General features: G+C 46.9%; 1 protein-coding gene and 1 long non-coding RNA gene across 4 annotated transcripts; one reads left to right on the top strand and one right to left on the bottom strand.

Moving 5' to 3' along the window:
• Nucleotides 1-12,997: 12,997 nt before the first annotated feature.
• On the top strand, nt 12,998-58,630 carry TRAF5 (TNF receptor associated factor 5). 3 transcript variants are annotated; one of them, XM_032862819.1, is made up of 11 exons: nt 12,999-13,085; nt 39,492-39,710; nt 40,870-40,927; nt 43,969-44,070; nt 46,299-46,463; nt 47,079-47,156; nt 47,472-47,546; nt 50,791-50,883; nt 55,133-55,273; nt 56,641-56,809; nt 57,449-58,630. In XM_032862819.1, the coding sequence occupies exons 2-11, from the start codon at nt 39,493-39,495 to the stop codon at nt 58,024-58,026; spliced, it is 1,677 nt and encodes a 558-aa protein (XP_032718710.1). In that variant the 5' UTR covers nt 12,999-13,085; nt 39,492; the 3' UTR covers nt 58,027-58,630. The 3 variants fall into 3 exon arrangements, with proteins under 3 accessions (XP_032718713.1, XP_032718710.1, XP_032718712.1); XM_032862821.1 differs by lacking the exon at nt 12,999-13,085 and adding an exon at nt 14,688-15,133; XM_032862822.1 differs by lacking the exon at nt 55,133-55,273 and having other exon boundaries at nt 12,998-13,085.
• LOC116870761 lies at nt 14,259-15,894 on the bottom strand. The gene is made up of 2 exons (XR_004383290.1): nt 15,730-15,894; nt 14,259-14,356 (listed from the first exon to the last, which is right to left on the bottom strand). It is a non-coding gene; the product is annotated as an uncharacterized LOC116870761 (long non-coding RNA).
• Nucleotides 58,631-70,886: the final 12,256 nt, after the last annotated feature.

The following is a 70,886-nucleotide window of genomic DNA, read 5'->3' as shown; positions in this document are numbered from 1 at the left end:
TAGGGACACCTACACTTTATCGTCCAGCTACAGAGCAGCTGGTCTTGGCATTAGTTGAAAAGAACACTCATGTCTCAGAGCCTTTTCTGAAGCCAGGTCCGCATGGTCACCACTGCCAGCAGCAGCAACTGGTTCAAGTGCAAGAAGCAGCCAGGCAGTCATTGCTGACCTCCCATGGATCTTTCCTTTTCTTTTTTTAAAAGACTTTATCTGACAGAGAGAGAGAGAGAGAGAGAGCACAAGCAGGGGGAGGCAGAGGGAGAAGCAAGCTCCCCACTGAGCAGGGAACCCGATGTGGGGTTCAGTCCCAGGACCCTGAGATCATGACCTGAGCAAAGGCAGACGTGTCACCAACTGAGCCACCCATGTACCCCTGATCTCCCATGTATCTCCACAGCACTCTTCTGCAGGGTGTTTCAAGCTGTGAACCAGGATTACTTGGAATTGGGGAATGTTTGAAAAATCATCTATAACACATAGCTAAATGGCTGTTACCTGCTTTATTCAGTCACTAGGAAGGGCACTGCATGGATGTCTGGCTTAAAGTACTTTCTGGATTTCTTCTGTTAAAGATGCTAATAGAATCGGCATATGATCCACAAGGTGGATGGCAGCTGGGTTTTCTTCATTCACATTCGTTGGCTGTGAATGACTTTTGAGTGTTTCCAAAAATTCCGTCCATCCCTGAAAGAACAAAGATCTTCCAGCAAGGAAGAAATGACAAGAATGTGCTGGGATCACTGTCTCGAAAAGCTATGTGCATCTCCATGTTCATCGAAGGATTATTTATCTAGCCAAAGCAACAACCTAAGTGTCCATCCACATATGAAAAGAAAAAGAAAATGTGGTGTATCCAATGTATATACACCAATGTGTACACACACACACACACACACACACACACACACACGGTGGAGTGGGGTGGGAATATTATTCAGCTATAAAAAGGAACTCCTGCCATTTGCAACAGATGGACCTTGAGGACATTATGTTAAGTGAAATAAGTCAAAGACAAACACGCCATCCTAGTTTCATCTGGAATCTTAAAACAAAAAACCCAAAAAACTAAATTCAGAGATACAGAGAACAGACTGCTGTTTGCCAGATGTGGAATGGGGGCAAGTAGCTGAAGGGGGTCACACGGTAAAGACTTCTTGTTATAAGATGAGTAAGTGCTGGGAGTGTAATGCATAGCACAGTGACTATTGTTAATAAGACTTTATTGCATATTTGGAAGTTCCTAAGAGAGTAGATTTGGAAAGGTCTTATCACAGGAAGCAAATCACAAGCGCGAGAGGTGATGGGCATTAAGTGAGCTTCTTGTAGGATCATTCTGCAGTAGATAAAGGTATCAGATTGGTGTGTTGTACCACTAAAACTGCAAGGCTGTATGTCGATTACCTCCCTTTCTAAAGGGGAGCGTGCTGCCCAACCCTGAATATTTGCCAGTGGAGTTTCAGATGGACATCAGGTGGTTGGTAGCTCTCCCCACGGAGATCATTCCCAAAAGGCTTCTCTCATTTGGACACATCAAGCCTATCGGGTCATCCCACTTCCCCTGCACGCCAACATGGAACATCCTTCAGGGTTTTATCTCCGGCACCAGGCGAAGCACGAGGGGCTGGCCCTGGACATCACTCCCAGATTTCCCCTCTGCTGGAAGTGGAAAGCCGATGTCAAGCCTGCTTTTGACTTCTGCACTCTTGCAGAATTGTATCTTCCTCTCTGGCTCCCACTGGATGGTTTTGAGGATGGGGGGCTGATGGAAACACAATTTTCCAACCTGAAAAGTGACCATGTTCCTTCCCAGATGACTTTAGAGCCACGTTTTCCCTGCAGCCCTGATGAGGGCAGAGTTCCTTCTTTGGGCCACGCACCTCTCTGTCCCTGCGGTCCCCTCCAGGCCCCCAACAATGTTCCTTCAGAGCAAAGGCCCTAAGGTCCTGAAATATTTAGCTACCTCTACTTTCTTCCTGCCCGCTTGCCACATGTTCACTGTCTTTCTGCTAAGCGTTCTGTTCTGTACACTTTTATTTATTGAAATTTTGAATAATTACTTGTTAATATAAAATAGACTTCAAAATATATCCAAAAAACCCCTGTAACTTCTATTTAGAACATTTTAATATTATCTATTTACTTATAATTAGGCTTCATGTCCAGCATGGAGCCCATCATGGGGCTTGAGCTCATGACCCCGAGATCAAGACCTGAGCAGAGACTCTCGGTTGGATGCTTAAACTAACCGAGCCACCCAGGCTCCCCTACTAGTGATATTTTTAAACCCATGATATTCTAAGATTCCTAAGACAATCTCTTTCTAGCCCACCTCTCCCTCTGTCTTTTAAAAATTGTTATTTATTTTTAGTTGTGGTAGAATACACATAACCTAGAATGTACCAGTTCAGTGGTGGGAAGTACATTCTAGCTGCTGTGTAAGTTTTCCATCATTTCCGGAACTTTGCTTCTTGCAATTCCTCAGCTTAGTTTTGAGAACAGTTTTAGGTCCACAGTGAAACTGAGCAGGACGTACAGAGAGTTCCCATACATTACCGATCCCCACACCCGCAGGTCCCCCTGCCACTATGACAGCCCACACCCCAGTGGCGTGTTTGTTACAACAAACCAATGCTGACATATCATTACCACGCAAAGCTCTGTAGAATGTTCTCGTCTCGCAAACGGAAACCTCTTACCCATTAAACAATAACCCGTCATGCCCCTCTCCGCCAGCCTGTGGTGACCACCGTTCTCGTTCCTTCTCTGCAGATGCAACTACTCTAGGTACCTCATGCAATGGAATCATACAGTATTTGCCCTGCTGGGTCTGGTTCATGTCACTGAGCATGATGTCTTCAAGGTTCATCCCTGTCGTAGCAGGTGTCAGACTTCATGGTTTTTCAAGACTGAAAGAATCTTCGGTTGCGTTGACAAACCACCCTTGTTCTGTCCCCATATCATGAACAGTGCTGCTATGAATGTAGGGGTGCAAATATGTCTTTGAGATCCTACTTTCAGTTCTTTGGGGCATATACTTAGAAGTGGAACTGCTAGATCGTAGGATGATTCTATGTTTGAATTTTCGAGAAACTACCATACTGTTTTCCACTGAGGCTTCTCCATTTTATGTTCCCACCAACGTGCACAAAGGTGGCAGGCAATTTCTCTCTCTGTCTCTCTCCTTCTGTTCTGTGTTTCATAGTAGACTTTGTCACGTGTGTGAGGTGGGGTGCATTTGTACTTTGTAAGCTTTTATTAAAAGTCTAGTGTCTTTCAATCACAGTATCTGTTTTCTCTTGAATTCTCTGTAGGCACCTCCCTGTTCATCTGCACATTTTCTTTCTCAAAATGTGCTTCCCTCTCCATTTTCAGAGTAACTGAGTTGGCATCTTCAGACAGGAGGACAATTTCGCCGGCAGAGACATCTACCTGCAGGGACAGTGCCTGGACCGATGTAGACAAACTTCCCGGTTTGGAAGTTCCCCTCTCCTGAGTGTCTGTGCCAAAGCTCTGCACACCCAGGAGAAGGACCTGCAGACAGATGGCACCTGGATGTATTTACAGGTGAGAATGTCACACGTGAGAATCTAGTGGTAGGCTTGATCTCTCCAAGAATAATGAGAAACCACCTTAAGCTCTGCTCCTTGGTTTACTAACCGCCAAGTGATTTTAGAATGGATTGCTGTGATGTCCACTGTTCCCACCACTAGAGGGCAGCCGGCTCCTTTGTCCAGATCCCTCCTTGGCAACCCAGGGAGGCCTCTTGCTTCTGCGGGTTGAGACAGGCCTCTAGGGTCTATATTTCCGCTCTTTATATCAGCCTTGGGTAGTCAGGCCCAGAGATCTCACTGAGTCGGGGAACACACATCCCCTCACGGGGACCTTGGCCCTGACCTTCTCAGGGGAAGCTGGCCACCAGGATAAGTAAACAGACCACCTTCCCCAGTCCACACAAGGCCTGAAACCCTCCCTGCTCAGATCCCTCACCGATGGTGTGGCCTTCTAGTGGTACTGGGACCATGCAGGCTTTCAGAACCACCAGTAAAAAAGAGCAGACCCACAGCCCCCACCCTTGGGAGGAATCCAGTCCAATAAGCTCCAAGAATCTGCTTTTTTGGCCAACACCGTTTGATTCTCAGGCAGAGAATCCGTTGAGAAACTTTACACTGGACTCCTGCCCTGTGGTGTCATTTGCTGAATCTGGAGTTCAAGTATAAATCATGTGTTCCAAGAGGGAAAGACCCCAGCTGGAGTGGCTCAAATCTTAATATTTCAGTGAGAGACCCAATCTCTTGTGTAATGGTTGGCCTCCCTAGCAGGTCCCCATCTCAGATCTGGGATGTGGGGTCTCCCAGAAGCCCCACCTCAATTCTGACCCCCTACTTTCCACTCAGGACCCTAGTTTTCTTTTTTCTTTTTCTTTCTTTCTTTCTTTCTTTCTTTCTTTCTTTCTTTTTCTTTTCTTTTTTCTTCTTCTTCTTTTTTTTTTTTTAATTTTCTTCCCAGATTTAGTCTATTCCCATTGGAAAAGTAGGACATGGCCTTTCTGGTGGCCATTCCCATTCTCTTGCTGTCTTTTGAAGATGATCTTCATTTCCATTCTGGGCTCACGGGGTTGTAACTCATGCACACAGCATGCAGAAATGGATAGACCATTTCCACTGTGTTCCTAGGCTGAGCAAGATAAATCAGCTTCTGATAACTCCAGAAATGTTGGCCTTCCTGTCCCAGAGCACTGGCTTCTTGGTCAACAGGAGGAACCCCAGGTATGGGTAGCCAGTTTGTCTCTCACCGCGGGTTGCCCAAGCTATTTCCCTTCAGAAGACCAGATGGTTTGCCCAGGCACAGCATGCTCCAGGGCCTCCTCAGTGGAGAAAGAGCCCTTCCAGATACTGCCCCACAGCCTGGTTCCAAACACTTGAGCCTTAGCCTGAGCAACCTGACAGAACTGAACTCACACTGTCTGCATCGCCTGGTTGGAAGAGCAGGAAAAACAGCAAAGGCCAGAAGCTTTCCTTCTCTTTCTGAAGGAAGAATGCAGGCTTTTTCTAACAGGGCTGCCAGGGGTGGTCCATGGAGGTTTCTCTTTGCACAAGCCTGCCACTGTCTCTTCGTCTTGAGACAGCCAGCTTACTAGGACATTGTGTCAGTCACTTCATTTTCAACATGATCCCATTCTCATCTTTAATGAAGGACTTTGGCTTCCCAAGTAGTTTCTTTCCATCCTTTGGATGGATGTATGCTCAATGTAGGTTCTCCCTGGGGGCTGTCCAGATCCAATGTCTCAGAGTGATACCCTCTGCCTTCCACTGGGAGTTTGGCCAAATCTATGAGTTTGTGGGACAGATTGGGCCACAAGGCCCCTCTGAGCATGGGTTCTGAACTCTTTTGACCATGGTAGGATGAGGCATTGGAAGCTAAAAAACAGGCAGTATTTGTGTGTAGGAAAGGTCAGAGGATTTGGGGGGAGCTGCTTTCATTTGTAGGGTAAATGAGAACCAAGTTAGACATCTCATTCCCAAATTTATTTCATTCAATAGTATAATAATAGTAGGGGACTTTAACACCCCCCACACTGCAATGGACAGATCATTTAAGCAAAAGATTAACAAGGAAATAAAAGCTTTAAATGACACACTGGACCAGATGGACAGCACAGATATATTCAGAATATTCCATCCCAGAGCAACAGAATACATATTCTTCTCTAGTGCACATGGAACATTCTCCAGAATAGATCACATCCTGGGTCACAAATCAGGTCTCAACTGGTACCAATAGATTGGGATCATTCCCTGCATATTTTCAGACCACAATGCTGTGAAGCTAGAACTCAATCACAAGAGGAACATTGGAAAGAACTCAAAAACATGGAGGCTAAAGAGCATCCTACTAACGAGTGAATGGGTCAACCAGGAAATTAAAGAAGAATTGAAAAAATTCATGAAAACGAAAACACAACTGTTCAAAATCTTTGGGACACAGCAAAGGTGGTCCTGAGAGGAAAGTGTATAGCGATACAAGACTTTCTCAAGAAACAAGAAAGGTGTCAAATACACAACCTAACCCTACAACTAAAGGAGCTGGAGAAAGAACAGCAAAGAAAGCCTCACCCCAGCAGGAGAAGAGACATAATAAAGATCAGAGCAGAAATCAATGAAATAGAAACCAAAAGAACAGCAGAACAAATCAACAAAACTAGGAGCTGGTTCTTTGAAAGAATTAATAAGATTGATAACCCCCTGGCCAGACTTATCAAAAAGAAAAGAGAAAGGACCATATTAATAAAATCATGAATGAAAGAGGAGAGATCACAACCAACACCAAAGAAATACAAATGATTATAAGAACATATTAAAAGAACAACTATACGCCAGCAAATCCGACAGTCTGGAAGAAATGGATACATTCCTAGAGACATACAAACTACTAAAACTGAACCAGGAAGAAATAGAAAACCTGAACAGACCTTACCAAACAGTAAGAAGATTGAAGCAGTCATCAAAAATCTCCCAACAAACAAGAGCCCAAGGTCAGATGGCTTCCCAGGGAATTCTACCAAACATTTTTTTTTTTAAAGATTTTTTATTTATTTATTTGACAGAGAGAGATCACAAGTAGACAGAGAGGCAGGCAGAGAGAGAGAGAAGCAGGCTCCCTGCTGAGCAGAGAGCCCGATGCGGGACTCGATCCCAGGACCCTGAGATCATGACCTGAGCCGAAGGCAGCGGCTTAACCCATTGAGCCACCCAGGCGCCCTCTACCAGACATTTAAAGAAGAATTCATACCTATTCTCCTGAAACTGTTCCAAAAAATAGAAATGGAAGGAAAACTTCCAAACTCACTTTATGAGTCCAGCATTATCTTGATCCCAAAGTCAGACAAAGACCCCATCAAAAAGGAGAATTACAGACCAATATTCTTGATGAACACAGATATAAAAGTTCTCACCAAAATACTAGGCAATAGGATCCAACAGTACATTAAAAAGATTATTCACCACGACCAAGTGGGATTTATTCCTGGGCTGTAAGGATGGTTCAACATCCACAAATCAATCAATGTGATACAATAAATTAATAAAAGAAAGAATGAGCACCAATGATACTCTCAATAGATGCTGAAAAAAACATTTGACAAAGTACAACATCCTTTCTTGATCAAAACTCTTCAAAGTGTAGGGATAGAGGGTATATACCTCAATACTGTCAAAGTCATCTATGAAAAGCCCACAGCGAACATCATTCTCAATGGGGAAAAACTGAGAGCTTTTTGCCCAAGGTCAGGAACATGGCAGGGATGTCCACTATCACCACAACTATTTAACACAGTACTAGAAGTCCTGACCTTGGCAGTCAGACAACAAACAGAAATAAAAGGCATCTGAATTGGCAAAGAAGTCAAACTCTCACTCTTTGCAGATGATATGATACTTTATATGGAAAACCCAAAAGACTCCACTCCAAAACTGCTAGAACTCATACAGGAATTCAGGAAAGTGTCAGTATATAAAATCAATGCTCATTTGATTTGTATAGAAATTGCATTTCTATACACCAACAGCAAGACAGAAGAAAGAGAAATTAAGGAGTTGATCCAATTTACAGTTGCACCCAAAACCATAAGATACCTAGGAATAGACCTAACCAAAGAGGCAGAGAATCTGTACTCAGAAAACTATAAAGTACTCATGAAAAAAATTGAGGAAGACACAAAGAAATGGAAAAACGTTCCATGCTCATGGATTGGAAGAACAAATCTTGTGAAAATGTCTATGCTACCCAAAGCAATCTGCACATTTAATGCAATCCCTATCAAAATACCATCCATTTTTTTCAAAGAAATGGAACAAGTAATCCTAAAGTTTATATGGAATCAGAAAAGACCCCCAAATAGCCAGAGGAATGTTGAAAAAGAAAGCCAGAGTTGGTGGCATCACAATTCCAGACTTCAAGCTCTATTACAAAGATTTAATCATCAAGACAGTATGATACTTCCACAAAAACAGACACATAGATCAATGAAACAGAATAGAGAGCCCAGAAATATACCCTCAACTCTATGGTCAACTAGTCTTGGACAAAGCAGGAAAGAATGTCCAATGGAAAAAGACAGTTTCTTCAACAAATGGTGGTGAGGAAAATTGAACAGCCACATGCAGAAAAGTGAAACTGGACCATTTCCTCACCACACACAAAAATAGACTGAAAATGAATGAAAGACCTCAATGTGAGACAGGAATCCATCAAAATCCTTGAAGGAACACAGGCAGCAACCTCTTCAACCTCAGCCATAGCAACTTCTTCCTAGAAACATTGCCAAAGGCAAGGGAAGCAAGGACAAAAATGAACTATTGCGACTCCATCAAGGTCAAAAGCTTTTGCACAGCAAAGGAAACAGTCAACAAAACCAAAAGACAACTGACAGAATGGGAGAAGGTATTTGCATGACCAGATGAAGGGTTAGTATCCAAATTATATAAAGAACTTATCAAACTCAACATCCAAAGAACAAATAATCCAATCAAGAAGTGGGCAGAAGACATGAACAGACATTTCTGAAAGAAGACATCAAGATGACCAACAGACCCATGAAAAAGTGCTTAACATCACTTGGGATCAGGGAAATACAAATCAAAACCACAATGGGAGACTACCTCACACCAGTCAGAATGGCTAAAATTAACCAGTCAGGAAACGGCAGATGCTGGCAAGGATGTGGAGAAAGGGGATCCCTCCTACACTGTTGATGGGAAACCAAGCTGGTGCAGCCACTCTGGAAAACAGCATGGAGGTTCCTCAAAAAGTTGAAAATAGAGCTACACTATGACCCAGCAATTGCACTACTGGGTATTTACCCTAAAGATACAAATGTAGTGATCCGAAGGGACACGTGCAAGGGAATGTTTATATGTTTATAGCAGCAATGTCCACAATAGCCAAACTATGGAAAGGACCTTAATGTCCATCAACAGATGAATGGATAAAGATGTGGTATATATACACGATGGAATACTGTGCAGCCATCAAAAGAAATGAAATCTTTCCATTTGCAATGACATGGATGGAGCTAGAGGGTATTATGCTGAGCGAAATAAGTCAATCAGAGAAAGACAATTATCATATGATCTCTCTGATATGAAGAATTTGAGAGGCAGGGTGGGGGTTTGTGAGGGATAGGGAAGGAAAAATGAAACAACATGAGATCAAGAGGAAGACAAACCATAAAAGACTCCTAACTTCACAAAACAAACTATAGGTTGCTGGGTGGTTGGGGGAGTAGGGATGGGTGGTTGAGTTATGGGTATCGGGGAAGGTATGGGCTATGGTGAGTGCTGTGAAATGTGTAAGCCTGATAATTCACAGACCTGTACCCCTGGAGCAAATAATACATTATATGTTAATAAACACAATTTTTGAAAAAGATTTTATAAAGTTGAAAAAATAATAATGATAAAGGTGCCAAGTCATCAAGAGGATCCCGTGAGAACTTCAAGAATAGGCAAAGCCACCATTAAAATCAATGATTTCAATATCCATGTCTCAAAAGTTAATAGAACGTGAAAACCAAAAATGAGTAAGAAGATAGAAGACTTGAACAACACTACCGATCACCTTTACCTCCAAATGAAATTCATAGATCATTCCACCCAACAACAGATACTCATGAAATGTGTCCAAGATAGACCATATTCTGTGCCATAAACAAATTTTAATAAGTAGAAAAGGATTAAAATCTTCTAGAGTTATGTCCTCTGAATACAATGGAATTAGAAATCAGTTAACAGAAATATCAGATTGTGCCAATCAAGCCCTTGATCTTACTTCATGGTTCCTAAAACTAAATAATAACCTTTAAAAATATTTTTCTACCCTACAGTGACTATGCAGAGTTAACACGTTAAAATGTTTTTTTCCAAGCATTGATGGGAATCGCATGTGTGAACCTTAATAAAGAAACCGTCAAAATGGACAAAACCCACATTTAGCTAAGCATACAGTGAAGACAGCAGGCCTAATTTTAAAACAATACAAATCAAATTTCTCCAACAAAAAAGGCTGATGATCACACAAACCACGAACAGAGAAGGGGAGGAGGGAACATGCATACTGAGTGAGGGTCCCTCTGGAACAAATACAGACTATATGGAGATGTATATCCCTCCAAAACCTGCATACAGGTTAATAGCAGCCTTATTCATAATTGCCAATTAATTCCAATTCATAATTAGAACAAACAACCAAGATGTCCTTCATCCTGTGAATGGACAAATAAACCATGGTACTTCCAGACAATGGATATTCCTTTAGAAAATGAGTCTTTTTTTTTTTTTTTTTAAATTACACCTGTCCTGGGAAAAGCTCCTGCCTCCAGCACTCCTTTCCTCTCTTCGTGTGGTGGTCACCCCACTGACAGGCAGAGCTGGATTAAAGGTTATCTGATGAGAGCAAAGGGACCACATATCCCTGGGAAAATCCACAGATATTCATTCATTTATTGCAAAAATGAAGGATACACTTAGTGAGCAAGTAAGCATTCTACGTGCTCAGAACCCGGAGGTTTTGCTGCTCTATCATACTTTCCATGTGTGGTTCCGTTATAGACAAAGACTTTCCATTGTGACTTATAGTGGAAGTTAAAGGTGCCATCTAAGTCCCAAGTGGAATATTTTTGCTTTCTTGTGTGATCTCCCTGATCTCTAGGTGATGGAAGCTATGACCTTTTACTGTGCTCTACCTGCCTATAATTGCTGTCTTGTCACAGAAGGGCAGCATGCTAATACATCCATCTACTTTTTCAATAGGTGGCGCCCTCCAGGCTCCATCCTCACTATCTTTCCATTGCCAGCCTGCCTGCAAACTCTTACCCAATTAATTTCTCTGGCAAATGAAATAGCTGAAAGCCATGTCTTTTTGAAGTTTGGGGGTAACCTTAGGGTGTCTGTAAGAGAAAGATAAAAAGCTGACCCCTTTTCTTTTGTGTCAAAATTTAGTGTATACTCTAATCTTGCCCTTATTTTTTAATATATGAATTTAGTATGAAGACTGGATTCAGTTCATAACATTGCAAATATTTTCAGAACACTAAAACTGCTAAAATTTGTCTCCTTCTTAAAGCTGTTTCATTTGAATTTACACCAACCGTGTCTCTGAGGGGCATGGTGGTGTAATGGCTGATAGTGCTAGAATTAGAATTCCCAGGGTGAAAATCCCATCTTTCCCAAACTAAGAATTTTGAAATTTGGGGCAAATTGTTCAAGTGACAATTTTTCTCATCTATAAAATAGGGCTGATGATTAAATGGATTAACATGAATAAATGGATTAATATGAATAAAGCACTGAGCACAGTACCTGGCATATAATAAGATAATAAATGTTATTATAAATAACATTAATAATAACAATAAACGTTAGCTATCATTCGTTAGCTATCAAATGTTAGCTATCATCAGCAAATATTTAATATTGGTTTTATATGTACATTTACATCCTGTCCTTTGCACCCAACTTCAAGATCCTCAAGGGAGGGGATCATATCTCTTCCATCAGACTGGCTTACTCCCAGACTGTCTTCTCTATTCTCAAGGATACCTTGCCCAGGATTCTGCAATCGACATGAAGAGCTGGGAACATGTCCTTTCGTTCCAACTAATACCTGTCAAAATTCCTCTACCTCCTGACTTAGATTCCTAGCCCTAAAGTCCTACAGCTCCCACTTTCCACAATTAAAGATTCACTATCTGTCCCAGAATCTGATTTCATTATATTTAAAACTCCGATATGATTCTTGGGATAGTTTTCTTTATTCCGTTGAGGGGGAGGAAGAGAGGGGAGAAACCATTGAATCACAGTCAGTGACAGTACCAGGAGCCCAGAGCATGTCTGTTTCCTGCCTGGCTCCTATATGTATCTAGGTTGTGCATTTACTAATTCTGCCCTTTTACTGATGAGTAATTACAGCTCAGGGTGGTCAAATTAGGCCCAAGTTTGCCTAACTGAAAGTGAGGAAGCTAGGACTGGAGCTCTGGTCTATTTCATTCCAAAGTCCACGCTCTTCATGCTCCATCAACCTTCCCAGAGGAGATTTATATATTTTTAAAAAATATTTTATTTATTTATTATTTATTTATTTGTCAGAGAGAGAGAGAGAGAGAGAGCGAGCGCACAAGCAGCAGGCAGAGGGAGAAGCAGGCTCCCCGCTAAACAAGGAACCCGATGTGGTGTTCCTGGGACTCCATCCCAGGGCCCTGGGATCATGACCTGAGCCAAGGCAGATGCTTAACAGACTGAGCCCCCCAGGCGTCCCTACAGAAGAGGTTTATACAGACTACGAATATCATTCAGAGCAGAGGCTCATGGAGAGAGGTATCGTAAGAAGTCCCGCGATTAGGAGTCTGGTAGCTAGAGCCCTTGCCGAGGGTCCAGCTGCCCGCATACCACTTCAGGTCCCTTCTCTGGACCTCAAATAGCTCATACGTAAAATGAGGAGGACCTGGCCTCCTTTGCAAGGTTATTTAGAAGATCCGAAGAGATGTTTGGGAACCCCTTGGTCCTCGACCTCTCTAAGGGATTGCTAGCCCAGCAGCAAGGAAGAGGGCTGGCAAATTTGAGCTACTGCTAAAGGAAGATCAAGAAGGCCTAATTGGAACCAGGCCTGAGAACTTGTACTATTGGGGTCAAAGCACGAAGAAGGGTTGGCTGAGCTTGGTCGTCCCAGGTTGAAGGGTAAGATGTGCACGGTTCGAAGGCTCTAGAGGAAAACCTGAAATGCTTTTTATTTCTAAGTACTTGGGATTCTAGCGCGGGTTGGTTGGATTTCTCACTGCTCTGCGTTCTACCCAGCGCCTTCCTGTGCCTCCGCCCTTCCCCCCGGCCTGCGCCCCTAGCCCGAACCGCCCGCGGGCCCCGCCCCAGGCCCCTCCCGTCCCCCGTCCCGGGCCCGCCCTCCTCCTTCCCCCTGCCGGGCTCGGCGCGCAGGGCTCTGGGGCTGAGAGCCTCGCGCTCGCCTCGCCGCCGGCCGCTGCCCAGGATAGCCGCGCGCCTGCTGACCGGCGCCCGCGGACTCCCCGCGCGGAGCCACACGTGAGTCCCGGCAGGTCGCCGCCCCGGCGGTGGCAGCGGCGACCAGCCCCGCGGCTGTAGGGCTGGAGTGAGGGGGCCGAGGAGCGCCTGTCGGCTCGTCCGGTTTGCTTTGAAACCGAAAGCGCCGCAGCGGCACGAGCCCCGCAGCCTTCTCCCCGCGCCCGACGCGTGGCTGCTGGGGTCCCGGGCCCGGACACCCGCCCCTCCCGCCCCGCTCGCGTTCAGCGAGTCCCGCGACCCGCGCTCAGACTCGCGCGGGGAGGGCGCGGGCGGTGGGCGCGAGGCGGACGGGCGGGAGCAGCCCGCGGGGCAAGTGGCCGCCGCCGCGGGCGAGGGGGTGCGGAGGCGGGTGTGGGAGACAGCTGGGCTCGGCGGCTCGGAGCGGGTTTTCTTAGCAGGGGAAGGCTGTGGTGTGGACGCAACTGGGGGCCCCGAGCTGGGGAGCTGCTCCAGAGCGCGGCTGTGGATTGGAGGGACCGGGTTCAGGTAGGGGGACGCAGGGCGGGTTTCAGGTGAGCCCGGTGCGCACGCTCTGCAAATCCCGGGCGCTCCCTGCGTGCCCTTGGGCACCCCTCCACCTCTGCAGGGGTGCAGCGACCCGAGCCCCCCGGAATGGAACCGGAATATGGGAATGAATGGAAACCTCCGCAAACTGTTCGGTTGGGCGTGCTCAGTTCGAAACACAGCACAGCACGAGACGAACCCGACACTGCACACGCAGACCCTCAGCTGAGCTCCGAGGGGCCTTGGAGGAAGCCAAGGTTCGGGGAGGTGAAGTGCGTTGCCCGGGGACACCCAGAGAATTGGAGGAATCTGGGTTTTCCAGACCAGATTGCCTCCCCCTTGGTCCTGCCCTGCAGGGTTTTGGCAGTTGTGAGACTTTTCAGTGAATCCTGGGGCCACAGTCTTGTGGTTCACCCTGCTGCTGCGCTCTGCCGCTGCCTACTTTCTCGGCGGGTTCTGCCCCCTCCTGCAGAGTTTCCATATTTGGCTATTTCAGATTTACTTTCTCCTAACTCTAGTTATCTGGCTGTGGCTGCAGGGCGGCTCCGGGCGAGCGCTGATGTAGGTGGAGGGAGGCGTGGCTGCCCGCCCAGGCGGTCCCTGCAGCCCCACCCTTTTCAGCCCCGGGCTCTGACCCGTCTTCTGTGAGGACAGGGATCTAGTAACCAATTTAATTCAGTAAATATTTATTGGGCACAGGTGCTGTGCGGCTGGGGCCCGTGGAATACGGTTTCTTCCTCCAGGGGCGTTTGCATTTGAAAAGGGCTCTGGAAGACAAAATGCAAACACAGTGAAGAGTAGAACAAGCTGGTCGGTGCCTGTGAGGGAGTTTTAGGCCGGGAAAGGCCAGGTCGGACCTCCCAGATCCGGAGTGCTGCGGGCCGCTGTGCCCTTCTCACTTGGAGGGTGGGAGGGTGTTAGCGCTGTGGCTGGTTCGGGTGAAAACCACACCTGAACTCTCCTCCCCCAGTTCTCCAGTTTGCACAGGACAGACATTGCCCAGGGAAAGATGGATGTGAGATGCAAGCAGAAAGTAGCCAGCCCCTGTAGACTCTTGGTTTTGTTGTTGTTTTGTTTTAAACTCTGCGGAATGGGTTGGCCCTCATCCTGGAACCTCCCTCCCCTGGTCCTAGACAGAAGCAGAAGAAAGTCTCCTATCTGAGCCAGCCTCTGGATGTCCTGCTGGAGGGGTGGTGATGGAGGAGGTGATTTTCACAAGTCCTCTGCGCTGAGGGCTGAGGCAAGGGGAGTAGGATGGACAGTGTGTCCATCTGTCAGCAAGCCATCCCCTGAGTCCCCATTGGCCATGGGTGGCAGGGCAGTGGGAAGAAGAGGGAAAGGAGAGGAGGCCCCATCCACTGAAAGTACCAAGTGCAGTAAGTGGGCTATTTCAGTGGGGGTGGGGGGAGTGATGTGCAGAGCGAGGGAGCTGGGTGCCTCTGAGTCAGTCCAGTCAGGCTAGCTGTGGGAAAGGCTCGTTGGCGTTTAGACAAGCAGACCTTCCGTGATTATCTCAGCTTCACTGCGGAGGACCCTGAAGAAAAGTTAAGTCCCTGTTTATGAAACTCTTTGCTTTTTTTAAAGCATTTTCTCATCGCTCTTCTCATTTGTCCTCCATGGTATCCTAGTGAGTCAGGCCAAAGCAGGATTATTGTCTACATCTCCCAGATGGTGAGGATAAAGCAGGGTGTGTAGTAGCCCTTGAGGCTCCCGTGCTGGGCCTGGTGTCTGGCTCCAGGCCCCCACCCCGTTTTCTCAGAGAGTGAAAACTGCCTGCCTCCTCCTCGGCAAGACTTTGATGATGCACGTCTGGTCTATTCCCACCGACGTGGAGCAGGTTCTGGAGACTCTGCCCTGGCCAACGTGTGAACAGAGGCCCGCTCTGCCCACCTGAGTGAACTGGGGCAAGACCTGTGTCTCTTCTTGTTTGTATTCTGGAGTCTGGCGTATAAGAGACCTAAACAGATGTCTGCGTCCAATGCATCTGAGATGTGTCTCCCTTGGGCTCGGAGCTGGTAGGGGCTGATGGCTGGGGAGCAGGTGCTGGGTGGGGCCCTAGAGAGGATGAGCTGCGCGCGGCGCTCGCTTAGATCCCAGAAATCCGAAGAGCCCTGGGCCATTTGAAAATAGCCTCTCTTACCTGGTTAACCTCTCCCTGCTTCCCTGAGAGAAGGGAGAGGCTGGGGCTTTTCCTTCCACTTAGCTGGCTGCAAGCTGGGGCTCAGAAGGGACTGGAACGATCTCACAGAATGTAGGCACCAGCCAGGACCCAGCCCAAGTCCTTGGACTCTAAGTCCTGTGCTCTTCGGTTATTTCAGCTAGGGGAAGTCAGGATTCTGGATGGGAGGAGCGGGAGGGAACCTGAAAGGCATTCATCAAAGGCGACCTGATGCCTTCGTCCCTGTACCACGGTCTTTAAGATCTAATAGACCAAGGGAAGGGGAAGCAGTGGCAGACACTGTCTCTTAAGAGCTTTTTCTGCCCAGATGGTGGCTTTTACTGAGGGCTCCCGGGGCAGGAGTCATCTCTGCAGCCAAGCTGTGTGGGTGTCTGCGTGTGTGTGTGTGTGTGTGTGTGTGTGTTGGGGAGAGAACATGTCCCAGGGGCAGAAGTGATCCCCAGGGTGGGAGGCTTCCTGCCCTGGCTGAGGCCAGGTTAGGTCCCACGGAGTGTGTTGCTTTGCCCCGAGGAAAGCTTTATTTGGAGGGTCAGACAGCCCCGGGCCCCCGGCAGGCCCTGTCTTGTGAGGAAGTGGACTCGAGGACCAGAGAGGAAATAAAAGTGAAAATACTCATTAGTCCCGACAGAGCAATTCAAAATCCATTTGCAGGGACAGCGATGAGTCTGCCCGTTGTTATCAGGAGGCAGGTGGGGGTGCGTGCCAGGATAGGGCAGTAGCAAGAGGGGGGCGGGCCATCGGTGTGTACCTGCAGGGTCTGTGGGGGGCCCTCCCTGCTCACACCCCTCCCAGGGGGTGTGAGCAGGGAAGGGGGACCCGTCTCACTTTCAGCAGTTCCCCACGCCTCATGGCTGGACCCGCGCTCCACAGCTTCTCTGCTCACCAGTTCAGAACATCCCTGGGACTTCCCCCATGGCCTGTTTTCTCTCAGGGAAAAGGTACTCTCCTGACCCACGGGAGAACACCTTCTCCACCTACACTGCCGATTCTCCCTCTGCCAGGTTCCCTGACCACTCGCTCCTTCCTCTGCCCCACTAGCTTAGCCTCTGTTAAACAGGAAAACCCTGTGTTTCTACACCCCCTATTCTTTCCCTTTCACGGAGAAGCTTCTGGAAAGGGCGGCCAGCCTTTGCACTTAGTCTGTATTCCTCCCTCAGCGCCGTGCACCTGCCCTGCTGCTCAGATTGCCCGAGGGGTTCTGAAGCTGGTAATCCTCAGTTGCCAGCCTGCTCTGCAGCTGTTGCCCATCTCCTCGGAGGGGCCCCCCGTCCCCACGGATGCCTCCGTCCTTCACCCTGAGCTTCTCATCTTCCTTCGGCCCTGCAGATGCTGGTATGAGGCCCCGGCTGTGCCCTCCGGCCGACCTCTATCCCCTGTGCTCCTCTCCCTAGAGCCCTCCTGGCCTCCCAGGGCTTAAACCAACACCCTTAAAGAAAGCTTTCTGTCTCTCCCCCAGCGGTTTTCCTGGCGGTTTGATTTGTGACATACAAAATCTTCACCATGATGTTTCGGGAGCCCCTCTTCCACCTGCTGCGTAGTGGAAATAGTGTGGACTTTCAAAAGCTGGGAGCTCTGAGTTCAAATCTGCATTTACGGCTTGCTGGTTGTAGTTGTGTGATCTGGGCAAGTTGGCCAACTTCCAGGAGCCTCTGTGTTTCCACAGAGAGACTATAGTGTCACTCACTTGAGGTCGGTGAAAGGATTAAATGAGCCGGTATGTACACAGAGCCTGGTGTCTGGTTGGGTACTCAGTAAAGCTGGTTTTCTTCTTCCATGTGTGGGATAGCAGTAGGGAGTTGTGGGGTCTCTGGGGAGGTGCACAATGTGTGTCTAGCCTAAAGGCATTTCAATTTAAATTAAAAACAGACAAACAAAAGAACTGCCAAGTGCCAGGGCAGACCATCATTTAAACTAGCCTGGTGCTGTCACTTTGCAAGCTCTACACCCGGCAGACCTCAGTCTCTGGGGGCACGTGAGGCAGGGCACAGTGGGGAGAAGCTGGGACAAGCCCTTGGCAGGCCGAGAGCAGAGAGGAGGGCAGGTAGCAGGAGATAATGGAGACCCGGCCCCAGGTTTCAGGGGCAGGATTCCAGTCTTTAGACTAATCTGTGGACAGAGCAGCTGCCACCTCGGAGGGAGATAGTGCTGGATAGGGAGGTGAATCAGGGACCCAGCAGACGACATAGAATGGATTTGGAAAGCAAAAATAGAGCCACTGCCTTGATTACCAGGAGTAGAGCTCTTCCTTCAGTGGGGTCTAGCTATTCAATCAGAGCGGAGTGTGGAGTGAAGTTGACGGGCTGCTGGCTGTCAGTTTGAGCCCGTCCCGACCCCCCCAACTGGGAGGGGGTTGGAACAGTCAATCTGTGTGCTGAGCCTTCCTTTAGAGGAACCCTTGATGCCAAGATAAAGCCAAACACTCATGAAAGTGCCGCTTCTGCCTTCCTGACATGAACATTCTGAGGAAGAGGCCAGACAGACACCTGTGATGCGCCCTAGGAGAACTCACCATGCTTCCCTGGGTTCCAGGCAAATAAGTTAACAAAGAGGGAAGGCTTCAGTGTTACGGAAAGTCGCAGATTAATCGAAGAAGTGATTCAACAACTGGGTGGGGTTATGCCAGGAAGCCCTCCGAAGGCGTGAGGAGAAGTGGGCAGGAAGGACGGGAGGGGGTATTGGACTGTGGGCAAAGGCATTTCAAATGGGAATAAGGGAAGGAGGGAACAGTTGCCCTTCGTGGATGGGAAATAGATTATTCTGGAGCAGATTGACTTCCTCCTATTGAGGTTTTATTTGAAAAGCCGATCATTTGGGATGTTGCTTCAGCGGCTCAGTGGCACTTCTGGAGATCTTATTGAGAATGTCTGACCCCGTGGATATTAGCTGTGGACAGCCAGACGCTAAATTCTTTCGATCCTTCCTTGACAGTAATTCCAGATATGTGACTTCAAGCGTTCACTTCCCTGATGCCGGATCCTTCCAACAAGCATGACTTCTCTAGGGCCCGTGTCTCCTGCCGCGCAGCCGAAATGCTTGGTCCTCTCAATGGCAGTTCTGCTTGGCTTTGTTAAAGGGCTATAGAGTCTTTTTGATCTGATGTATCTGTTCCTCTCTTCGCATCCTTTCTTCTGCCTAGAGTACCTCCTGTTTTAATCTACTAATTCATACCCTTTACCCTTTTCAAAGAAAACTCAAATACATCTCTTGTTGGGAATGCTTCCCCAAGACCACACCCAGGTTCTGCGATATTCTCTGAGGACTCACAGGAGTCAGCATATGGTCATACAGCTACGATTCGTTACAGTGGAAGGATGTAAAGCAAAATTGGCAAAGGAAAAAGGCGCATGGGGAGAAGTCCGGAGGAAGCCGGGCACAAGCTCCAAGAGTCCCTCCCACCAGCGACATCATACAGGATCCCGTAGACTTGTGACCGTGCATCAGATGTTGTCTACCAGAGAGGCTCATTAGATGCCCAGTGCCCAGGGTTTTTACTGAGGTCTGGTCATGTAGGCATCCCCTGCCTAACTTGTACCAAAATTCCAGACTTCCAGAAGAAAAACAGGTGGTCAGCAACAACCACATTGTTTGCAAAAACAGTTTGGGTGCAGTGCACCACCCGAATCAGTTAGGAGAACCTGCCACAAATCTGCCTTCCAAGATGGTAACCAGGGGCCATCCTTAGAAGCAGAACTTTCTACGGACGGCAGTCTCAAGCCTGCTATGTTACCTCTTTTCTGCACGGCTTCCCTGCATGATTCCACGCATCCATGCCTAGCAGTGGAGAAAATCACTCTAGATACAAGCCAAGAGACTTAGGACTGGCCCAGCATGGCCACCTACCACTGGTGACCCTTTGAATCCCTGGACTCCATTTTTTCTCCTCATTCGGGAGAGGGGAATTGTAATTCTTCTTTGTAGGCCTCAAAGGTGACTGTGAGGACCAAAGAGATGACATAATGGGTACTCCTCTTGTCCCTCTTGGTTGAGCTCCTACCGTGTGTCAGCCTCTGAGTGGGCCTGTGGGAGCACAGAGAGAAGCGTGGTATTGTGGCTTTGAGAGGAGACCAGCCCGAGATTAAGCCAGCACTTACCACCCGTGTTACCTTGCACCCGTTTCTATAATCCTAATTGGTAGAATAATAATGAATAAATAATAAATAATAAGTGAATAAATAGTGAATAATAAGACTATTGCCCACACCTCACTGGGTTGCTGTGCAAAGTGGGAACAACCCACGTAAGCTTCTCACACATTGTAGGCACCCAAAGGGGCAGCTCTCCATTCACCCCGATATCTGAGTGCTTGCTGTGGGCCAGCGCCTTGAGAAACACCCGACCCCAGCCCTGCCTCCCGTTTGCTGGTGCGGATTAGTATTGAAGGAAGAGGAGGGGACCTAACCTGGCTGAGGAGGCAAGTGAAGGCATCCCTGAGTCTGAGATGCTTAAGCTGGGCCTCAGGGGGAGTTCGCTGTGTGAGAGGGAGGCCAGGGGAGGACAGACTGTTTCCAGCGGAGACCGCAGCTTGAGCAGAGGGAGGGCAGCCTGCAGGGTGAAGGCTGTGGGGGGGGGGGGCAGGTTTGCCACTTGTATGAAGAATGGCAAGGAGGAGGCCAGGGAGGGTGGAGAAGGAGGGGTGGGGCAGGAAGGGGCTCTCAGGTGACACTGGGGGTGTGGGCAGGACCGCTGCCGCATGTGTCAGGGCTTGGGGACATGCAGAGGATTGGGAGGCGGTGAAAAGATTGTGCAAGTGACACACTTGGTGTTCTCAGAAGCTCAGTTAGGCTCGGTGTGAAAAATGCTCTGGAGGAGCGAGCGGGTGAGGCCGACCAGTTGTAGGAGGCTGTGTGGTGGGCCCAGTCAGTGGGGGCGCCGGCTTGAATCAGGGTGTTGGTCGCGCGGGGTGGGGTGGAGAGAAGGAGGTGGCATGTACCCATGTACCCGTCAGGTACACTCAGGGGGCGTCCGTGATTGACAGGATGGGGGCGGGGCGGGGAGGGGGAAGGCATTGACCGGATGATGCCAGTTGTCTGGTGACAGCAGGAAGATGGAGAGGGGGTCTTCACAACGAGGGAGCTCTGGAGAGAGAGCAAGTCAGGGGAGGGAATGTGTTGGTTTCGGAGCGCCTGCAAGACAGGCGGAAGGAGGCACAGGGTCGGCAGCCTGGACGTGAGTCTGGAAGGCAGAGGAGGTCCAGGGTGGTGAGAGAGAGACGGTTGGGAGCTGTTAGTTCATACGTTATCTCTGGTGTTGGACGGTGTGGTTTCAGGGAAGCTAAAGGGAGAGTGTGTGTTGGGAGGAGGGCTTGGGGCGTAACAATGTCAGATGTTGCTGAGAAGCCAGGTAAGATGAAGACTGAAAATGGACCAATGGCCTTAGAGACCCAGCTGTCACTGCTTTGGGTGGCTTGGTGAGGATGTGAGCCAGGCTGGGGTGGACTGAGGATTGGATTGAAGCGAGGCCAGTGGAGACGTCCCTCCACTGGGTGAGGGTGAGAGCGAATGAAGAAGTTTGGCTGTGGGAGGAAGGAGAGAGCTCGAACTTTCGAGAAACATGAGAGTGAGGGTTTTTAGTGTTGCTTTGATCTCTGGAGAGACCTGTGTGAGAGCTGATGGAAGGAGCCGGCTGACAGGGAGAGGTTGGCGATGGAGAAGGCGGGGTGGGAGACAGTGGATGTCAAGTCTTGTTCCTCTGAGAAGGCAGGAGTTCAGGAGAGGTGGAGAGGTTGGCCTAATTCAGAGGTCGCCTCTAAAACACCCTGGGAGGGGGAGGGCAGAGCAGGGCACCCCCCCTCCCTTCCCCATGCAGGGAGACGTGCAGGTCTGGTGGCAGGAAGTGGAGGTCGTTCTGGTCGGAAGACTTCTGTTTTTTTCTGTGCAGTAGGAAGTGAAGTTTCTGGGTTGGGGGGGGGAGGGGTGGGCGGTGGGGGGCGTGGTCAAGGTTTGTGGAGAAGAGAAAGGTTTGAAATAGATACTGAAAACAGGAGAATGAGCTGAAAAGGAAGAACTGGCCTCAAACTCTGTTACCTGTCAGCATGGTGACGCCTCCAGAAAAAGACCCTGGCAGATATGATGTCCGCTCTCTAGCACCCCGTGAGGCTCTCGGGTGAGGGCCCCATACGTGTTTATTGATGGAAAGGTTGGCCTCTCTGCCTTTAAAAATCCTTTCCGGCATCTTCCCCCCCCTTGCCCCCGTGCCGCCTCCCCAAGGGCTAGCTCCTGTTACTAGGGGTGAGGAGTGAGGCCCAAACTCGGCATTTCCAGCCCCATCTGGTGGAACCTGCCACTCCTGACCCTGACTCCTCCTCCCCAAGTCAGCCAGCACCGGCCAGCGCTGCCATGTCTAACTGGAACTGGTGGGACGTCGGGACTTAAGAGTTGAGATGAGATGGTTCAGGCACGGGAAAGCAGGGTGGGTGGGCCATGAAGCTTTCCGTAAGGCAAGCCGTTCAGTCTTTCCGTCAGTGTCTGTGGTGTACCTGTCACTGCACCGTTCCACGTGTCGGGGCCTCAGCAAACCAAAGAATCCCCTCTGGCCCCGCGGGGTGTGTGTTCCGGCGGGGGAGGCTTGGCGGTAAAGAAGTGAACCCATAACCACGCCTGATGGTGGTGAACGCTTTGGAGAAAAATCCCTCAGGGGAGGGGGTGTGTAGTCAGGGAGGTGGTGTTTCCAGGTGGGGCGCTCTGCGAAGGCCTCCCTTGTGAGGCAACATTTGAGCAGACAGCTGAAGTGTCTGGCATCAGGCGGACAGACAGCAAGTCAGGGCTCTCGCAGCAGTCAAGAAGAAGCACGACCAGCGTGGCTAGAAAGTGTGGACAGGAGGAGAGCGCTGGAAAATGAGGACAGGCCAGATCGTGCAGGCCTCGAAGAACACTGGCTTGTCCCCTGAGAGCAGAGGGGTGGCACATCTGACTTCTGTTTTTCAACAGATGGTTTGGCTGCTGGCGTGTGACTGGGCTCCGCAGGGAAGGGCAGAGGCAGGAGGCCAGTGCTGCTTCCGGTGGGGAGATGAGGCCGGCGTGGAGCCGAGGAGTTGTGCCAAAAGTAGGGAGCAGCAGTTTGAGATGTTTGGGAGAAGAGCCGGGAGGAAGAAGAGCTCTGTTGTGGGGGGCAGAGTAGGAAGAGCCAAGGGTGATCCTGAAGTTTGTGTCCAAGCAGTAGGGTGATGGGTGGTGCCCTTTCCCTGGGGTGGAGGAAGGCCGGGAAGGAGCAGGTCGGGGGCTTGGCTGTGTTACTACTGAGGGGTCTGGTGAGTGAACAGGGAGGTGTGGGCCAGGCGGCCGGGATGAAGAGAGGTCCAGATTGCAGATAGAAATCGGGGCGCTGTCAGCCTCAGGTGACATCCAAGGCGGGAGCCAAGATGAGCTCAGCTGGAGAAGGAATGTGGAGAGAAGAGCACCAGCCTGGGTCCTTTGAGCCATGGGGAAATGAGGAGCGGCCAGTGGGGAGGAGGGGAATGGTCTAGAGGCTGGCCCAGCGGTCCAGTTCCTTGCGTCTCACATGATGACCTGCTGTAGACTGTACCCAGAAACTTGTTCGTAAGCTGACTTCTAGCTGCTACTGAGAGATCCCAATTCTGAAGTACATTATAGGCTAGGCTAAAGTATTGCAACACGTAGGCTCCCCAAACAGGTCTGTTTCTCTGGGGGAAGGTGTCCAGGCTGGCATCTCTAGCATGTTCCACTCTTCACTAACACTCTTCAGGCAAACGCTTGTTGGACTTGGTATGGAGGCATGGTCCCCACCAGGACTGACGTGTCTGGGGGACTGGAACTGTCTGGTCACTTGGGGTCCTCCCCCACTGTAGAGTGAGGCAGGGCTGGGGCCTCTGCACACAGCAGGCACTGTATAATTGCTCACCGGGCGTGAAGGATGGACACGCGTGGATATTAAGTAGCTCCTTTATGCGTAGGGCAGTGTGTGCTAGTAATTTACGTGATTCAACACATTTAATCCCAACTCTAAGCCTTAGAGGCAGGTTACTATGATTGTCCCATTTGCCAGATGAGGAAGAGAGGACCCAGGTAAGTGGGTGGCAGAAGGAATTGAACCCCACGGTCTGATTCCAGAGCTGGTCTCTAGGCTGTGCTGCCTCTCACCCAGATCTCTCTCTGTGTCAGATGGAATGGGGTGAATTTCCCTCTGGCCATGACACAGAGCCGAGAGCACTGGACTCGGAGTCAGGGAGTCTAGACTGACATCCTGCTCTGCCGCGTGCTAGCTGTGCAGTGTGTGGCAAGTGGCTTGACGGCTTGGGCCCCAGGTACAGACTTCATCAGCACCGTGACGCTGGTAACGTTGCCACAGGGTTAGTGCAAGGACTGGGTGTGATGTTGTGTGTGAACCTACAAACTGATAAGTACTAGTGTGTGTGAGTGGTAGTGTTAGTGTTATTATCTTGAAAAATCAAACCGTGGAACCTCCAAGATTATCCAAAAACGTTTCTAGAGGGGTATAGATCGTAGGAAACCCAAACAGGCCTGGTTCCCACCAAAATAATTCCTCAGTACACTTTTCAATTTACTGATTTTTTTTCTTTTTATTTTTAAAAAAGATTTTATTTCTTTATTTGACACACAAAAAGAGAGATTGCAAGCAGGAGTACAGGGGCACAAAGGGAGGGGGAGAAGCAGGCTCCCGGCCAAGCAGGGAGCCAGATGCGGGGCTCCATCCCAGGACCCTGGGATCATGACCTGAGCTGAAGGCAGATGCTTAACTGACTGAACCACAGGCACCCAAATTACTGATGTTTCTGCCTGAGATTTGGTTTGATGAGCATCACGGTGTTTCCAAAGCTGTGACACCTTAGCTTGCTGATCTCTTAAGCCCTTGTACAATTGACTGGGGGGAAGCCATTCTTTCAAATTCTTTCACTTTCTCTTTCTCTTGCCCCTCCCCCGCCCCCCCCCCCCCCCAGGCTTGCTTCCATCTCTCCCTCTTCTGTCTTGATCCCAAGAACCCAATGTCCAGGATTGTGTGAGGGGCTAGAACATTCCTTGAGCAGGACTCAAGGACGCCTGCCCTTGTGTGGGCTGGGCATCTGGGCTACACCTGGAGTAGCAGACCTCAGGAAGCTTCTAGGTTATATGGCCAGAGTACAGAGCCGGCATGAGAGGGCCACCTCTGGTCCCATCCTCTTTCTCCCTGGGCCTGGGCGGGAGCTGGTCTCCCACTGGTTGGAAGGGGGTAGCTCTGTCTGCCCCTTGCAGAACATCGACTCCTGCCCCAGCCCTGGCCTCTCGGGGCTCTGAGGCAGCCGGCAGTGTTTCACACGTCTGTGGTCCACTTTGGAGATGTGACCTGGCCCAGAGGAACCTGTGCGTGAGCTCGTGGGAGAGATGAGGCATGGCTAGAGTGATGTTGGCCTTTGGTAGCTAAAAGTCGCCAAAAGGTCAAGCCAAGACTTCTGAATCCACCTTGGCATGTCTGTTGTGTATCCTGTCTAGGGAGCTCTCGGGTCTCTCCCCTTTCCACAGAGCACCCGTAGCCCATGAATGATGGGGCCGGGCAAAGGCTTCTGAATTCCAAGCCGGATCTCAGCGTCTCAGCCATTGTCTGTTGACTGTGTCTCCAAACTGCCACGTGGCTCTGCTTGCCGGGCCCCTGGAATCTCTGTCTCCCCATGTATTTGAGGAGATAGGATGGTCAGGAAGGGAGAGGCCGAGAAAATCCTAAGGCTCAGATGACGCCCCAGGCCGTGGTGAAGTAGGGATCCCCACCCACATTTGGAAATAAGTCCGGTTGGGATGAGGCGGCCTTTCCCATGAGGAGAGGTGGGAATTTGGCGAGGATGGGGGACAGAGGCTGACCCAACCTCAGGGGAGTCCCACAGGGAGCCCTGCAGAAGTGTGGCCAGGGGTGGGAGAAGGCCACACAGTACAGTGTCCCCAGGGCCAAGGGATCAGGGGGTTTCAAGGAGGAAGTACCAAATGCCACATAAAGGGCAGCAGGGTGCAATTTAGGACAGACTAATTGGTGAGTCTGATTGTGTGATTACAGTTTAGGTCATCGAACTAATATAATATGCATTTCCCAAGCACTTGGGCCCTCCCCTCCCCCCACCACCCACCCATCATCCCGATGATTCAGGGCCCCTGGCTTGTTCAAGGGCAGGGTTCAGAGACCTGGGAGAACAGGCCAGGCTGCAGGGGAAGCCTGGGAGGGACCCAGGTCTGCAGGCCCTGCTCTGGGGCTGGCCGTGGAAGGGTGGGGGAAGGGGGGATGGCGGGAGCAGGTGCTGGGGGGCTGAAGCCCACTGCCCCCCCCAGGGTGCGGTGCCGGTGGCGCGTGAGGAATCTGGGCTCTCCATGCCGCCTTCCTGTTTCCCCGCCAGTGTCTACGTGCAGTAGGTGCTTCGCAAAGGAATGATGGACAAAAAGTGACCGAATGAATAAACCTTTAGTGGGAGATAGTCCCGTGGAACCATGAATTCAGAATAACGTGTGGGGTGAAGTGAGGAGGAGAACGTGTGGAGGAGGAGATAGAGACGTGAGAAAGGCGGCTCTGGGTGGTGGAAGAGCCTCGCTGAGTCAAGGGTCGCGATGGGGAGGGCTGCGGCGTGCGGGGGAGGTGCAGCTTCTGCACGTGAGTGACAGTGCGTCCGAGAGGAGCCAGGCCCACCCACAGGGTGAGATGTGACTCGAGCCTTCACGGGGTCCCGGCTGTGCGGGAGGGGACTGTGGGACTCCGCTCTGCCATCGGAACTGCCGGTCACTATCACAGGGGCTGGGGGAGGAGCACAGGGACGCAGAGAAAGCGAGGGCACGCGCTGCAGAGCGGTGAGCGAGGGAACACCCACGAGCGGGAAAAGACCGGAGGAAAGAGCGGGGATGATTTAGCCGGGTCGCCCTGGGGTGGGGTGGGGCCTGAGGTCATCGTCTCCGAAGGGAAGGGGTGTCTTCAGGAAAAGGGGTGGCTCTCTCCCTGTGCTCCCGGATGACGCCTGACCTCCCTCCCCCTGCCTTCATTCTTCCCCATCTCAGCAGGCACCACCTCCACCCAGGTGTTGAGGCCCAGTCCTGGAGTCGGCCACCGGTCCTCCCAGCCCCCCAGCCCCCCGGCCTCGCATACGGTCACTGGACAGCTCCATTTCCCCGCCACCACCAGCGTCCAGGTCTGTGCTCTCGGCCCCACCGCGGCAGCGTCTCCACTCCATCAGCCTCCCCACCGCGGTCCCCCTGTCCCCGGCCCTCCCAGGCCGTTCTCCATGCGGCACCCGCCCTGGTCTTCTTAGGCTCCAGAGCAGACACTGCCATTAGTTCCTTAAAATACTCCTGCTGTTTCCCATGGCTTTGTTCTTAGAATGAACCCGGATTTCTTCCTGCGGGCAGCCCGGCCCATGCGATCTGGCCTTGGCCCCGTCGCCTGCTCTTCCTCTTGTCCCTGACATTAGGCCACGCGGGCCTCCTCTGTGTTTCCCAAACATGGCAAAGCCTTTCCCAGAAGCAGACATTACCCTTGCTGTCCCTCCGCCTGCGGGCTCTGTTCCTCGGGTCCTCATGCTCGCTCCTTCTCATCCTCTCCCGGCTGTTCATGTGTCGCCTCCTCCAGAAGGCCTTCCTGTCTGCAGTGGCTGCTTCTGTTTCTTTATCTCAACATCCTGTTGATCTCCTTCAGAGGACTTACCACAGTTTGTTAACTACCTCCTTTGTGGTTACTCCCTTGTGTCCTCCATTGTAAGCCCCACCGGAGCAGACTTGGACCCTCTCTCCTGTTCTTCCCTGGTCCCCAGAGCCTGATACAATGGCCCACTGGTCAGACAGTCAGGGTGTTACCAGAGTGGGGGGACCTTGGTGTACGGGATCTGAGGCAAATGCTTAGTCATCCTTCTCCTCCTCCTCCTCATTCCTGTGTACCACCATTATAAGCTCTTCATGCATACCAGAGTCAGCAAACTTTTTCTGTAAAGAACCAGAAAGTAAATACTTTAGGCTTTGGGCCATATGGTCTGTGGCACAGCTGCTCAACTCAGCTGTGGTAGCAAAAACAACAACAACAACAACAACAAAACCAACCCTAGATGATAGGTAAACAAATTAACATGGCTGTGTTCCAATAAAACTTTATTGACAAAAACAAGTGGTGGGCCGGCTGACCCTTGATGTGCAGTGTTAACTTATTTGATCTTCAAAGATTCTCTGAGGTAACTACTATTATCATTATCACTATTTTCTAGATGAAGAAACTGAGACACATAGAGACTGAGTAATTTGCCTGAGATCATACAGCTGTTCAGGGATGGAATGGGGATTTGTGCCCGGGCAGGTCGACTTCAGAGCCCACGCCAGTGGCCAGCATCCCACACTGCCTCTTGGCAGGCTTTGGAGAAACAGAGAGGAACCCCAGCACCTCTTTATCCCCTAAGGGCCTCCACTGCTTCCTGGCCATGGGAAATCTCCAAGTTTCCTCATTTAGCAACCTGGGGACGCTAATGAGGTAACAATCCGGTTGCTGTCAGGATTAAAACGAGACCCTGCACGTAAATCAGCTGACTCTGAGCCTAGACAGGCTCGCTGAGTGTAAGCCTGACCCTTCTCCAGTTCCAACCCTTACTTCCATTCACATCTTTTCTTTTTTTTTTTTTTTTCCTCCATTCTCATCTTTTCATTTTGCCCCTTGCCGTCTGTCTGCCTCATTCAGATTTGCCCTCGGTTGTCTTCGTGGCCCTCCTTCCAACAGTCCCTTTTCAGGAAGGTCTCACATTAATCCTAGAATTCCCCTATTTAGTGAACACTGACTGAGCACTCTGGGCCAGGCATGGGGCTGGCTCTGAGGGTCTGGAGAACAAGGAGGACAGCCCCTCCCTGAGGAGCTCACCAAGGAGCTGAGCCCGGACAGCAGGGAGGACTGGGAAGAGGTCAGACCTGAGGCTGGCGGCTGAGAGACTAGAGTCGAAACTTCCCAAAGAGGAAGCTTTTGTCTGGGAAGATCAGTAGTGTTTTCTCTCTCTCTCTCTCTCTCTTTTTTTCCCTCTTGGTCTTAAGTTCTGAGAGCCAAGCTAAAAGGTCTGCTCCAGCATCCCTTGGAGCCAAGTGGACTTGAGATGGGCTCCGAGGCTTCCCCGTAGGGGAGATTGATGTTAAGGGCGCATAGGGGTGGGCACCCCAGGAGGGGCGCAGGGATGCTCGTCAGCCCTAGAACCCCCTCTCTTCACCAGCGGTGCTTTGCTGCACTCCCAGGAAAATGGGGAAACAGGAGTGTCCTGACAGTTTGGAGAGAAATCACACTTCTCTTCAAAGGAATTAAACTCTTATCCACATCATTCATCCTGTATCCAAGAAAACCCTCTCCTGGGAAAGTGTAAGGAAAAGAAAATACACCCTTACCTCTGCCTCTGCAACACTAAAGCCAGCCAACCAGTTGATAGGCTGTGGGTCAAGCAGGCTGTCGTGACGTATTGTCTGGCTGTCATGGAATGACCTGGTCTCTGTATGGTCTCCGTCCCACATTCCGCCTGATGGAAAATGGCCGCATTACTTCTGCATTTCTCCAAGGCCCTTCCTCTTTGTCTGACTTACATGGCTAAAGGTTAATGAAAATAAAACCAGTTTCTCCCAGAGTTCACACAGTAGTCATATCATTGTTGTGCTGAAAGCTGTGGAAACGGTAGATAGGAAGGGAAGGTCGAGGGTTGGCGCAGAGGCCTAGCAGTTGCCTTGAGGGGTTCGTCTTCAGAGGAAGGATCTTCCTACGCCATTGAAGACCGAGGCTTTGGTAACCACGTTTAAATGCATCTCACTTCTCCCTCATGCCATGCGGATAACATACTAAATAAAGTGTCGTCTTCCCCTTCTCCTCCTCCCCTGTCCCCTCCTCCTCCTTCTCCCTCCCCTCCCCTTCTCCTCATCCTCGTCCTCCTCCTTCTCCTCCTCCTCCTCCTCCTCCTCCTTCTTCTCCTTCTTCTTCTTTTTTTCCACTTTCCTGGTAGTAACTGTTCTTCTTGGAAGAGCAGAATCTCAGAATTCAAGGACCAGGTGCCTGAGAGCAGGAACTGCCTGTCCTCCCAGATGGGCACAGATTCCAGAGTCTCCTTGGGTCGGTGCATCAGGGATTTGACATTTTAACTTTTCCTCATCACTAACCCCATCTCTCCTTTAATTTCAGCCCTGGACCCTTGGTTGGTTCTCGGCTAGGTCTGGGGAAGAGCATATTTGCACCTGTGCCCTGTTGCAGAACGCGAGCGTCAGGGAGTTGGTTCTTTATGCTTCTGGTGAGGCCTGAACAGGGCTGAGGAAGGGGGAGTTTGCCTTCTAGCTGCCCATCCTGGATTGGTGGCTTTCATTGGCCAGTGTGGGGTTGTCCCTCCATTGCCTATGGCTCAAGGGCCATTCTGGTGCCCCTGGCCAGACTCTGTGCCCCCTCCTTGTCCCCCAGCCTTGTCAGTCCCACCTGTCAGAGAAAGCAGCCTCTTTCGACTCTGCAGCTCTCAGGACCCTCCCTTACAAAGGAGTCGTGGGGGAAGACTATAAGCCTCTCAAACCCTTCCCAGGCACCTCTGTACACTCACCAACAGCCCCTGGACCCTAGAAGTCATTAGCAGGAGGGATCTTGGACCTAGTAAGGGGTGGAGGGTCACACAGGACTGAATGGCGGTTGCCTTGGGGGAAGCAGCACCAGTTAAATCCCAAGTAGGGAGTAAAGAAGGGCTGCGCTATAGCCACAGGTGTGAGCGGGAAGGACAGACTTCAGTACTGGCTCAAGGAATTTTCCCATTGCTCTCTCTCCAGGATGTTTTCTGTCTCCAGATCTTACTTTTCTGACATAGATCTAAAAAACCTCTTATGTCAAATGCCATCACTAAGATGACAACTGAAATTTTTGTAAAGTAAAAAAAAATTTTTTTTGATGCCTTGGGTAATTTTAAAACAATTATTGGTGCCGCAAAGGAAATGTGGCCATTCCTAGAAATCCTGTCATTTTTTCAGGAAGAGATGTAGATGTCAGCTCATCTGACTCACCTCCATTCCCCTAAGACTGTTCCCAAGGGACCCCAACTTCCATATGTCTCCTACTACATCCTCGCTTCTTTCTTTCTCTCCTTCATCCTCTTCCACTGGTGCCATCAACTACCCATTCTTCCAAACGAACCTGGGATCCATCCTCCACTGTCCTCTCCTTAAGCCCTTCCACTGAACCCATTTCTAAATCCCTGGATTTTACCTCAGAGATGCCTCACAAACATGGCTTCTCTTTGCCCCTGCCTTAGATCAGGCCGTTGTCATCCTCCTTCGGTCTATTGTGTTAGCGTCTTCCCTAAACTCTGTGCATGGGCCTGTCCTATATGTTTAGCATCCCTAAATCATTGAAACCATGAGGTAAAACTTGGAATTCATGGCTATGGCATTCATTCAGGCTCTTCAGATGATGCTCCTCCCCTCTCTCTCCACACTTATATCTCACAGAGACCTTTTTAGTGGTTTCTGACAGGAATTCAGTTACATAGGAATCTGCTTACGCAGGTGATGGCAAAGCTAGGAAGCCGAATAGAAGACTCAGGGTGAGGCAACTCAGAGATGAGTCCTGGCGGGAGGCTGCCCATACCCTCTAGAGCTTAGGGGCTGAGGACCACCCTCGGCCTGCCTGGCGGGAGCTAGTCCACAGAGCCAGGGGCCACGGAGGAGACCCAGTCACTGTGGAGATGCTGCCCAACACCAAGGGATGGGAGAGAGATACTCTGGCTTCTCCCTTTCTCCCATCCTCCCTCCCTCGATAGTGTTTCTTATTGGCTGAACCTAGCCAGCAGCCAGGGAGCCCAGGAAACAGAGTTTGTGGGGGTCCACGTCACTCCACCTCCATGATGCAGACCCAGGCCGGAGAGCGGAGAATGGATCTGAGAACAAACAGGCAAATGACTGGCGTGTTCCCTTCATTCCACTTGAGCCACAGTTAATTATTAACCACTCCAGAATTTTTAGGATATCCTCTTCGAAATTCTTGTATCTCCTTCATCTAGAAAGGAGAAGGGATACCTTCTTCATGAGCAGCTGAGATGTTTTCTTCTCTGTGAGATCAACACAGACACCTCAGAAAGCACTAGCTACCCCTCACGTGGGCTCGGACAGGTTTTTTGTGTGGTCCTTGCCACCAGGACAGTGTAACGCGTCGTTCTTGTGTCTGATTGTCTCTCCTTGCCCTGGACACCCTCCACGGCAGATGTAATATCACAGATCTTTGCACTCTTGGGACCCAGTCCACGACCTGTCGTGCTGAATCTATGAGGGAGGTGTGGGGGGTGTCATGTTCAAGGTTGCGTAGCTGGGGAGCGGCAGAGCAGGGATGGAGCCCAGGTCTCTGGCCTTGAGACATTTCCACTCTCGAATTTCGCATGTAGTAACCAGCAGCTCCCAAGAATCAGATCTTGAAAGCTCTGGAGGCCTAGTTCCTGGGCTTATGTCTTACAAAGTATAAAATAATTGGGGCGCCTGGGTGGCTCAGTCAGTTGAGCTTCTAACTCTTGGTTTTCGGCTCAGGTCATGATCTCAGGATTGTAGGATCGGGCTCCACGCTGGGCAGGGAGTCTGCCTGAGATTCTCTCTTTCCCCCTGCCCACCCCCCACCCCCAGTCCTGCACTCACTCTTGCTCTCTCTCAAATAAATAAATCTTTCCAAAAAAACCCCACAAGGGGTGCCTGGGTGACTCAGTGGGTTAAAGCCTCTGCCTTCGGCTCAGGTCATGATCTCAGAGTCCTGGGATCGAGCCTGGCATCAAGCTATCTGCTCAGCAGGGAGCCTGCTTCCCTCTCTCTCTCTCTGCCTGCCTCTCTGCCTCCTTGTGATCTCTGTCTGTCAAATAAATAAATAAAATCTTTAAAAAAAAAACCCCACAAAGTATAAAATGATTTATAAAAACATTCTGCAGTTTTCCAAACCTTCATTAATCTAAACAAGATGTTTGGGATCCTATGGAAGTAGGGCGGACAGACAGACAAGGATGTACCTTTCTTTTTTAAACTGGAGGCTGAAATCTGCTAGATGTGTGTCTTTTTTATGGTAACTAAAACCTAAACACTTGTTGCCTCAGAATGTTAGATTGTTCATTGTGTGTTCCCCAAAAGTGAATCAGCAGCACCTTGTAAGTAAAGAATTTAAATCCTGACATCCACAGCTTTCCTTTGGAATTCCTAGAAAATTCTCAACGAAAAGTGGCCGCAATTTATGAAGCTAAAAAATGGTGTTTATAAGAAACTCAATGAACGTCCTTGGGGAGCATATTGTATGTGATTTTCCCTTGTTTCAGGTTTAAGTCAGTAACTTCGCAGCAGGAGGAGCACACTGCGGGCGCCAGCAATGGCAGGAATAAGGCACCATTCACTGCAGTGGGCTCTGGTAGATACGGAGATATGCAGGTTCTGCTAGTAATTTCCGTGACTTTCTTTTCTTATTTGCAAGAACGGAACTCTTTTTACTCTTCCTGTTACATAAGCTATTAGACCCAAAGGGGAGAGATTTTAATAAAATGGAGCTCTTGTTTATTTCCACTAAATAGGTGTCTGGGAATGACAGAGTCCTAGCTGGAATTGTTCAGTTAATTAGAGAAATGTGTTTGTAGACAAGGAAACAGAGGCCTTTATGGTCGTATTATTGGGACTCTCCCACGTCCATGAGCACATTGAATCAATTACATTTTGGGGGGCCGGGCATGGGCCCAAGGAAGCTTCAGAGAGAGATCATGTTCATTTATATATAAGAACACTGTCCTGAAACATCAAAAGTATATATTATGTAGCAGAACTTAAGTGCTTATTTAAAAAAAAAAAAAAAAACACCTAGGGCGCCTGGGTGGCTCAGTGGGTTAAGCCTCTGCCTTTGGCTCAGGTCATGATCTTGGGGTCCTGGGATCGAGTCCCACATCAGGCTCTCTGCTAAGCAGGGAGCCTGCTTCCTCCCCTCTCTCTCTCTCTGCCTACCTCTCTGCCTACTTGTGATCTTGCTCTGTCAAATAAATAAATAAATTCTTAAAAAAACAAAACAAACACCTAATGAAATAAAAACTCAATTTCATCAAAACAAATACTGGGCAAGACCACAGAGGAGAGCGTGAACGGGGTCAGTAGATGACTCCCGTGTGCCGCCTCCAGCTGAGCTAGACACAAAGGTGGGAAAAGGGAGGATGGGGCATGGCATCCCCAGGCCTCTGTGGGCCATGCAGCAGGAGTGAGGAGACCGTGAGGGTCACACGTGTGCTGGGCACCACTAGCACAAAGACTGACAAGGCCCGGGCCTGCCCAGCAGCCTGATAGGACTGTGGTTCCCAAAGTGTGCTTCTCGAGCCCTGGGGGTGCTGGAGAATGTCTTACCAGGAGAGCAGCTGATGGGCTCTTACTTAGTTCAGGTATGTTCAGGCACAGAAATTGGCAAATTGTACATATTGGCCTCCTGGAAGCCCTTTCAGGGGATGTGTATGGGCAAGACTATTTTCATGCTACTACTAAGATATCATTTGCCATTTTTACTCTCTTTTCCTGAGCATACAGTGGTGTTTTCCAAAAGCTACCTGATGTGTGATACTGTGACACCTGAATGCAGGAGTATCACATATGAGAACCCGGCTGTCTTCTGTTAAGCCCAAACAGAGGTGCAAAAATGTAAAATAGTGACACTCTTCTCACTCATTTTTTTCTTTTGGAAAATGGCTATTTTTCATAAAAATTCTATGTGTGCTACCATATAGTTGGCTCATTATTATCTTCAAGTAAATTAAAAAAGAAATGTATTTTTTAAACTCCTCAGTTTTTTAAAAAGATTTATTTATTTATTTATTTGAGAAAGAGAGAGAGAGAGCGAGCGAGCATGAGTGGGAGGAGTGAGGGGAGAGGGAATCCCGGGTCGACTCTGGGTTGAGCGCAGAGCCTGAGATGGGACTCGATCCCACAACCCTGAGATCATGACCTAGGCCAAAACCAAGAGTCAGACGTTTAACCAACTGCACCACCCAGGCACCCTTAAACTCCCCAGTGTTCATCTCAAATTGGTAAATATCGATAACTATAACCCACATAAACAACTCAGGGGTCCTCAGTTTTTGTTATTTTTTTTTTGAGACTTTATTTTTTAGAGTGGTTTTAGACTCACAGCAAAATTGAGCAGAAAGTACAGAGATTTCCCACAGACCCCTCGCCCTGACACATGCATAGCCTCCCGCACTGTCAACGTCCCCCAACAGAGAGATACATTTGTCACAGCTGATGAACCTACATTGGGTAGGGGAGGAAAACCAATTTCGCCTCTACTTTTCTGAGTTCTTAGCCGAGACCTCTGTGATCACAGACAGATTAGCCAGAGAAAGACAACCAGAAGTTTAACAACACATATAACTCGTGTATTCGTGGGAGATACCCACGGAAAAACGAGTAACTCTCTCAGGTGGCTTGGAATTCAGGCTTGAATACCATCCTAAGAGGGAAAGGGGAGGGGAAGTAAGCCTCTTAGGGGACAGCAAATAATTTTTAGGAGAGATAAATGGGCCCTTAGAAGACTGGGGGGAGGTGTGATCGTTTATGACTGAGTTTGTCTGAGTATCACCTTCTAGTTTCTTCTCCTGTGATGAGCTGCTCTTTCCTGGTTGATGAGACTCCTGGAGAGGTGGTTTATAATAATTGGATTCCCTTTGCAGGATCTGTCTTTAGGCAGATAAGATGTTGTTTTAGGACAAATGCATGATGACATGTCTCTACTGCTACAGTATCGTACTGAGTATTTTCACTGCCCCTAAATCCTCTCTGCAGCTCGTATTCATCTCCCACTACTCCATCCTAACTCCTGGCAACCACCCATCATTTAACTGCCTCCATTATTTTGCCTTTTCTAGAATGTTCTATAGTTGGTAGTGTACATTACAAAGGCTCTTCAGATTGGCTTCTTTCACTAAGTAATATACACTTGAGATTCCTCCACATCTTTTCACAGCTTGATAGCTCATTTCTTAGTAGCGCTGAGGAATATTCCATTGTCTGGATATACCAGCGTATCCATTCACCTACTATTGGACATCTCATTTACTTCTAAGTTTTGGCAGTTATGAATAAGCTCCTGTAAACATCCGTGTGCAGGTTCTTATGGGGACATTGGTTCCCATGTCCCGTGGGTAAATACCAAGGAGGGATTCCTGGATGGTAAGACACGTTTTGTAAGGAACTGCCGGGCTGTGGGGTGCCTGGGTGGCTCAGTGGGTTAAGCCTCTGCCTTCCGCTCAGGTCATGGTCTCAGGGTCCTGGGATTGAGCCCCGCATTGGGCTCTCTGCTCGGCAGGGAGCCTGCTTCCCCCTCTCTGCCTGCCTCTCTGCCTACTTGTGATCTCTCTCTCTCTCTCTCTCTCTGTCAAATAAATAAATAAAATATTAAAAAAGAAAGAAAGAAAGAAACTGCCAGGCTGTCTTCCCAAGTGTTGCATTCCCACCCTCTGTGAGTGAGGTTCCTGTCCCTCCACATCCTCAACAATATTTGGAATCATCAGTGGTGGGGATTGGGCCATCCTAGTAGGTGAATAAAACAACATTTGATGTGGATCACCTTTTCATACGCTGATGTGCCACCTGCCTATCTTCTCTGGTGAGGTATATTTTGGATAACAGTCCTTTATCAGATGTGTCTCGAAAATATTTTCCCCCAGTCTGTGCCTTGTCTTCCCATTCTCTTGACAGTGTCTTAGGCAGAGCAGAAATTTTTAATTTTAATGAAGTCCACTTTACAAATTCTTTCTTTCATGGTTTGTGCCTTTGATATTGTCTCTAAAAAGTCATTGCCGTACCCCAGGTCATCTAGATGTTCTCCCGTGTTGTCTTCTAGGAGTTTAATAACTTTGCATTTTACGTTTAGGTCTGTGATTCATTTTGAGTTAGTTTTTGTGAAAGGTGGAAAGTCTACGTCTAGATTCATCTTTTTTTTTTTTTTTTTTTTTTTTTTTTTTTTGGCATGTGGATGTCCAGTTGTTCTGGTACCATTTCTGAAAAAAACTGTCTTTGTCCATTGTATTGCCTTTGGTTCTTTGTCAGAGGTCAGTCGTCTATATTTATGTGGGTCTATTTTTGGGTTCTCTCTTCTGTTCCATTTATCTATCTGTCTCTTCTTCCACCACTACTACACTATCTTGGTTATTATTGCTTCGTAGGAAGTCTTGAAGTAGGGCTGTGTCAATCCTCCAATTTTTTTCTCCTCCTTCAGTATTGTGTTGGCTGTTCTGGGTCTTTGGGTCCTCAGTTTCAAGAGTCTAAAGGGTGGGAGGGAGGGTCCTGAGACCAAAAAGTTTGAGAACGGCTGTTGTAGAGAAAGAGGGGCACACAGATGAGTGTATTGAATTCCTCTGTTAGGAAAGAGGATAGAATGCAGTGGGTGGGAAGCAGACTGAGTCTTGTCCGCCTTACTGCCCTGTTCTAGGAGCTGAGCCAGACTGTTGTGTTAGGGCACATCTCTGAGCGTCCAAATTTAAATGCTGTGTGACAGAGACGAGCCTGGTCTCAGAGAGAATCCTAGAGGGGTGTGGGACATGAATTGTTGTCTTCCCTTGGGATCAGAGAACGCCGGGCAGATGAGGGAGGTTTGGAATTGGTGTTTTCATTTCTCTGGAGAAAGGGGAGTCTGGGGCATTAGGGTTGCGCACCTGAATCAAGTCCTGGGCCTCTTCATCTTCACAGTTAAGACTTGTTAACTCTCAAGAGTAAAGCAGGTTAAAAGGGGAACAATCACGTCTTGGTTCTCTACCCCCCTTGAAGTTCTGCAGGAAACATGCAGAGAGGAAAAGGTGGGGCTTTGGTCTCAAACCCCAGGATTAAAAAAAAAAAAATCCCCTCTTCTGTGGGTCTTCTCCAGAGAGAAAGCTTTATTTGCTGATCTAAGAGGCCAGTTGCTTTCTCTGCTCCAGTCTTGCGGCCACAGCCCAGACTCAGACCACTTGGGCACTGGGCGGGGCTGGCAGCTGACTGGAGCCAGGCCCGGTGCTGGATGGCGCCCATTCCTGCCTGCACTGTCCGGACACGCAGCTGCTCTCAGGCCCAGCTGACCTCATGAGCTGCAGGAGATTCTTGAGGGATCCCGAGAGCAAGCCAAAGCAAGCAAGCCTGAAGGCCAGGCCTTCCTGTTCCCTAACCACATGGAAGGATGTCACTCCCAGGGACCACCCTCGTTGGCCTCCCAGCCTTTAGCCACATGCTGGACTCTGTGAAAGCACCACTCCTGGTCCCGGGCCCAAAGTAACAGCATTCCTACTGGGAAGGCAGGCCTGTGGTTAACTGGGGAAACCGGTGGGTTCAGAGGGTCTGCAGAGGTCCAGAGATCAGGTGTCCGTGCTGTTTTATGGGGAGAAGGTCCAGACTTTTCATCAGATTTCAAAGACGGGGAAAGTCCTTCCTTATAAAAAGTTAAAGGGTCACTGCATTAGTGGGCAACACTAATTAGAGCTGTCCTATTGCGGATTTGTCAGAGTCCATTTGGTCACATGAATTCCACAAACAGTTGATTCGTTCTCCATACCCAGCTTGGGGCTGAGGGCTGGAGACACGACCCTGAGTAACACCAGGGGTGTTCTCTGTGTCATTGAAGAGCACAGATATAAATCAAATACTCACACAAATGCATGTCTAATTTAAAATCAAATGTTCCTCTGAATTTTAGAACCAGGTTCTAAGATAGATACAACAGTGGATGTTTAGTTTCTGTTTTTGTGTATTTGTTTATTTTTGAATAGGTACTATATTCATGTTCAAAAATTAACCGCCCCACCACCACCCACCTACCATCATCCCTCAGCCACTCCCTGGAGGCCACACATGCTTCCTAGACATGAGTGGGTGTTCTGCTGCTCAACGAGGGTGGAGGAAGGGGAGTGGAGAAGAGAAAGCTTACCTGAGGTTATGACACTTGCAGTCTGAATCATGAATGTGAAGCAAAGAAGACTGGAAGGGGACAGGGGAAGGATTCTAGGTAGAGCCAATAGCTTATGCAAAGGCCCTGTGGCAGGAGATAGCTTGATGTATTAGAAGAATGAAAAGAAAGCCTGTATGGCTCAAGTGCAGAAAGCAAGGGTAGGAGAGGTCCAGGATGCTGCTGGGTGGAGAGGATGCAGTCTTATAGCTCTCTTAGCATTGTGGACTTTCCCCTAAGAGCCTGGGAAGCCACTAAACAATGAGAGGAGGTAAACTTCAATCACAGTTGAATTTTGCATTTTGCAAATGTTGCCCTGGGCTATAGTATGGAGAATGGATGGGAGGGGAAAGCAATTAATGGGCTTGTTTAGTTCACGTGAGAAATGATGTGGCTTGGCGGTGGCGATATATATTGCAAGAAACGTACTGGTATACAAGGTTCTTCCAAAAAATACTAGGCGATATATATTGCAAGAAACGTACTGGTATACAAGGTTCTTCCTTTGTTTCCATTCTCTCAACTGAGTGGAAGAAAATCCCATAACAAGAGTCTGTTAGAATGTAGTTACCACCTGGCTATATTTGGTCCAAGCGTGTGGCCAGACTGACAGGATAATTTAGCATCCTGTAAGAGGCTGATGGGCAAAGGTCTGAAGTCATAAAATCTCGTTAGAAGTCTGGTCCAGCCTCCTGCCTCCTCCTCAAAGACATCTCCCATGTGTGGGAGCCCCCCAGTGGCCGGAGGTTGTTACTGTTTGTTACGAAGTCAACAGAATGCCCATGGGGGTGATGTGCACTAAGTAGGAAACAGTTGTTTTGATCTCCACACACTCAGTTTTCCTCCTCTTCTCCTGCCCCCCTCCCCCGCAGAATGGCTTATTCTGAGGAGCAAGGAGGTGTCCCCTGTGGTTTCATCCGCCAAAATTCTGGCAACTCCATTTCCTTGGACTTTGAGCCCAACACAGAGTACTGGTTTGTGGAGCAATTAGAAGAACGCTACAAATGTGCCTTCTGCCACTCCGTGCTGCACAACCCCCACCAGACAGGCTGTGGGCACCGCTTCTGTCAACACTGTATCCTGTCCCTGAGGTGAGTGTGGGGGGTGGCTGCCGCTCTGGGCTCAAGCAGTCGGGTGGGGGAGGGGTATTCCTGGGACCCCAGTGTCCAGCTCAGCCACTGGACTGGAATGGTAGCTTTGGGAATTGCTGTGGTTGACCACAGAACCATGAACACAACGAGGGGCTCTCCCTGAACCCTTCTCTGAAAGCCTGAGGAATCATGTTTTGGTTTTCGGTTTTTGGGTTTTTGTTTTGTTTTGTTTTTTTGCCATTCACTTATTAATAGTCACCTTTCCCCCCTTTTTAAAAAGGAAATCAAGTGTAATGAACATACAGGGTTCTGTTAGTTTCAGGTGTACAACATAATGACTCAAGAATTCTGTACATGACTTGGGTCTCCTGACAGTCACCTTTTCTTAAAATGTAGACCACACCTGTTTTGCATGGGAGGGCAGACCCGGAGGCACAGTCTGTGTTGGGAAGGGCCTGCATTTCACAGGCGTCTTCCTGGTGGTGGCTCTGACTTTTCCTTGTCTAAGGGAAGAGGCGGTCTCCCATCCAGAAAGTGTGCCTCAGTGGGCACACTGTCTGCTTCGGTGCAGCTGGGTCCTGCCATCCTCAAGGAGGAGACTGAGAGAGATGTGGAAGCAGGCTCTGGGGGCTTATTTAGGGCTGTAAGTAAGCTGTCTTCTGCCAGGCTTGGAAAGGGGATTATCACAGCCCATTCTTGTCCCCTCATGGGGTTGTCCATTCAGCACTTGTGTGTTCCAGGCTCCTTACTAAACTAAGCTCTAGGGCACAGAGAGGAAGAGCTGGAGGTCCAGGGTGACCAAGACCCCGTCTCTGCCCCTAGAATGCTCCTGTCTAGTGAAGGAGACAGGTTGTGGTACAGGGTGAGAAGCACTGGCAGAGGACATTGAACTCTGTCTGGGGGACTTACTATTTGACCTGCATTGTGGGGAATGAATGGGAATTTTTCAGCAGATTGGGGAGGTGCTGAAGATACAATGGACAGATGGGAGAGAGATACAGCCCTTCCTGGGGTAGGGAGCAGAATGGTGGGAAGATGAGGCCTGGCCTGCTCAGGGGTTGCTCAAAGGGGTCAAGCATGGCTGGACTGCTGGGGCTGCTCTTGGAAGAGCTGTTGAGGTCAACTCTTAATTTGGCTCTATTTTTATTTTTCTCTCCAGAGAATTAAATGCAGTCCCCCTCTGTCCTGTAGATAAGGAGGTTATCAGATCTCAGGAGGTAAGAAAATCCCCGCTTTGGTTTAGCAGTTGGCTGGATGATGGAGAAGACAGTGTCCTGGGTTGAACTAGACATAGAGGTTGGAGCAGTAGAGGGGAGAGGGAGGGGCCCTTTCTTAGAGTCCACGTTCCTCTGCTGTGCGGTCAGGTCAAGCCCCACTCCTGCCACTGTTTCAGAGCTTTATTGCCCCCCCAATCCAAATTCTCCTCTGCTCTCTCCTTACCCCCTTCCTACACCAGCTCCAGGTGTACTGAGTTGCTTGGAGAAATGAAACATCCATCCTATTTCTTGGAATTCACTTTCTTCTCTGGTCAATCTCTAAAACTTCCTTCCATTATTATTATCTCTGACAATAACTTTATTAGGATATAATTCATATGCCATAAAATTTACCTTTAAAGTGTACATGTTTTTTGGGTATACACCCAGGGATGGAATTACTGGGTCATGTGGTAGTTCTGTTTAGGGTCGAATGGTCACTCTATGTGTAACATTCTGAGGAACTGTCAGACTGTTTTCAAAGCAGCTGCACCATTTTACATTCCATCCAGTAGGTTGTGAGAGTTTTAACATCTCTAGATCCTTGCCAAAAGTTGTTACTGTCTGTCTTTTCGATTATAGTCTTTCTAGGGGATACCTGTTTTGATTTTCATTTCTCTGATGGTTAATGATATGGAGCATCTTTTCAGGTGTTTGTCCATTTGTATATCTTCTGGTAGAAATGCTTATTCAATTTCTTTGCCCATTTTTTAAAAGATTTTATTTATTTATTTGACAGACAGAGAGATCACAGGTAGGCAGAGAGGCAGGCAGAGAGAGAGGGGAAAGCAGGCTCCCCGCTGAGCAGAGAGCCCAATGCGGGGCTTGATCCCAGGACCCTGAGATCAGAACCTGGGCTGAAGGCAGAGGCTTAACCCACTGAGCCACCCGGGTGCCCCATCTTTGCCCTTTTTTAAGTGGATTATTGGTCTCTTATTGATGAGTTCTAAGCGTTTTTTATATATAGATACAAGGCTCTTAACAGATACATGATTTGCAAATATTTTTCTCCCATTCTGTGGTTCATCTTTTCACTCTCTTGGTGGTGTCCTTTGAAGCATGAAAGCTTTTACTTTGATGAGGTCTTACTTGTCTTTTGTTTGTTTTGGTTGCTTGTTATTTTAGTGTTGCATCTAAGGAACTGTTTCCTAACCTGAAGATTTTCCCCCTTAAAACTTCCTTTTTTTAGGGGTGGAGGGGCAGAGGGAGAGAGGGAGGATCTTAAGCAGGCGCCAGGCTCAGTGCAGAGCCCCACCCAGGACTCAGTCTCACAACCCTGAGATCATGACCTGAGCTGAAATCAAGAGTTGGATGCCTGGGGCGCCTGGGTGGCTCAGTGGGTTAAAGCCTCTGCCTTCGGCTCAGGTCATCATCCCAGGGTCCTGGGATCAAGCCCCGCATTGGGCTCTCTGCTCAGCAGGGAGCCTGCTTCCTCCTCTCTCTCTGCCTGCCTCTCTGCCTACTTGTAATCTCTGTCTGTCAAATAAATAAATAAACAAAATCTTAAAAAAAAAAAAGAGTTGGATGCTTAACCCACTGAGCCACCCAAGTGCCCCTCCCTTAAAACTTCCATTTAAGCTCAATTTTCTTCCTTTACAATTCTGTTGGAAGACGTTCAAGCATCACCCCCTCCAGAAAGCTCCCTGAACACCTGATCTATTGTACATGCTCTTTCTCTATGTTCTTTTTTTTTTTTAAGATTATTTATTTATTTATCAGAGAGAGAGAAAGAGAAAACCCAATCAGGAGGACTATTAGAGGGAGAAGCAGGCTCCCTGCTGAGCAGGCAACCTGATGGGGGACTCCATCCCAGGACCCTGGGATCATGACCTGAGCTGAAGGCAGACACGTAACTGACTGAGCCACCCAGGCATCCCTCCTTCTCTATGCTCTTATGTTGTATTTTGCAAATGCCTAGCAGAGGACAGTGCTGTGTTTGTGTGTGCCTCACCCGCTAGATCAGGGGTTGGCATGGTTGGCGTATTACAACATGAGATCTGCTGGGACAAATCCAGCCTGCCACCTGTTTTCATATGGCCTGTGAGCCAAGAATGGTTTCTCTATAAATCATTGAAAAAAATCCAAAGAAGGGTACACAGGAATTCTGCACTATGTTTGCAACTTCTCTTAAGCCTTTGAGCTATTTCAAAACAAAAAACTTATTTTAAAAATCAAGAGAAGAGTAATGGCTTGTGACACATGAAAATTACATGAAATTTACATTTCAGTGTCCATTAATAATGGCTTATTTGAGGGGTGCCTGGGTGGCTCAGTGGGTTAACCCTCTGCTTTTGGCTCAGGTCAGGGTCTCAGGGTCTTCAGATCGAGCCCCGCATCGGGCTCTCTGCTCAGCAGGGAACCTGTTTCCCCCTCTCTCTCTACCTGCCTCTCTGCCTACTTGTGATCTCTCTCTGTCAAATAAATAAATAAAATCTTTAAAAAAAATAATGGCTTATTGGAACACAGCCATGGATATCCATTTCAGTATTGTCTACAGTTGAGCTGAATAGTTGCAAAAGAAAAGATTGCATCGTGCCTGCAAAGCTGAAAATACTTACTATCTGACCCTTTACGGAGAACGTTAGAACGTTTGCTAACTCCTGGTGTGCACTGGAATAGCAAAGTCAGCACAGCCTCCGTGACACTACCTGATGACTAATACAGACTTTTACACTATGACAGGAAGCTGCTGAAAGCGTCACCCTCCTCCACAGCCCACCTTCTGACCTTTGAGCATAAAAGGTCAAGTGCACCATGAGATTCTCCTGCAGCCTACCGCACGGAGCGTTGAATTTCCTGACTTGTGTTTAGTGCCTGTTGGAAATATGTATCTGAGAAAGCCTCTTCTTTGATGGTGCCGAATCTGATATTTCCATTCCAACCATTGTCTGGAAGTTTCTACCTGACTGTTGAGATGTATTTGAAGACTGAATTAATAATAGTTTCATTCACATTGCTCTGAAGCTTTGGAGTGTATGAGACCTATTATGTTTCCTTCTTAGGTGTTCAAAGACAATTGCTGTAAAAGGGAAGTCCTCAATTTATATGTGTACTGCAAAAATGCTCCTGGATGTAATGCCAAGATTATTCTGGGACGCTACCAGGTCGGTATTACTCAGGACCAATAAATTTGCCTTTGTCATTTTTTCCAGTGGTATGTGTTGAACACCTTTATGTGACAGCTCCTGGGCTAAGCATGGTATGGGATTCATTAGGTTGTTCTCAGAGAATTCCTGCCTAGCAATACATTTGGCTGCAGTACAGCCCACCAAGGGCTAAGGTGCGAGGGAAGAGGTCCATTTCATTTGGAATGCATGGAGGGCCCACTCTCCGCGCTAGACCTAAATTGTGGGTTAGGGGGTCATTGATCCAAAGACAAGATGTGGGACATGCAGGGCCAAAGGACATGTCATTTGTGGGGAACTGTGAAGAATTTGGGATCCTCAGGTGGGAGCCACAGCAGTCTGCAGAAAGACATGACTGCCAGGGTCCCTGCCGGAAAGTACTGGCAGGTGGTGGGTGGGTGGTTCCCAGCAGCTATGGGCCGTGGCCTGAGAGTTTATGATCTGAGGCATGTAACGCAGACCAGATCAGTGCTAGGATGTGGTTTAAAGGTGAAGCGTTGGTATGAGCTGCAAACACACGAGGCGTGGGGGGAGCAAGGGGGTGTTAAACTTTCACACGAAGCTGCCCTGCCTGGTTCTTCCATCCAGCTGGGGAAGTGGGAAGCTTGGTAAATGCCATACTGGAAATGGGGCAACAGGGTTCTGCTATGGCAGGCCCATATCAGGTTTGATCACACTGTGCAGGAAGAAGAACCAGGCATCTCTAGCTTCCAGAGAATGGCTTGGAGGCAGCTGAAATTTTCCTCTCCCACCCACACATTTTTGGAACACATTTCAGGTGATTCAGACTTTCTCCACCTTGCCTCCAAGCCCCCTAGGCGCTGAGCTTCTAAATGTGTAGATGCTTTCCCCGTTAACCCCAGGATTTTTCTGGAAGTTCACCGAACTTTCTAGAACTTTCTCAAGTTTTGATAGCCAAGCCCTAGAGCAGGACCTCTTTTCCAACTTCGTGGTCACGAAGCCTGAGCAGGAAGTGAGGCTCAAATGGACCATCCAGCCATCAGCTTTTGTGGCCCGATCATCCGCTTCCAGAAAACAGTGGCTGGTTTCTTTTTACCTGTTTTCTCCCGTGTTTCCCGCTTGCATGGTGGTGAGGTGTGGGTTCTCCCGGTAGCAGAGTCGTGATGAGTGTTGACTGTGTCAGCAAGGGTGGAAGGGTGGCAGCAGCAAATTTCGGAGAAGATAGGGATTTCAGTCGTCCCTCTTTGTTTCTTATTACTAGAGGCAAAGGAGAGTAGCTATAATATTTATTTCCCTCCTGCAGAAAAACTGGTTGCTTTTTCTCGCCTTCAGGAAAGGGGTCCGCAAACTCTTCTGTCAAGAGCCAGTTAGTAAAATGTTCAGACTTCGCGGGCTGTACGGTCTCTGTATCCACCGCTCAGCTCAGCTCTTCCCTTTCAGGGGGAAAGCAGTACCCCCCCCCCGACTCCTCACAGTACATAAACAAGTAGATGGGTGGCTGTTCTCCAGAGAAACCTTATTTACAAAAACAAGTAACAGGCCAGCTGTGTTTTAGGGGATCTCACAGGGGTCGGACTCACTAGGGATTTGATGACTTGTTAGCATCACAATAACTTGCAAAGGTCCAAAGGTTTTATTAAAGTATACCTCTTGCTTTTAAAAGTCTGTACCAGGAGAATATTAGAATGAGCAGTGACCGTATCATTGTCTCATACTCTGGTGAAACCTATTTTCTGAACACAGCCTGACCATTCCCAGCTTCTCTTGGGCCTATGATCCTGTATGTCTTCCGTCTGCTTTTCTTGGCCCTTCTAGAACATCTGCCCTTCCTCTCTGTCGTCCTTTCCCTTCCTTTCTGCTCTTAGGACACGCCGTGCTCTTCTTCCCTCGTCCCCCTCCGTCCTGGCATTTGCCATCTGCTGTACAGAGATTAGTACTTGGTGCCGGCGGTGCAGAAAGAAATTAAGAATGTCCTTGCAGAAAGGGTAGATCACTCAGCAAGCCTAAGGAAAATATTCGGGAATTAATCTGAGAATCTGAGCTAACAGATAGTCTAAACTAGACTCCCCACGCTTCCTTCTCCAGCCATCTTCCGTGTCCTCCCAACTCCTGTCGCACAAGGCTGGCATGGCCTCCGTCTGTCCAGCTGGCCCCAGTGTCCTCCCTCCCTCTCCAGGCGTCCAGCTGGCTCCCCGTCCCGCTGCCCCGCCTCAGTGGGGCCCACTGGCCTGTCTTTTCTGTTGCAGGACCACCTCCAGCAGTGCCTGTTTCAAGCTGTGCAGTGTTCTAATGAGAACTGTCAGGAACAAGTCCTTCGGAAAGATCTGAAAGAACATTTGAGCGCACGTTGCCATTTTCGAGAGGAAAAGTGCCTTTATTGCAAAAAAGATGTGGTAGTAATCAGTCTGCAGGTAAAAAAGAAAGAAAGAAAGATGAATCATCTTTATGGGACTAAATTCTACCTGAGCGGTCACAGTGAATCAGGACATTACTGAGTTTATTTTTGTACAGAAATAGATCTAAAGAATTATCTGAGAGTTCTGTAAAAAACAAAACACCTTCTTGTTGGTAGGACCCTACTCCTTTATCATTGCAGAAGCATTGTTTGAGCACCTACTGAGTGTAAGTGTGCAAGGAGCAATGTTGGGTGCTGGGTCACAAGGAGGTGACGATACTGTGTCCTCAGGCCACTATGATCTGACTGGAGTGGCAGGACGTAGGCAGAGGAAGAAGGCATGAGGTACCTTTTATATGTACCAAAGGAGCCATACTGATGACTCTCATAGTTTGCCCTCCGGAAGGCCTGTGCCCTCTGACCTTCTTTTGGAATAATTGGAAAACTGAATTGAATTCCCGGGAAGGAAGCAGCCATCTTTAGTCCTTTCTGGAACTAGGCTGTACCTTCCTGGGGAGGGGAAGCCACATAACATACATTCCCAGAGACATAAGCATAAACACTCTGAGGCCATAGAAAGGAACCCTGGAAGCAAGGACTGCTCTGTTTTATCACCCTTTCTCTGTTTCAGTATCATGAGGAAAACCTGTGTCCCGAGTACCCAGTATCTTGTCCCAATAAGTGTTTGCAGATTATTCCAAGAACTGAGGTAACTGTAAATGATTCTCTTAGTAGATTTAATGTAAGATAACATTTTAGTAACTGCTGTGGTGTGTGTTTGATCAAATCCCACAGGCTGAGGCCCAAGGTTTAGAGAACACCCACAATAACCACGTCTCTGTGTCCCCTTCCCTTTTTCCGGAAAGGAGTTCTCCGTTTTTACCGTAGCTCTCCCTCCACCAGGCCTCAGCGTGGCTTTCCCCGTTCTGTTCCCTCCCTCCTTCCCAAGCCACCCTTGGGGCTCTCTCAGGCACCCGAAGAATTGGTGATGAATTTTGGTGGCACGAGGCTGTCCCTTTCGTAGGTGGATGAGCACCTTGCTGTGTGTCCTGAAGCTGAGCAAGACTGTCCCTTCAAGCACTACGGCTGTACTGTGAAGGTACGGGATGCCTTTTTGTTTCCGCCTCTACATTCTACTGTGGAATTCGTTGGGCAGGTTTATTTTACTCTTTGATCCCCTTCAGGATACAGAAGACATTCACGATGGAGGAACTTTAAGACTGGCCGTATTACTAGTGAGGGTTCTCCAGAGAAGCAGAATCTGTAGGAGATAACGTATCTACATGTAGACACATACATAGAAATTTATTTTAGGAAATTAGGTTATGCGATTGAGGGCGTGATTGAGGGCACTGGGGAATCGGATTATTTGCAAGGCAGACCAGCGGGCTGGAGTTTCTATGTGATAGTTTTTTTTTTTTTTTTTTAAGATTTTGTTTATTTCTTTGACAAAGATCACAAGTAGGCAGAGAGGCAGGCAGAGAGAGAGGAGGAAGCAGGCTCCCCACTGAGCAGAGAGAGTCTGATGCAGGGCTCGATTCCAGGACCCTGGGATCATGACCCAAGCCAAAGGCAGAGGCTTTAACCCACTGAGCCACCTAGGCGCCCCTCTATGTGATAGTCTTGAGAAGTGCTGCTTCTTCAGGAAACCTTATTCTTGGCGCTCAAGGCCTTCAACTGGTTGAATGAGTCCCTACGGCACTGTGGGGAGAAATCTGCTTTATTTAGAGTCAGCTGATCGTAAATGTTTATCACATCTGCAAAATACCTTCACGGCAACATCTAGATTAGTTTTGACCAAACAACTGGGCACCATGGCCCAGCCGAGCTGACACATAAAATTAACCATCTGGGTAATTTTTCTAATTCGGACTCCGCGGTCTCCACCAGATTTTGAGACGTTCTGGAGTCATTCTTCTGATGATTATAAATGTTGGTTTTCTGGTACTCCTGGTCTATCACCAAGTATTTTGAAACAGAAGCGATTTGAAATCATGTTTTAAAGTGTATTTTATTGCCTTAAAAACTATTAAAAATATTTGTCAATAAATTGTATAAAATAAATGAAAAAGAAAAGAAAGTTTGATTCCTACCTCCCTTTAATACATTCCAGATGGATCAGAGTTTTAGACATTAAGAGATATAATGCACTGTATTATTTCATACTTTGTGTGTATCTAAAAGTACTCCAAATAAAAAGTTTTTTTAAAAAAAATCATAAAAATACTAGAAGTAAAGGTGAGCAAATTTTTTTTATTCTTAAAATAAAGGTCTTTCTTAGATGACTGACACAAAACCAGAGCTATAATTTTGATGCTTAACCACAAATACTTGAAACTTTAATGTGATTTTTGAAAAATACCATAAATAAAGTCAAATGGCAAACCACAAACTAGAGGTAAATATCTCCAACATCTGACAAAAGACAAAAAGGGCATTTTCCTTATATACAAACATTCTTACATGTAAATAGCTTATCTAACTTAATAGAAAAATAGGCAAAGGAATAAATGAATAGTTCCAGAAAAAATTCAACTGATTAATAGATGTAAAAAAAGACACCCCATCTCACTCCTAAATAAGGATATATTATAACAAGAAATATAACTTTCACCATCAAATTGACAAAGATTAATACAATTTATAATATCCAACTCTTTTTGAGGGCAGTTTGGGTACATATCTATGAAAAGTGAGGGGTGCGTGGCTGGCTCAGTCGGTGGAGCATATGACTCTTGATCTCAGGGTCATGAGTTCAAGCCCCATGTTGGGCATACAGATTACTTAAAAAAAAAAAAAGTAAATAAAAATGTCTTTATTTAAAAAAAAAAAGTGAATCCACACATTGGCTTTATAATTCTATTGCTAGGAATTTTCATAGATACTCTAAGTACACAATGATTGCACATATACAAACACCCTCACACAGAGAAATTTTTATAGCAAAAAAACCACCAAAAACTAAGAACCTGTAAGCCCACCACTGAAGTGCTGACTATATAATTCTATATATTTATATTTTGGAATGCCATGCATCTGAGAAAAAGAATAAGATACGTATTTTTAAAAACTGAATATGCTTATGATCTCATTGAGTTAAAAGTGTATACATGTTGTCGCTGACTCTGGTGAGTGAGAGACTAGGGAATTGGGGGTGGTGTTGGGGAGAGGGAGACTTTTGCTTCTCATTCTATATCTTGGTGTACTGTTTGACATAAGCATACATTTATTTTAAAAACCTATATGAAAAAAATGTTTTCGTGAGAAGCCTTTTAAGGAAATCAGTGAAGAGTCCATACCTTTTCACATATCAAACCTGAGATTATCTTGGCTGCAAAAAGGATAGGGTTTACCTTTTTAGTGCACAATTTACAGAATTGCTTTCCAACTCTAGAGAGATCTTCTTGACAGTTAGTTCTAAACTCCCAGTTGGGCTGTCCTCTAGAACTCACCTCAGTACCAAAGCTGAGGATGAGATTGGTTCCCTGGATGAGGGGCCAATCCTAAACTGAAGAGAAATTGATGGTAAATGTATGCATAGGTCCACGGAATCACCCGGAACACCTAACATTTGCTTTTACTAGTAATATTTGCAGTTTGCAACTCAGTATTTTAATGATTAGGGAAGAAGTCACCCTTTGTTCTAGCAAACATATCCTTGGATTTTTTTTTTTTAAAGATTTTATTTATTCATTTGACAGACAGAGATCACAAGTAGGCAGAGAGAGGCAGGCAGAGAGAGAGAGGAGGAAGCAGGCTCCCCGCAGAGCAGAGAGCCCGATGTGGGGCTCGATCACAGGACACTGGGATAATGACCTGAGCCGAAGGCAGAGGCTTTAACCCACTGAGCCACCCAGGCGCCCCATATCCTTGGATTTTTGAGGGCAACAAATTTGTGCAGGCTGAAACTGCCATCAGGTTGCGTACCTTTGGCCTTTGGTAGAAAGCAGCATGGAAATGCGTGCTCTGTAGGAGACAGAACTCACTTGGGCTTGACACTGATCTGAAGCTAACCACCCAAGGAGATCAGTTTTATGGGGGACTCTTTGAGAGATGATAACCATACGTAACCCGCAGTCCTAGATTCCCAGCGCACAGAAGGAGATCCGCTTTGAGAATTTTGACTGTGGCTCAATTCTCTTTTCTGTAAGTTTAAAATTGTCTCATAGACGCCTTAGAATCCTAGAGCTGGAAAAGGGACCAGGAGGGGCTATTTTTTCCTGCATCCCACCTTTAGACAAGTAAGCAGAATTGTCACAATTCTGTGTTAGTGGAATATTCCTCCCCTACCTTGATTTTGGAGTCTTTCAGCAACCTGACTTCCTTTCCTCTTCTTCCTGAAGGATAAACGGGGGGTCCTGCAGGAGCACGAGCATTCAGCCTTACGGGACCACATGCTTCTGGTTTTAGAAAAGAACTTCCAGTTAGAAGAACAGGTAACTAACTATTCAAGGGTTCGCATGGAAAGGGAGGCAGGGCAATTGTTGGGATTGGTAATTGTTGGTATTTTTATATTCTCCTAGGTTTCAGTACAAGTCAACTGGAGGTAGATGTTTTTCTACTAAGTGGCCAGGCAGACTCATAGGAGTATAGAACACTAGAACTGGAAGGTGCCTTTGAGATCTTTGGGTCCAACCCTCTCATTCAACAGATGAAGTGACTAAACTCAAAGGAATGTTGATGTGTTTGTAACTTGTAAGTGTTTGTAACAAGTTTGTAACTTGTAAGTAACTTGCAGCATTGAATCACAAACCCATGTCCCCTGATTCTCAGTCCAGTGCTCCACACAAAATACCGTATTTGCTCTCTGCAGCCCAACCGCATGCCTTGTGGTTAATGTTTGGCACCTGGTAGGTGACGAGTAGGTGTTTGATGTTTTGGAATTAGACCAGTGTTACTCTGAAACAACAGTTGACAATCTGTTCTAGGCATTATGGGTTATATATATTTTGCAGTAAGTCTTAACTCCTGCCTCGGAGAAGCTGGGCAGCCCGATGGTGCACACAGAGCTCTTTATTCACGGAGTTGGGATTATCAAGTGAAATTGTGTGTGCACATGCCTGCCACAGTCGCTGGAATATTCATAATGGACCTCAGTAAATGCTGATTTGGTTGAGTAATTATTATAAAAGTTAATTGTTTTGTTAGAACATCTCAGAGGATCAGACTTCTCAAGTCTGGTTCCATATTAAAGAAGGTGTGTGAGTTTCAAGGTCAGATCTTGGAACAAATTGGGAAGACCAGTTAAACTGTGACTTTGGTACAGGGCACACTGCCTGGTAACCATTCCCAATTTTTTCTGTACCACTCGCCCCACGCATCCATCATCATTCATTCGTTCAACAGACACCTGTCATATGTCAGGCATGAGGTTAGTTGCTAGAGATTCTGACTGGAGGAGGACACAGCTTCTGGCCTTGTAGAACTCATGACAGTGCAAATAGATAAGATGCTGTGCCCTAGGACACGCTGTGCCTCAGTCTGGGGTACGGAGGCTGCAGCACTTTCCTCTGTGGGAGTTGGGGAAGGCTCTTCAAGGGAGCACATCGGAGTTTCACTTTGAAGGAAGAGAACATTTGTCAGCCTAAATGTTGTGGAAAGAGGGCATTTCAGAAGAGGAAAGACAGGGAGGCATGAGGCTGATGGTTCAAGGAACGGGGGTTTTGGGGTGGCGAGGCTCCTGAGTGTAAGCTGGGGGAGAGCTGGAGACTGGTATGCTGGGTCCACATTGCAGTGGCCTTCTGTGTGAGCTAACAAGTTGCAGATACTATTGTTATTTTTTTAAAGATTTTATTTTTTTATTTGACAAATAAAGATCACAAGTAGGCAGAGAGGCAGGCAGAGAGAGAGAGAGAGGAGGAGCAGGAAGCAGGCTCCCTGCCGAGCAGAGAGCTGGATGCAGGGCTCGATTCCAGGACCCTGGGATCATGACCTGAGCCGAAGGCAGAGGCTTAGCCCACTGAGCCCAGGCGCCCCCATTAGATTATTTTTTTATTCATTCATATTCTGCCTTGTTTCAGAAGGGATTTAAGGGCCAAATGTTTGTCAATAAGAGGAAGCTAATAATGGAGGTTTAAAATGGGAAAATGCAGATTTCCCCCACTATGGAAAAGCAGAGCCATCCTATGAAACCATTCATAAGCCGAAGGGGTGTAAAGCAAAGAAGCAGTTACGATTTCTTAAAAGTGGAAATCCTTTTTGACTTTTTGGTTAGTGAGAGCAGATGCTAACATTCATCTTTCATAAAAGCAAAGTGGCATTGTGTGAACTTTTGGATAGTTGGGGTAGATGAGGACCAGTATGTAGCCACCTAATTATTTGTTTGGCTTTAAAAAAGTAAGCTAGCTGTGGGGCATCTGGGTGGCTCAGTCTGTTAAGCGTATGCCTTTGGCTCAGGACATGATCTCTGGGTCCTATGATCGAGGCCCACATTGGGCTCCCCACTCAATGGGGCGTCTGCTTCTTCCTCTCCCTCTGCCTCTCCCCCTACTCATGCTCTCTTGCTCTCTCCCAAATAAATAAATAAATAAATAAAATCTCAAAGCAAAAAAAAAAAAAAAAGTAAGACAGCTGGTCATAACATAGAAGATGGATAGAGGGAGAGAAGAGCGTGAGGACAGGGGGACCGGGCCGCGGGATGTTGTACTAACCTAGACAGTGCAGCGGGGGAGCCTGGCAGTGGGTGGGTGGGGACTCCAGAGCCAGGACACCTGCTTTCAAGACCTGGCTCCTTACTTGCCATATGGGTTTGGACCAGCTGCTTAACCTCTCTCTTCCCTTTCTCCTCATTCATAAAACGGGGTTGTGGTGAAGGTTAAGTGAGCCAATATATTTAAACTCAGTTCAGTGCCATTATCATAAGCAGCTCAATATTAGGCGAAGGCAATCTCCTGCAGCTGGCGGTGCTGGTGACAGTCAGCCAGGGCGGTGTCTGTGGGGATGGAGAGGGCATGGGGAGAGGTCAGAATGGCAAGCTGTAAGTCTAGAAGGCAGAGGACATGGTAGTTATTACCTGAAATGGGCACTACTGGAACAGGAGGAAGAGCAGAGGAGAGGAGAGGGTGGGGAGAGGAGACACCGAGGTTTGCTTTCCATCAGGGGGTTGGGTCTGCTGTGGAGGCGGAAGTCAGCTCTCAGGGTCGTACTGGAAGATTCCGGGGCCAGAGATCACACGGTCGTTGCAGCCATTTGTGTATTCTTTTATAAAATGTGTATCAAATGCCGTCTGGGTGTCAGGCGCTGTGCTAGACTTTGGGGATGAAGAATTGAGTGAGATGTAGCCTCAACAATGTAGTAGAGGAAAAAGAGTGAAACAACCCCAGAAAGCAATAAGGGTAATGAGGGTAAGTTACATGCTAGCGTGTGGCCAGGGGGTCTTGGAATTTGAGAGAGGACCTAGCTTGGTGGTACTGGTGAGGAAGTATTTCTGAGAGAAAGTGCCCTTGAGCGGAGACTGAAAAATTGGTGGTTTCTAGCCGGAGAAAGAAGCATCTGAGGAAGCAGGACCCAATGGACAATGGACGTGTGTAGTCTTGCTGGGCAGGGCACATGTGGGACGTGGTTGGGCAGGAGGCCGAGAAGGTAGCCAGGGGCAGATCATGTAGGGTGTGTAACTATCCTCATAGTTAAGGGAGAGGGGGCGGTGACAAGACCAGATTCGTCCCTTCATATTACTCTGGTTGCGGCACGGAGGATGAATTTGAGGAAAACAAGACTAAAGAAAGGGAGAGAATCGTTCATTCATAGAATCACTCAACAAATATGTCTCAAACACCTGCTGATGCCAGGCACCAGACCAGTTCCTAGGGTTACAGTGAACCGTGGGACCCGTGTCCCAGTTCCCATAGAGGTTCCCTTCTGGAAGGACCATGAGGGATGGTGTAGGACCAGTTGGGAATCTGTAGCCCAGGTGAGAAATAATGAAGGCTAAAACAGGCGTTGAAATAAGTTGAAACAAGAAGTGGATATAGGAGTCGTGTTCATTTTGTTGCGTGTCGGAAGTCAAAGTTGGTAAGTATGGATGACTGAATGGATTAGGGTATATGAGAAGAGCTGTCTCGGCTCACACTAAGGCTTTGGTTATTTCCCTCCAATACGTTACAGATTCTAAGAGCATAACATGATTTGCCTACCACTTGCTAAGCTAGCTGTATGCTGTGCAGGTTACTTAAACTCTCTGCCTCTGTTTCCTTGTCTGTAAAATGGGACTGATAGTCATACCCCACTCATGGGGTTCTTTGAGTATTAAAAGAGCTAATGAATATAAGGGTAGGACAGACACTCAGCACATTTCAGCTGTTACTACTGACACTGTGCAGAGAGCATCTATTGTGGTGTGGTGATTGGTACTCTGTGGTTGTTACAAGTGTGCGCTGAGTGAATGAAGAGAACCAATTCCGAAAATTTAGCCAAGTGATGTCACTGTCGTTAGATGAACCATCTGAGCGGGTTAAGTATAGAAAAGGCTGACGAGAAATCTGTGCGTCTGTTTTTTTTTTTTTTTTTGAAGTGCCCGAAGATATTATATAGGAGACTACTGACAAATATTTCCCTAAAAATGTATATATATGTATATATTTTTCTAGAAACACTTTCTTACCTGCAATATTTTCCTAGACATATATTTACATTATTTTAATTTGTATCCGTGCATTTAAATGATCTCATTCACATTCCTGTTACTAGATTTCTGATTTATATAAGAGCCTAGAGCAGAAAGAAAGTAAAATCCAGCAGCTAGCAGAAACTGTAAAGAAATTCGAAAAGGAGTTCAAGCAGTTTGCACAGATGTTTGGCAAAAATGGAAGCTTCCTCTCAAACATCCAGGTGAGAAACGACCTCTCTACTCATAGCCAAGATTTAGCCTTCAACTGGCAGTCCAAGTTTTCTTACAACTTCTTAAATGGAGATAATTTCAAATGTAAAGAAAATCTACAAGGATAAGCTGGTGCTTAAAAATGACAGTGTTCTCTCAGATTCGCTCATTGTCAGCATTTTGTCCCATATCTCTGTCCGTCTCTCTGTTGCTCTATGTGTTCTTTCTGAACCATTTGAGAGTAAGCTGTATATGTTGGGGCCCTTTATCCCTACAAACTTCAGTCTGTATTTTGTAAGAATAAAGATCTTCTCTCACATAACCCCAACATTTAACAGTGTCCGTACATGTAACATTGATATAATACTTTTATATAATTTATGGCAATTGGGGTTGTAATTAATACTGGGCCAATATTAGTCCTTTGATGGCAAATTCTTTGAGAGATTCTATAGTTCTGCATTTTGCAGTCAACAAAGTGAAACTATTTATTCCCTTGGGAAGAAGATGCCTTAAGCAACACTAAAATATAGCAAAAATGATTTTGCAAATCGTGAATGTTAAAGAACCATAAACACATTTCTGATGAGTAATGTCTCTGTTGTAATTACAAAATTTATAGTGAAAAAGATTTGAAGACATGGGTATGGGTTGTATTTTTGAAATGTGGACTCTCCCAGAAAAATGCAGCCCGTGTGTGTGTGTGTGTGTGTAGAAAAAAAAAAAGGAAATCCCCGCCCACCCAAAAAAAAAGAAAAAAAGGAAATCCTTCCTATGGTATTATCTCAATTCTGACCTTTTTCTAACCCAGAAACCCTTCAGAGTTAAGGAACTGAGGGGCAAGGGTGCAGGGGTAATACAAGCCTAGTTTTGTTCAATATCTTCCATCCATGGAGAACAATCACAAGTTCAAGCCCTCCCTCAGGGCACTTCCTACCCCCTCTAGTGCTCAGGCCCGAACGGGTGGGTCTCCTTCCAGCTCATTCTCTGCCTTCTAGCAGAGTGGGAATGGATCAGGAGAGTAGCCTCTGAGAAGGAAGTTGTAAGGCAAGGGGAAAGACAATAGAACAGAGATATAAACATAGGTTAGAGAACCAAATGGCAAGAAATTGAGGGAGGAGTAAAAGTCAGATGAAGAGAAGTTCATCGATTTGGAACAGGAGCTGGGACCGGGTCGGGGAGGAAGATATTAAGTGGTTCATCTCTCTGTGATCCTCCCTGAACTTTCCTCTTCTGGACTGTGCCTTTTTCGTTTCATTAATGGATTAATTAAATTTGAAATGTTTGAGTTGAAAACATTTAATCTCAGTGAATTAATTACTAAGATAGTAATAAAAAAATTTTTTTTTTGACATTATGATCCGTGTTGTACTGAAAGGCTCTCTCCAGTCACATTGACAAGTCAGCTTGGCTAGAAGCTCAAGTGCGCCAGCTACTGCAGACGGCCAACCAGCAACAAAGTAAATTTGATCTGAGGGCTTTGGTGGAAGCGATTGATACGGTGAAACAGAAAATCACTCTGCTAGAAACCAATGATCAAAGACTAGGTATGTGTCATGTTTTACTTCTCTTTGGATGATTCTGTAGTCTGCATCTAGCCAGATGGAGAGTCCCAGCTGTCCAGGATAAATAATGGCCGAATCTGGTACTCGTGAAAAAGAACAGCATGAGACTCTGGCCACTCCAGGGTCGGGGGGTGGGGGGTAGTGATGGAGGGCGATGAGCGGGGGCTGGAACAGGCAGGGGTTGGAAATGGGCCAGGAAATTCCAGAAACAGGGAGTGGTGGTTTTTTAGGAGAGTGGGAAATGATGAGAAAGCTAAGAGAGAGATGTGGCGGAAACTTTAAGTATAGAAAAATATAAAAGGGTTTGGCTCTTTAAAAGCCTCCCCGTGATTCAATAATGAGGCTCGCCTTGCTAATGCACGCTAGTTCAATGCGGGGCGTCTCCTCTCCAGTTTGGTGAGCTTCCATTCAAGAGTATGAATTTCTCTACTCTTGCCAAGACATGAGATTTACTGAGCTAATTATTAATACAAAGGGTCCATTGGTGGACAATGAATTCGATTCATCTTTAGGATGTCAGAATTTTATTGGTTCTCTTCAGATACCAGAATTCCACTTTGGGCAGATTCTAAAGACAGCTTTGAGGCCCGTGGTTTCTTTTTTTTCCCCCCCCCTTTGCAGTTGTTCTGGAAGGGGAGACTAGCAAACACGATGCCCACATTAATATCCACAAAGCCCAACTGAATAAAAATGAAGAGCGATTTAAGCTGCTAGAAGGGGCCTGCTATAATGGCAAGCTCATCTGGAAGGTGACAGACTATAAGATGAGGAAGAGGGAGGCGCTGGACGGGCACACGGTGTCCATCTTCAGCCAGCCCTTCTACACCAGCCGGTGCGGCTACCGGCTCTGCGCTAGAGCGTACCTGAACGGCGACGGCTCCGGGAAGGGCACACACCTGTCGCTGTACTTCGTGGTGATGCGAGGGGAGTTTGACTCCCTGTTGCAGTGGCCGTTCAGGCAGAGGGTGACCCTGATGCTTTTGGACCAGAGCGGCAAAAAGAACCACATCATGGAGACCTTCAAGGCCGACCCCAGCAGCAGTAGCTTTAAAAGACCTGACGGGGAAATGAACATTGCGTCTGGCTGTCCCCGCTTCGTGGCGCACTCCACTTTGGAGAATACCAAGAACACCTACATCAAAGACGACACCATGTTCCTGAAGGTGGCTGTGGATTTAACTGACCTGGAGGACCTCTAGTCCCTGTGTGGGGTGATGAAGGGCGTGCGGGGCCAGGACCACGGTGGAGGATACCTGTGATTATCATATGGATGGACCAGAGCTCAGTACACATTTGTAGGGGCTTGTCGCGCCTGATGTTTGAAGTCAGTTTAAAAACTTCTCAAGCGCTATCTGCTTTTTGCATTTTACTCTGTCCCATTTTGAAACTCAAAACACTTAGACTATCCTCTCATTATTTATATGTTTATCTCTCTTAAAAGATGTCAGGTTTCTTGAAAGCGAGGTCTGGGGCCTCTCTCTTTTACTGGTGCTTGGCATGGTGTCTCAGAGCAGGCACTGTGTGGGATGTTACCGAGGACACAGAGGAAGAATTGAAAATGCCCCAGCATTTTATTATTTGGCCTGCTGATTCTAGACCTGACCGTGAGCCTGCAAAAGCCATCTTTCAGGATAGGCTGTCCCCATTACACAGTTGGGTGGTGTGCTTTCAAAGACAGTAGGCCTGGTTTGGACCAGATTTTATTTGGTCCAGTACTAAATTTGTGGAAATTACTATGCCTCTAAACATTTTCATTAAAAATTACCAGTAGTCAGCAAGTACAGTTTTGCAAGGCTGCATTAGAACTGGTGAATAGAAAGATTTTCATTCTTCCCGTTGATTGTGTGTGTGTGTGTGTGTGTGTGTGTGTGTGTGTAGAGATAGAGTACATACATATATAAATGGAGATATAACCATGTAACTAAAGGTCATATTTTATTAGGTTCAACCATGTGAAAAAAACTATTTTCATACATCAGAAAAGGTCAAGTATTAACAGTTTCATTCAGTAAATATATATGTACCTGTATATGTATACACCTAGTTTAAAGGTATTTTGTAATAATAGTAAGTTAATGTGAGGATGGGCAACATTTAGCAAATGACAGAGAAAATGTCGTAAATGAATAAGGGAAATTTAAAACCTAGGAAGAATACCATGATTATGCCGATGGTATCAAAAGTATTCTCATCCCAAACTGATTGCGAAAAGCAGTATCTCCTATTCTTTTTGAGAGAACGTTTGAATTCACAAATTGGTATAAAAATGGGCATTTATATAAACTTGTGACTTTTCTTTGTCAAAGTTGTGAGTACTTTGTGAAAACAGAGATGATTATATTCTTACGCATCTGTCTGTGTGGGTCTCTCTACCAGGATGTATATATAAGTCAAAATGAGTCCTTCTGTCTGTTGTTAACCGTAAGCTGATCAAAAAAGTACCCAGTTTTCCTGAGCCACGTCATTGTTACGCAACCCAGTGTTCACTCACACTCAAGCTGGCTCCCTCGAGTGCGTGAGGGCAAAGTGCCATGGGCTGAGAGCCCCTTAATGCAGCTCCCTCAGGTGTTGACCACACACCTTACACCTTCTGAACAGTTGAATCTGATAGAAGAAACGTGATTTTTATACCAGTAGCTTCTGGAATAATTGGAACTTTCTTAATCTCTTCTGCAAAATTTTTTAAGATGCTAAAGACTCCTCATTGCAGAAATCATGCCAAAGGCTTAAATTCAAAGATGTTCGTTCACAACGGAAGCATACTAAAGAACCACACTGTAGCCTTTGAACTCGGGTACTACTGATGGTCGAACTCGGGTACTACTGATGGTCAACGGACTGACCTCACCCAAGCACCACTCACAAAGCCTGACCCACTGGTTCTGCGTGTTTGTTTTCAGTGTTTTTAATCCTGTCCAACTCCTTGGGACTAGAAGGTCATACTGTTATCACTAGTTTGAAGTAGTTGGTATGGAAAACATTTTAAAGTGAATTTAGCACTTTGGTTTTGTGTTCTAACCAGCTTCTCCACATAAATAGCTTAAGTCATGGCATGGTTTGCTTATAAGCTCAGAGTCCCTTCATCATTGGAGCAGTGATCATGGAACAAGGTATTCCAGAAGAAAAAGCACCCCTTTCTCAAAAGTAAGAGTTGTGATTTTTGTTTTAAAGAAGTGGATCCATGTAAACTCTTTTCCTCTTTTATGATCGGAGCAGTTATTTTTACTCTGTATCAGAAATATTTAAAGATTTTATTTTTTAAGTAATCTCTACACCCAACGTGGGGCTCAAACTCACAGCCCCAAGATCAAGAGTCGTGTGCTCTACAACTAAGCCAGCCAGTCACCCCTCTATCAGAAACACTTAAATTTTTATCTCTTTCTTTGTCTGATTTAAATTCATAATGAGGAGAAAACAATATACTAGGCATAAAAGGGAAGTGAAGAAGCTTGAGAAAGGCATGTACAAGATTAAAGTAGAGTGGAGAGGTGGGGGACATACCAATGCATATGAACAGAACTGCGTTCTGACCCCTGATGTCCAAGTTTGATTTTTCAGGGAAACAAGAGATAGTCCCAGGCAGTGTCCGTTCACAGTGCCGGTCTCGAATGCGGAGAAACAGAACCGAGAGCCACACCCTCTTTGCGTGGTCCTTTGGACAATCAGTCCAACTACCACTTTTCTCTTCAAAAGTGGTCGGAGACATGGGTCTTTGCCCTACGTAAGAATTCTGGACTGGAGATAAAGCTCTGATGGACACACAGTAGGGCCCCAGGTGGCGAAGTCACCTGAAAACCCCACATTTTAGGGAAGGAGGAGCCGGCAAAACATTTGGAGAAGGAATGGTCAGAGGGAAGAGCAGTGCTAAGAGAGGTGGGAAGGCGGAAGAATGTCGGCAGGACCAGATGCCCCTCTTGACAACAGTGCACCCCGCAGCCAACTCTGAAACTCACGGTCCCCGCCGTGCTGCTCCCCACCTCAAGAGCGTTTCTACCTCTAGCCTTTGCCTTAAGCTGCAGCCTCAAATATCCAATTTGCACATGTAATCTTTGAAGTCCCAAAGGTACTTTATCTTTTTTTTTTTAAGATTGTATATATTTATTTCACAAGCAAGAGAGCGCAAGTAGGGTGAGGGGCAGAGAGGGAAGTAGGCTCCCTGCTGAGCAGGGAGTCTCAGATGCAGGATTCGATCACAGGACCCTGGGATCATGACCTGAGCCAAAGGCAGGCAGATACTTAACTGACTGAGCCACCCAGACGCCCTCCCAAAGCTACTTTAAAGTCCACTTCAGAACTGGAGGTCTTCCAGGTCTCCCCACCACTGCCAACCCATGACTCCTCCCCTTAATTCCACCCCAGCTAATGACCTCATTCTCCAAGCCAGAAGTCTGGACACTATTCCAGATTCCTCTCTCCCTTTTCTGCATCCAGTCACCCACCCAGTACTACAAATCTGACCTCCAAGTAATTTCTTTAAACTTATCCCTATGACCTATCCCTACTGTCTACTACTTCTCAACTACTGCCCTGTTTAAAGGCCTACATTTTTTGCTACACAACTATTTTTTTTCTTTTGTCACTGTCACATCTAACCTCACACGGTCACCCAGTAATCTCTAAAATGAAAATCTGAGAGAGTCTCCTCACTCTACCTGCTGTGGCTGCATCACCCACAGGAGAAAGCCAGGCTTCCTTGGCATGGCATACAAGGCTCCCCATGCCTGCCTCGGCCCCTCTGCTTGTCTTTTGCCAGGCCCCCTACCTCACCTTTAGCAATAGCATGCAAGCTGACTGGGATTTCTCTGTGCTTGGGTTGCACTTCTACCTGGAACTCTTCTCTAACCTTACCTTTTTCTTTGCACAGTGACTTCTTTCTGTTTATGATTCGGCTGTGGCCTCATCTTCTCCAGGATGCCTTCCCAAACTCCTCTCTCATCGCACCCCTGGAATGTCCCTGAGCCAACCCTTCACTAAGTCAAGAGCTTCTGCTTTGTGTTGTGTACTACCTTCTCTATTCTTCAGTTGGTGGACTTTTTTTTTTTTTTTCCAGAAAACAGATGTTAATTGGCTATGTGTTTGTCAGGTTTTTGCGTTAGGCACAAATAGAACAGATAGTGTCCCTGTCTTCGTAAAATTTATAATCTGGATTTCAGACACACACAGTGAACCAAAATGCTTAATGTGTCTATGTTCTCAGCCTCCTAGGTGTCTCAACTTCTTCCCCCTCTTTCCTGAGAAAGGTGGATCTCTCAGACCGGTTTTGAATGTCTTTGATGCAAGAGAACAGGCAGAAAACATGTGCAAATAAACACTAAACCCATGCACAGGAGGATTTGGGGGGAATGAACAAAGAGAGAGAAGGAAATGCAAACCTATGAGAACGGTTGAAAATTGTGACTGGATCCCCTTCGATAATTTTTTTTTTTCTTCCAAGAGACCCATGTTAAGAACTGAAATACATTTTAAAATTATTTTTGGCTGCTTGACACTTATTTGAATGAAACTCCACATGGAGACCAGACTCTGGCGCCAGCATTTATAAGGCATTTGAACCAACAGACAATAGAAGCTGTGGTAAATGCCTTGAAGAAGATGGCGGAGCACAGTGAAAGAATATGGGGCCAGGTTGGGGAGAGTATGTGTATACTGAGGGCTGTCAGGGAAGGCCTTTGGCTGAGGTAACATGATATTTAGCATTCATATGACAGGTTCTTGGAATGTCCAGCACTTTTGAACATCCCTCTAATACCTGAAGAGTTTCCTGTGAGAAGACTTGCTCCCGGACCCCTTTTGCAACCCAAGCAGAGCTGACTTAGGCATAGTCACACAGAACTTCAACTTGAAAGATGAAGTCAGAAAGATTCAACTTTATTGTTGCAAGAAAGATTTGCAAGACGAAGAAGGAAATGTGCCAAAAAACCTCTGCCTACCCGGTGGTGAGAGTGGCGAACGCCCCAGAGGGAGAGCCCTGAGTTTCGAGGCCTGTGTTTGTGGAAGTTGTGTTGGTGTCAAGTGCTGGTGGGAGCAGTGGATTGTCACTATAGCCACTCGTATGTCTGGCTGCTGGTCTTCTTGGGGACTCTGTGGGCTGCGCAATATTAATCAAGACCCGCTCTCAGCAGGAGTGGATTCTGTTGTCTGTAACTAAGAACATGACTGAGTCAAGCTGAGACCTAAAAGATGAGTCCGCCATGATGAGTCAGCATAGGTGGGATGAAAATTCGGGGCAGAGGGCACCGAGGAATGAGAGGGTTGGTTTAAGGAACCAAGAGGAAGCCTGTGTGGTAAGAGTCTCCAGAAGAGGGGACAGTGGCACGTGATGAGATCAGAAGAGGAGGCAGGACCCAGAGTGTAGTGTTAAAGTCAATGGAGACTGTGGTTTATGTAAAGTGTAACAGAAGTGGAAATAATTTTGGCAGGGGAATACATGGTCTGATTAATGTGTTCTGAAACTGCTCTGTGTGGGACATAGATTAGAAGGGCACAGGAGAGGACATGGGAACAGTATTAAGGTTATGTCATACTCCACTGTGTCTGGGTCCTTACTAAATCATGGACTCCTTGAAGCCAAAAACCATGGTAATTCAAGTGCCTAGAAGGTGCTCATTTTATTAAACTGAATAATATATATACAATAATGCGTTATCTTATTAACAAATCTGCTAGGCAGGTATTATGCCATTTCATAGATGAAAAAAACTAGTGATTAGAGAGATCTACGTGCTGCATGCTAGGCAGTGTCCTAAGAATTTTACATACTAATTGTACATTAACACACTAATCTGCACAATAATCTTATCAGGTATACGCGATTTTATCCCCGTTTTACAGATGAGGCAACTGAGGCACAGAGAGGGTATATAATAAGCTCTAGGTCACACAGCTAATAAGTGGAAAAGCCAGGATTTGCATCAGGGCGATCTGGTTTCAGAGTCTCTACTCTTAACCACTAGATAAGACGCCTCATAAAAATGCTGATAAACTCTGTATGTTTATATAAAAACAGGAATTTAATGAACTAAAATATAATAAGAGAACCACTAGATAAAAATTGAACATATAACTTCCAAACTACTAATAAAAAAAATCTGGAGAAAAAAAAAAAACTTTATCAAACCAAAGACAGAAAGGAGAAGAAAACAATAGGAAGTACAATACATAGAAAAAACAAGTTAGAATTAAATTGAAGCACATATCTACGAAAGGGTTAAATTTTATTTTTAAAGGAGGAAATATGTCCAGTGTGGGGGCACATATATACACTTGTTAAACACATATCTAAAACAAAACAGAGGGACGCCTGGGTGGCTCAGTCAGTTAAACGACTGCCTTTGGCTCAGGTCACCACTTCAGGGTCCTGGGATGAAATCCTGCATCAGGCTCCCTGCTCAGGAGGGACTCAGCTTCTCCCTCTCCCTCTGCCATTCCCTCTGCTGCTCATGCTCTCTCTCTGTCAAACAAGTAAATCTTTTTTTTTTTTTAAATAAGAAGGAATAAAAACATAAATTAATTAAAAGAAATAAAAAATAAATTAATTTAAAAAAATTTGACAGCCTAAAAAAAAAGGAAGAAATGAAGGCATACATTAATGAAAGAGAAAAAATTTCTAGATAAAGGTTATCAATAATAAAATCAATCAAAATTAATTAAAAAATCAAAAGGTGTTTCAATAAATCTGATCAAGAAAAAGGACTCCAACAGAACATATATGAATGTATAAGAACAAGGTGAGATTTTAAAAAAAAAGTTAATACCGGAGTATTGAGAGCAAGATGGAGTCTCTGATGTCCAGCAGGGACCGGTATCAAGCAATGGGCAGCCGTTAAGGACACTGCAGCCACGAGATATCACTGAGACCAGCACCAGCTGCCGACACCCCAGGGCTGATCGCCAGCACAGGCACAGGAGGTCTGCAGGGGTCCCTGACCGATTCAATCCCTTTAAAAAGGGGAGGGTTTTTGCAGCAAACTGTCAGGCTTTCCAGACCCTGAGGCCTCTATGTCCGACCACTTAAATAAAAAAGGCAGCCGCTGGGGCACCTGGATGGCTCGGTGGGTTAAAGCTCCTGCCTTTGGCTCAGGTAATGATCTCCAGGTCCCCGCATGGGGCTCTGCTCAGCAGGGAGCCTGCTTCCATCTCTCTCTCTGCCTCTCTTCGTACTTGTGATCTCTGCCTGTTATATAAATAAATAAAATCTTTAAAAAAGAAAAAAAAAAGGCATCTGCTGCTGAAGGGTCTGCCCCATTGATCTCATTGATCTCAGAGCAGACCCGAGATCCTTCACTGTTTGCACATAGTAAGATGCCAGCGCCTAGAGCCGACCTGGACGTGACCTAGGCCTTCTCTCAACTGTGCACCCACAGATGGACTGCGTGTTTGGTTCATTAATTTCCTACCCCCTGTGGTATCTTATTTTCTGGGTGACTTGGGGTCTCCTGTGTGTGCTATGGAAGAAGCCAAGTTAACCACTGGTAAAATCTCATTGAGTTTGGAATCCTGAGCCTGCTTTATAATTATGTTAATCTTGGTTTATGATGGAATAAAGCTTATGGAAAGCCACCACTCCTGCGTGTGACTTCACAGCGTGTTCATGACACAGAGACAATTTAATACACAAAATTTGAAAATGTAAATGAAAGGGATCCTTTTCTAGGAAAAAACATACATTTAATCTCTTAAAAAAGTCACTACATCCAGATGGCTTTAAAGGTGAGTTTTTCAAACCTAAGGAATAGATCATTCACACGCTAGGTCTATTCCAGGTCATACAAAAAGAAATTAATCTGAGTCATTTTGAGATCCACCATAAACTAATAGCAAAACTGGACAAGGGCAACTAAAGAAAACCATAACCCAGTTTCGCTTATGAACTTATGTTACAGGATTGCAGGGTTCTTGTCTCACTGAGTCGGAGAATGACTCTCGGGAACACAAAAAGGTGAAGAGAAGTGAAAGTTCATTAAGTGAAGGGGAGAACAAAGGAAAGAAGCAGCTCTCTAGAGTGAGGGGGTCCCAAATGGGTTGCCACTGAGGGCTTTTAATGGTAGTCTTTTATTAAGAACTGAGTGGGAAGCTTGTGGCCTTGAGACTCTTGTGCCGTCTTGGTTTGAGTAAGGACTACTGATAACACCCTTACGACTTATCTTTGAGGATTGGTCATTTTCTGTGATACACTGTAGCTGCCAAAGGAAAAATACTCCCAGCTATCCAAGGCCAGGCTGTCTGTTCCCTTATCTTTTGTTCGCTCTGTCTTAAGGCTTCTGCCTGCCAGGAGTAGTCTCAGAGCCCAGCCAGGGGCTCCCAGTCTCTCCCTGTCTATACCTTTTAACCCTTTCCTTATTCACTTAGACACAACAATCCTGTATGAAGTACACAGCAATTTTCATCCAGCAATGTACTGGAAGAATACATAGCAGGGCTGTAAGGATGGTGGAGATGGTTCAACATTAGAAAATCTATTATTGTAATCCTATTGCTGCAGGGTAATGGAGAAAAGCTGTATGATCATCTGTGAGACTAGTACTGGAAGTATTTGGTTAAAAAAAAAAACCACTTCTCATTTTAAGAAATAATAAATTGGTAAACTAGGAAAAGAACAAAGTGCAGTTTGTGTGTGTGTGTGTTTTTTTTTTTTTTTAATTTTCAAAAACCTTCAGAAAACATCATGAGGGATAAGGTAAGATGCAATCCATGTGACTTCTGAGAAGAAGGAAGCGCACCCTGAGGCTAGCTGGGTGTTGTGTTGGATTCTTGGGAAAAGACAAAATTGTTATTTACAGATGAATTCTTACCCAGAAAACCCAAGAGAATTATTAGAAAACAAAGGTTCAGCGAAGTGACCACAGAGATCCACACACTAAAACCCAAACGATTCCAGGGTACAATAAAAAGAAGTCCATTAGGAAGAACAAACAAACCAAAACAGCAATAAAAACTGCCAGGAAAAAAAACTAAAAAGAAATGTGCAAACCACCAAGAAGACTGCAAGGCTTCAGCTGAACCCCAAGGGAAGACTCGGATTAACGGGAGACACCACCACAGTGCAGGACAGGAAATCTCGGTATTGTACTGAGAGCAAATTTGGGCAAGCCGATCTACAGGAAAACAAATCCCAGGACACCTCTGCCATTTGGCGACAGTCCATTACAGAATCTGACATGGAATCCCAAACAAATGCCGGAAAAACGCTGCCATTTGGCGACCTTCTGTTACAGAACTCGGCCATAGGGCTCCAGGTTCCCGATGTGCCTGGAGGAAACGCCCAACGAGGACCGCGCTAGCCAGCGCCCAAGGAACCCTGCGCCGGAAGACCTCGCAGCCGGAAGAGGCCGGTGGCCCCGCCCCTCCTTGCGTCATGGGCGGGGCGTTTCCGTCCGGCTGACGCCCCCCGCGCGTCCCCGCTGTGCGCCAGCGTGAGGTCTGACGTCCGGCGCTGCCGCTCGTACCTGGGCAGCAGCGGGCAGGGCCTTGGAACTCGTCCCATGGTCGTTTTTCCCTTGGTTTCCAGTACGTGATGGCCACAGTGGGAGCTGTGGCTGGAAAGGGGCCGCGTGGCGTTTTCTTCCCACCTTGCCCCTCCGCCGTGCTCCGTTAAAGTGTCTCCGCACCCTCGGTCACCCCCTGTACCGCGCCCCCCTTCCGCAAATGAGGCCGCTTCCGGGGCTCCAGGTTTCCCCAGAAGGTGAGACCTTTCTCGTAAGCTCACTCATCCTATCCGGTTGCTGGCCTCTCATACAGATAGCGTGGAGGGTGTGTTCTTGGTCTAACGCTTCTGGCCGTTCTTGCTACTGCGACGGGTCCTGCAGGTGCACACCATGGAAATGTGCCCCTCCCCCAACTTCTTTGAATATACCTTATCTGTCTGCAACAGAACCTCCCTTCTTCACACGAAAGTCTCTTCCAAGGACCATCCGTCTTAGCACAGCACCTCCTCCCTTCCTAAAACCTCTCTTCTTATTAAATAATAGCAACACTTAACACTTAAGGAATGCCTGAAGTGTAGGACACTCAACCGAGCACTCCACAGGCATGGTTTTATTTAAACATTGCAGCAATTTCTTAGGTAGAAACAGATGACAAAACTGAAGCGCAGAAAAGTTAAATAATTGGCGCAAGGTGTTGAGTAAGGTCCAGGTGAGGCCAGGTAGGGAGAGACAGGATAAGGGGCTACATAACCGGGCTCCCAGAAATTCCATATGTGGAGAAATGTTATAGACAAGATATTGGCCAAAGGGAAGGGAACATAACAAATCCACCTTGTTTGTCTTAAATGTTATAGATGAGATATGTACCAAATTCCCTGGCCGGATTTCTTCCATAAACCCCCTCAGTGGCCACCCATTCAGGACCCTCCTCACTCTAGAGAGCTCTTTCCTTTCGAACCTTCGCTTAATAGACTTTACTTCATGCCCTTTTTGTCCTTGAGATTCATTCTTCTACTCTGGGAGACAAGAACCCTGTAACCGTGCAACAGTGACATAGCTTGGATGTGGTGTTGACATTTGAATCCATTGTGTAGCTCACTGGAAAGCAGGTGCTGTTATCCTTTCTCTTTACCAAATACCTGGGCATCCTCCTTTTTGTTGCTTCTGAGGATTTTTTCTGAGTGCTGTCTAGGAAATGTCAAAGCTCTCCTCACATAGACCCCCGAGTGTTACATTTTACAAGATATCTAAGCTCTGGGCTTAATATTTTGCATCCCCCAAATGTGCTTATGCTTCCTTAAAAATGTGCTCCTAACCCAGTACTCACTAACCAGCCCTTTTCCTTTGCCTCAATAGAACTGTCTTATTGTCATCACGGTTCTCAGCCAACATTTGAGCAATTAGTTTATGTAAGACAGTAAAGATAATTAGAGTTTTAAAGATCTCTGAGGTTCCTGACCACAAGGAGAAATATGAAATTTATTCATAAAAAGACCAACAAAGAAGCACATCAGCATTCAGTTGCACAGGAAAGTTCTACTGGAGCCAAATTTTTGGACAGATTTGTTAAGTGTTAGATTGCATCCTCATCTGTGAAATGTTAAGTTTAGGCTAGATCATTAAAGTTATGTGAATTTTATTTCAGAGAAAGGAGTGATCACTACTGATGTGGGAACTGTTGGAGAAGCTATAGTGTGTGTGTGTGTGTGTGTGTGTGTGTGTGTTATTCTTGATACATTATAGAAATAAAGATTAGGTTGAAGGCTTAGCACATTCTTTTTTTCACTTTGAACATCTGATAATGGTTGTAGTCTTGCTCTAGAAATAAAGTTCCCATCATATAACACATTTTACTCAAATTTTAGAAGATTCGTGGCTCACCCCTCCCTTCCAAAGCCTGCATGTTAAAGACCCTTAATTTAGGAAAATAAACTGAACTGCAATTCAAAAGACGAGACTAAATCAGGTGTGGAGGGTCCTTATCTTGCAGGCAGAGTGGAACCATTGGAAGTTAAGAAGTAAAGTCTGGCAGGGGTGCGAAGGATGCATTACAGTGAGCAATGGCACTGAAACTGGTTAGGCAGCCAACGAAATAATTTAGGTAGATAGTTTAGGAGCTATTACAGGGTTATGCCAAAGAGTATTGGGAATGGGGGGGGAACTGCAAGAAATATTGGCAAGGACAAATGAAAAGGATGGATATAGAATTGAAAGATAGGAAGGAGTCAGTGATAACAAGGTTTGAGGTCTGTACAGCTGCAGTTACATATCTTCTCTACTTTGTCTTCAGTTTTTTATTGCACTAGGTCATTCCTGTAGCATACATGCTCTAAGAGGAGATGTCACTACTGACCCAGTGGATATTGAAAGAGATACAGCTATATACTCATAAACTCAAAAGCTCAGATGAACTAGACCACTATCAAAGCTATCAAAATGTACCCAAGAAGAAACAGATAAGCTGAATAGTACTGTAAGTATTAAAAAATTGAATTTGTATTTAAAAATCTAGGAGTACCTGGGTGGCTCAGTCAGTTAGGCATCCAACTCTTGATCTCAGTTTAGGTCTTAATCTCAGGGTCGAGAGTTCAAGCCCTATGTCAGTCTCCATGCTGGGTGTGGAGACTACTTTAAAAAATAAAATAAAAAGGCCCAGCTCTGACACATTTTTCCATTTTTAAATTTCCTCTCCACCATTTTCTCTTCTTTCTGGAATTCTTATTATACTTATAGGCCTCTTGGATTTATTCTCTGTAATTTCTCTTTTTCTCCTCTCATTTTTCTTGGGGAAAAAAAAAAGGCAACTTGGAAGCTAGCAGGTAGAGGCCAGAGCTATACTTAAATATCCTACATGCATTTGAAAGCCCTTCACAACAAAGAATAATGTGGCCCCAAATGATAATAAGGACAGGGCAGAGAAACTCTGCCCTAAGCCAAACCACCAAAATCTCTTCTCAGAATACTGTAAGAACCACCTCAATGGGTTTCCTGCTTCTGCTTTTACCCATATGCAGTCTCTTCCCCCACAGAACAGCCATATGATTTTTTAAAAACACAAATCAGATTTTAATCAGGTTTTGACACTTCCTGCTTAAATTCTCCTGTTGCTTCTCACTGTACTTATGGTGAAACCGCAAGTCCTTAAACATGAAGCTGATTTCATAGTTTTACATTGTCTGGTCCTTGCTTTCTTGTTACCTCGTTTCATATCATTCTCACTCTGACTGTGCTTGAGGTTAACCCATCTTCTTTCTGGACATCAAAAATGCTGAACTTCTACCTGTCTCAGGACCATTGAATTTGTGTTCCATCGGCCTGAAAGTTTTTTCCTATGAGTTTTCACATGGTTGGCTAATTTGGATCCTTTTTTTTTTTTTTTTAAGATTTTATTTATTTATTTGAGAGAGAGAGGGCACCCACAGGAGTGCAGGGTGGGGCAGAGGGAGAGAGAGAAACAGGCTTCCCGTGGAGCAGGGCTGTATCCCAGAACCCTGAGATCACAACCTAAGCCAAAGGCAGATGCTTAATCCCTTAGCCGACTGAGCTACTCAGGTGTCCTTGATTCACATCTTTCAAAGCTCAGGCCAAGTGTCATCTCCGAAGAGGCAGGTCCTTCCTGTCCAGCAGGGCATTAT

This window comes from Lontra canadensis, unplaced genomic scaffold (assembly GCF_010015895.1).
Source record: "Lontra canadensis isolate GAN:19392208 unplaced genomic scaffold, GSC_riverotter_1.0 scaffold24, whole genome shotgun sequence".
Taxonomy (NCBI): domain Eukaryota; kingdom Metazoa; phylum Chordata; class Mammalia; order Carnivora; family Mustelidae; genus Lontra; species Lontra canadensis.
Note: the sequence above shows the minus strand (reverse complement) of the source record. Positions and strands in the feature narration are given on the sequence as shown.

What these genes read in the sequence shown, in the direction of transcription:
- TRAF5 (XM_032862819.1), top strand. Translation starts at nt 39,493, where the DNA reads ATGGCTTATTCTGAGGAGCAAGGAGGTGTCCCCTGTGGTTTCATCCGC. An exon ending in CACTGTATCCTGTCCCTGAG is followed by an intron (nt 39,711 to 40,869) that starts GTGAGTGTGGGG and finishes TTTTCTCTCCAG; the next exon opens with AGAATTAAATGCAGTCCCCC. An exon ending in TTATTCTGGGACGCTACCAG is followed by an intron (nt 44,071 to 46,298) that starts GTCGGTATTACT and finishes TTTCTGTTGCAG; the next exon opens with GACCACCTCCAGCAGTGCCT.